Source organism: Balaenoptera ricei, chromosome 15 (assembly GCF_028023285.1).
Source record: "Balaenoptera ricei isolate mBalRic1 chromosome 15, mBalRic1.hap2, whole genome shotgun sequence".
NCBI classification, from domain to species: domain Eukaryota; kingdom Metazoa; phylum Chordata; class Mammalia; order Artiodactyla; family Balaenopteridae; genus Balaenoptera; species Balaenoptera ricei.
Genome location: NC_082653.1, coordinates 45,592,066 through 45,662,778, shown reverse-complemented (window position 1 = coordinate 45,662,778; position 70,713 = coordinate 45,592,066). Strand labels below are relative to the sequence as shown.

The 70,713-nt window shown below is 52.2% G+C and overlaps 3 protein-coding genes across 3 annotated transcripts; 1 reads left to right on the top strand and 2 right to left on the bottom strand.

The window, feature by feature from the left end:
- Positions 1-28,471: 28,471 nt before the first annotated feature.
- SSTR4 (somatostatin receptor 4) lies at positions 28,472-29,609 on the top strand. The gene is given in 4 exon segments (XM_059897816.1): positions 28,472-28,528; positions 28,530-28,942; positions 28,944-29,523; positions 29,526-29,609. Coding segments are annotated over 4 exon segments (1,134 nt in total).
- A 10,814-nt stretch (positions 29,610-40,423) lies between these two features.
- Positions 40,424-44,168, bottom strand: THBD (thrombomodulin). Its single transcript, XM_059897899.1, has one exon. The coding sequence runs from the start codon at positions 44,044-44,046 to the stop codon at positions 42,292-42,294; it is 1,755 nt and encodes a 584-aa protein (XP_059753882.1). The 5' UTR covers positions 44,047-44,168; the 3' UTR covers positions 40,424-42,291.
- Positions 44,169-61,630: 17,462 nt separating this feature from the next.
- On the bottom strand, positions 61,631-64,703 carry CD93 (CD93 molecule). The gene is made up of 2 exons (XM_059897089.1): positions 62,616-64,703; positions 61,631-62,364 (listed from the first exon to the last, which is right to left on the bottom strand). The coding sequence occupies exons 1-2, from the start codon at positions 64,535-64,537 to the stop codon at positions 62,340-62,342; spliced, it is 1,947 nt and encodes a 648-aa protein (XP_059753072.1). The 5' UTR covers positions 64,538-64,703; the 3' UTR covers positions 61,631-62,339.
- Between the last annotated feature and the right edge of the window lie 6,010 nt (positions 64,704-70,713).

Here is a 70,713-nt window from a genome sequence, read left to right as displayed (position 1 = left end):
ATTTTTAGAATAGATTTGGGAAAGACTAAGTAAAGGAAAAGCTCAAGTAACTTAGAACCATAAAGTCCTGAATGCAATGCCTCAGAACTGTCTCCCGACCTATGAAGACAAGGATGGGAAGGGAAAAGCCACCTGAACATTCAGGAGCAACATTTCCAGCCTGGGTCATGCTGCTCAGGCAACACTAGAAACAATCAAATCGCGTGGACAGCAACAGCCGCTCAGACACCAGGCAGTCCCAAAGTGACCCTCTACTTGGGACACCCTTTCTCCATCAAATCAGGAGCCTGGATCCTCATGGTGCCCAGCTGAACACTGCCGGACACCCAGACACCCTCCCTTAGGGCAAGGCTGCCACCCCACAGCCCCATCCCAGTCCCACCTCCTCCCAAACTTTGCCATGTGAGGAAGAGACTAGCTCACCTTCCATGATGCTGAGCATGTCATGCTGGTGATGACAGATAATGATGATGTAAAAGCCCTTTCCTGGAGACAAAATACTGTGTGCATTTTCATACTGGAAATTTTAGGTAGAATAGCACTTCGAAAGATTCTAAACTGGAGAATCTTCCAGCAGTGAGTGACCCTTGAATCATACTGTACAAGCAAACTCCTGCATCTTTCCCTTTGGTCTGGCTGAGACCTTGGGGGATACTGATTTCTATTTTCCTTCTGACGTCTCTCCATTTCACTCTCCCCACTTAGGCTGATAGACAAAGATGGCACCCAGTGTCCGGGAGACCGAGTCCCAGGCCAGCCAGGACGGCAGTGGGAAGTGTAAGCTCCAGTGGAAGGGAGGTGGCAGTGCTCAGCTGTGGGCCACCCAGGAGGGACACAGGACAGGAGGGCGTGAATGAGGAGTCCAGAGAGCCCAAGGCTGAAGTCAGGAGTCAGAGATCACACTCCCTGCCCTCCTCTAGCGACACCCCCCAGCCCGGGAGCTCTTGGTGGGTCCTGAGGGAGGGGTCTCAGTAACACTAGGAGGGCGATCACGGCATTTCATTGGGGTCAAGAGTTCTGGGTCAGAATGATGTTGATTTGAGGAAATAGAGATAAATTTATTTCTTGCATACCTGAGGACGTGGGCTGCAAATCCTGCCAGCTCCTCATAACTTCCCAAGAAGTGTTCCAGAACAAGCGTGATAACCCCTTGTACACTTACTCTAAGTGGAATGAAGAGAGACCAAAAAAAGAGAGACATTGCGGAAGTGAGTCCTCTCCTGTCTCTTGGTGCTTGTCCACAATGGGAAGGTGTGAATGGGTCCGTCTGGGTCCTTCCTGAAGCACCCCTTCCTCCTGGTGTGCAGGGACCCCCACTAGAGCCTTCTGTTTTGGTGTGTTGTTGTTGTTGCTGAAAATAGGAGAGGCTCTAAGGCAGGATGGGGAAAGGGTTTGAGCCCTGAGGACGAGGTCTCCACTCGGGGTGTGGCTCAGGATGGGGCAGGGCCCGCAGACGTGGTTGGGGGAAGGATGCGGAGCATGTGCTTCCAGGCTCCCCGCCAAAGTGTTTTATCTGCTGGGACCACACCAATCTCACGGAAGAAACCGTGGGCCTCCTGATACACCCACACCCCGAGCCTGCTGGGGATACCTCTGGAGGCTCAGGCGGTGCACACACAGGAAGAGAAAACCCGAAGTCTCAACAGTGATGAACAACTCGCGGGAAACAGATGTCTCACTGCCCTCGAGGGAGGATAGGGTCACAGAGTGACGCTCGGGACCAGAGTTCCCACCCACAACTCTGGACTGTTCTCAACAGAAACCGCCTAGATACTGAAGAGCCGCTCCAAGGTGACATCTGCAGATAAGGAGAAGGCTTCTCATTGTCCCCTGTCGTCCCAGAAATGACACGACAGAAAGTAGAGGAAAGCAGAGATTAGACAGTTAACTGCATCCTTCATTCAAGAAAACACAAAGTTTGCCATAAACTCCAAAATGACCTTACAGAAGTGAAGGCAATATTTCAGGCTCCTGGTGGAGCCAGGTTGGGGGAAGGAGGCGGTTTGGGGAACGAGTAACTCTGTACTTCTGCCTTCCTGCCTAATGCATTAACGGTCACCATTTTTTACTTTCCCTTCCAGGACCCGTGGCTGGGAAGCTGCCCCCCACCCTAACCCAGCCTCCGCGGAGCTGCCACGTCTAAGGAACAGGTCCAGGACGCTGCTGAGGACACAGGGACCACGCCACCTGCCCCACCTGCCACTCCCACCCCATCTAGCCTCCTTCTGCCAAGGTATGGCACGGGCACAGAACCACATCCTGGGGGCTGAACACCACCTGAAAACATGTTCTGTTTAATCTGCACATGGTTGTTGTTGTTTAATTAATTGCCAAATGATTTCTTGCAGAACATGAATTTTGGTAAATTTAGAAAATCTAGCAAAACGGGGCCCATATCACCACAGGCTCACAGTTGGATGGAGCTGAAGAGTGGCTCCCTCATGAGGTGGGAATAGCTCCCCCGTTGGCCACGGTCCCCACCACTCCCTAGCGCCCCACTAGCTCGGGCCACTTCACTCATTTGTGTCATTGCTGACTCCTGTAGGTTTTTGAGGCTGTGACCTAGGGGAGGATGAATCAGAAGACCTTCCCAGACTCAGCTGGTTGCCTCTTCTTGCACATACTTAACCACTCTGAACTGCAGGCTCCTCATCTCCCAAAGGAGTCACGATGTCTTCCACTGGGACCTCACAGGGCAACTGTGAGACTAAGTGGGATGGTTCTTGGGATGGTTTTTGAAGATTCTGAATAGAAGGTAGGTCTGGAGGAGAGCCAGCGCCCTCCATCACTTCCTGTAGTGAGCTGTCCTGGGTCTCTACTTCCATGACTGCAGCCTGATTTCTCCACATCTATACACTAAGGGGCCTGGGACACACCCGGGTGAGCAAGCCAAAGCTGAAGTCTTCCAGGAGATGCTGGGACAGAAAGAAAGAACAAGGAACACCTGGCTTGGAGGCCTTGATGGATTGGAAGCCTGCTGAGTGCCAAATCTATAATTTCCTCTGCCATTTGCGTTCATATGACCCTCTTGCGTCAAACTCTTTGAAGCCTGGCCCAGCACACTCTGGGATTCTGAAGAATCTTTCCAAGTTTATTTTCTCAAAGGTAAATGCTGAAGCTTCCCTTGAAAGGATTCTGAAATTTCTCAAGCCAGGGCAGCGATGCGTGGACCCAAGCATCTCCACCCACACCAGCCTCTGCTTCTCACACTCACGTCACATAAAGTGCTACCTAACCCACCATTTGACCACTGTAGGATAAACACTTCGAGAAATAAATGTGTGACAACCCCTCCCCCAGCCCCCACCCTGGTCCAGGGAAGAGGTCAACAGAAGGAGGGGAAGGAGATGAGAGTGGATTATGTTGGTTTAGCTGATGCGGTCAGAGAAGGTACTGGATCCAGCCCTCGGGGCGAGTGGCTCAGTCTCCGTGAAGACAGGCAGGTGTGCCCTTATCCTATGCAGCTTTGTGCTCCTGGGGTGGGACAAAACCTACACCCTGAGGTCTTTCAGGTAAAGACCCTACTCAACACACACTCAAGTGTCGAGTCTGGCACCCTGATATAACCCTTGGCCAGAAGTCAGCTCTGCTGCCCCTTGACACTCAACCTTCCCTTCTCTGATTTGTGGAAAATCCACATCCTCCTCAAGACTTTTGCAAATTTCTTTGAATGAGTGTTCTCCCCGTCACTTTGACTTTGGGGTGATTATTTCCCAGTCCTCACTCTTTTCGTTTGGACTCCATTTCATCGATGCTCAGAGAGAACTCAAACCTGAACTCTAATTTCATCAACACACACATGTGCACACATTTATGTCAGGGGGGCACTTTGGTCAAGTTTGGGGGGGATGGGTTAGAAAGGATTTTCATGAAAGGCCAATGACATAAAATTCAACATTAGATGGTCCTGACTTCCAAGCTCTTCACCCAACAGGACCTGCTGGGCCACTCAGGTGCCCCCCACCCTCTCCCCTCACCTCTCGGGGTCTCCAGGTCCCTTTGCACTTTGAATGCAGAGCAGGTGAAGCCAGTCTCAGGCTCCGTGGCCCTGTCCCCCTCCTCTCCCCCCCAACCTCCCCCCCGCCACCGACTCCTGCCCTGCAGCCCACCGGGAACTCTCTTCTCAACAAGAGTAATTCCCTCCCAAGAGGAAGTATGGTTCGAGCCCTTAGAATAACCCCCACCCCAGAACCCACTGCCCCGTGAGAGCGCTGCTCTCCACACCCACTTCTTTTTTTTTTTTAATTTATTCATTTTTGGCTGCCTTGGGTCTTCATCGCTGCATGCTGGCTTTCTCTAGTTGCAGCGAGCAGGGGCTACTCTTTGTTGCAGTGCACGGGCTTCTCATTGTGGTGGCTTCTCTTGTTGCGGAGCACGGGCTCTAGGCACGTGGGCTTCAGTAGTTGTGGCACGCGGGCTCAGTAATTGTGGCGCACGGGCTTAGTTGCTCCGTGGCATATGGGATCTTCCCGGAACAGGGATCGAACCCATGTCCCCTGCACTGGCAAGTGGATTCTTAATCACTGTGCCACCAGGGAAGTCCCCACACCCATTTCTTAATCCTCCCTCCACTCCCCACCCCGAGACGAAGACGAGGGCTGGGCTGGGACTGATTGGGAGGTACTGCTGGTTATATTACGTTTTGGCTTTCAGATCAGCGGCAGGAGGTAGGGGTGGGTGGGTGGTGCCGGGCTGACTGCCTCACCCTGGAAAGGAAAATGGACTGTCCCTCTGCTACCTGTGGGGACCACCGGGCTTCTGCCTGAAACAGGAGACCAAGAAGTGGACTGTATAAATCCTTTACAAACATGGGGCGACTGGTTGTATTAGAATGTGTCAAGTATTTAAATTCTAATGGTCTCCATCTTAGTTGTGGTCCCCCCAAAAGCAGCCCCTAAGACGAGGATTTAGGACCAAACAGTTTACACAGGAAGTGATCCCAAGAAGCACGCTGAGGGCTTGGAGACGTGAGGTGGGAACTTGGCAAAAGGTGGACCCAGAGGGTCAGCCTGGGAACCCTGGTGACCTGGGCGACGGTGCGGGCGGACAGCCTCAGAGCTGCCCTCGGAGGGCGAGAGCAGAGGGTGTCCCACCTGCCCCCATCTTCACAATCCCTTGGGCACTTCAGGCCCACCCTTCTCAGGCCGGTCAGAACCGGAAGGTGAGCTCTGCAGTGGACCGAGGGAATACGGGCTGGACCCCCGCCTCCATTTGCTGCTAAGGACCAAGTGATTTTTTCTCACTGTAACGAGACGAGGGCTTCCTATGTGTACACTGTGTGTATTATTTGTTTCTTCCAGCAAACCTACGCAGTTAGTAGTCTTCCTATTTGAGAAGTAAGACTGCATCTCAGAGAGGGTAGGCACATGGCCCCGTGCTGTGCCGCCGACCAAAGCAGGGTCGAGGTGACTCTTACACCTGATGCTGTGGGACACGGTCTCCAGTGACCGCCACCAACCTCCGGATAAGCGCAAGCTCATTACCCCTCTGGATAAGACGTGCTGTCTGTGGCCACCCCCCGAATCTGGGCTGGCCTGAGACTGCTCTGACTGACACATGAGGTAGGGTCCACCAAGCCTGTCCTGGGACCAGGCCATATGGGGCTGGCAGCTCCTAATTTCCTTTTTGAAGTCAGCCCCCTGGGGCCACCCGCGACCACCTGGCTGTGAGGACGCTCGCTTTAGACGCCTGGAGAAACCTTGGAGGCAGCACCCAGAGCCAGTCATATGGTGAAGGCTTCCTGGCCACCAGCCCAGCCCAGCAGCCCGAGGAGCAAAGCAAAGCCAGGCCTCAACCGACTCATGAGGCAGCTGAGGAAGTGCTCGGCTTAGACCCGTCAGCCAACACCTCCATGAATAGAAACAGATGTTACTGTCTTGCGCCACCGGCTCTGGCATCATTTACTATGTGCAACAGTTAACTGAGAGGAATCCCAAAGATCTCTTTTTCACAGCCACTATCTACATGTATGTAACTTGAATGAGTAGAATCATTGTTTCAGATCTAAAAAAGAGTAGTTAAGAAAAGATTCGATAGGGAAATCTTTCATTTCTCTTAGCCACCATGCAATTGTGAAGCATTCCCAGGAAAGTTTGCTTTTGCTGCCGAGAAGCAGCGATCATGGGCAATGATGCAGCCAGCGAGGGCACAGCAGAGTCTGCGGCCCACGTCCGCCCTTGCTCTGAGCCTGGCCTGCCTCGCCAACATGCATTTAGGGGTGGATTTGTCCGTCTCCGTCTCCACTTGGAGACGCTTAACCAGGGCCAGGAGTAGATACTACAGCTGACACGCTGGTGATGTAAGAAGGCTGAAGAGCCTGAGGCCCAAGGTCACTGGTGGCCCAAGGACGATGGCATCATGCCCTCAAGATGGGGGATCATGGTCAGTGAGCTGCTCAGTCAACAACTTACTGGGTCCTCCATGAGGAGGAGGAGACAAGGCCCTGTCCTCACGGAGCAGCCAGTATAGCTGGGAACATAAAACTCACATGAGACAAAATTAGGGAGCTCCAGAAGAGCAGAGTCAGACGACTGGCGCTACCCAACTTCAAGACTTACTACAAAGGTACAGTAATCAGGACAGTGTGGTGCTGATAAAGGAACAGACACGTAGATCAATGGAATGTAAAATGGCACAGCCATGCTGGAAGACAGCTTAACAGTTTCTTACAAAGTAAACATACTCTCACCATTTGATCCAGCAATCAGTCTTCTTGGTATTTATCCAAAGGAGTTGAAAACTTTGATCCAGATTAAAAACCTGCACATGGACGTTTATGGCAGCTTTATTCATAATTGCTAAAACTTGGAAGCAACCAAGATACATCTTGTAATTTGAAGGAATAACAAACTGCGGTACATTCAGATAATGTAATATTATTCGGTGATAAAAATAAATGAGCTATCGAGCCATAAAAAGGAGATGGGGGAACCTTCAATGCATGTTGCTAAGGGAAAGAAGCCAATCTGAAAACGCCTCACACTCTACAGTTCCAACTCGATGACATTCTGGAAAAGGCAAAACTAAGGAGAAAGTAAAAAGATCAGTGGTTGCCAAGGATTTATGAGGGTAGGGAGCGGGGGGAAGAGACGGAAGGAGGAATGAATACATGGAGCACAGGGGATTTTAGGGGCAGTGAAACGATTCTGTGTGATTTTGGAATGGTGGATACATGTCATTAGGTATTTGTCAAAGCCCATAGCATGTACAACAACAAGAGTGAACCCTACTGTACACTATGAACGTTGGTTAATAACAATATATCAATATTGGCTCATCAACTGTAACAGATGTACCAGACTAACACAAGATGTTATCAAGACTGGAAACTGGGAAGGGGGTGGAGGGGGAGCTCTCTGTACTTTCTGCTCCTTCTTCTGTAAATCTAAAGCTGTTCCAAAAATGGTGTCCTCATTTTAAACAAACAAATAAATAGATGTAGCTATGTATGCAGAGGTAAAAGATGTACACTAAATTCTCCCCCTGGGTGGTGGACTTATGGTGTCTATTTTCTTCTCTTTCCCTATCTGTATTTTCCATTTTCCTGCAATAAACATACAAAAAAAAATGGAGAGCAGATGTGAAAGTGTCCTTCCCTGATTTATGGAAAGGGGAGAAGGAGCTGAGGCTGAATGCACTGAGATGGTTTCCATGGAAAAATTGGGAATTTTGATGAAAGAAAGTAAATAAAGTTCATGTCTGGGGAAGAAAAATTGGGGTGACATAAAAAGAGCAAGGGGCCCTATGCTGTCTGTAGGAATGTAAATTGCTGCAGCCACTGTGGAGAACAGGATGGAGCTTCCCTAAAAAACTAAAACTAGAGCTACCATATGATCCAGCAATCTCACTCCTGGGCATATGTCTGGAAAAGACTAAAACCCTAATTCAAAAAGATACATGCACCCCGATATTCACTGCAGCACTCTTCACAATAGCCAAGACTTGGAAGCAACCTAAATGTCCATCGACAGATAAATGAATAAAGAAGATGTGGTACATATATACGATGGAATATTACTCAGCCATAAAAAAGAATGAAATATTGCCTTTTGCAGCAGAGTGAATGAACATAGAGATTATCATATTAAGTGAAGTAAGTCAGACAGAGAAAGACAAATACATATGACATCATTTATAAGTGGAATCTAAAAAAAATTGATACAAATGAACTTACTTACAAAACAGAAATAGATTCACAGACATAGAAAACAAACTTATGGTTACCAAAGGGGAAAGGGGGTGGAGGAGGGATAAATTAAGAGCTTGGGATTAGCAGATACAAACTATTATATATAAAATAGATAAAGAACAAGGTCCTACTGTAGAGCACAGGGAAATATATTCAATATCCTGTAATAAGCCATAATGGAAAAGAATATGAAAAAATAATGTGTGTGTATATATATATATATATATATATATATAACTGAATCATTTTGCTGTACAGCAGAAATTAACACAGTATTGTAAATTAACTATATTTCAATTTCAAAAAAAGGAGCCAAAGGCATCTGAATGACCCATCCATAACTAGATTTGAATGTATAGAGTGAGAATAAACACCAGGTTCATAGAAAAACATGTTTTAAAAATTATTAAAAACTTCAGGATCTGTTTTTCTTGCACTTCTATGTTTACTCTGTTTCTTCCACGAACCCATTTGAGTGTCACAGGGGAAGTACTGCGAGCCCTCTTCTTCCAAAAGCTGAGCCAAGGCCACACAGCAGGCAGACCCCTCGTCCAGCCCCCCTTGGACCTAACAATGCTGCTCTTGAAGTATAACTAATTGAGAGTTCCAGATCAGATCGTGGGACACAAATGGCCTCCATATAATAAAACCATGTATAAAAGAAATCCGAATTTAGCTAATATATACAATTTTGTTCAAATTGCAAAATGATTTAGTTGAACAAGTTTCACGTGACCCTCAATTAATATAACAAGGTTCATCAACTTCTTCCTAGAAGCAATTTTGGAGGAGGGAGAAATTAAGACAATGCCTAGACCATCAAAGGGCTGGCAGTTGCTCCCTGACCTGGCACACATCTGACTGTCCCCAGGGGCAGAGCAGTGGACAAGGAGGCGAGGATTCTGCTGTCACAGAGCCAGGACAGGGCCAGTAAGCACATAATTACAAGCTAATTACCTAGTGCTGAGTCATCCTAATAAAATAGGATGAAGGGGGGTCTAGCCTAGCCTGGGAGGTGGGGAAAAGCTTCTTAGACTAAGAAATACTCACACAGATTCTTGCCAAATTAGGCAGGAACTGGCAGGTGAAAGGTGGGTGTTGGGAGGAACATGTGGATGTGAGGTCAAGGAAGTATCAGGTGTAGGAAAAAGCATGTCCAAAGGCCCTGTGGCAGGAAGGGCTAGCTTGGTCAGAAGCTACTGAAGCTCATCCATGAGCCTGAAACAGTGTTAGCAAGGGATCAGAGGTGAAAGGAGAGGCTTACAGGTAGGCGGGGTCCTGAAGATTGGAATGAGGAGGTAGGATGACATTCTGAGGCCCACGGGGAACCCCAAGTGTTCTGAGCCCAGGAGTGGCATTTTCCAATCTGTTTTTAAAAAGGTTGGAGCTGATGTGTAAATATTACTAACTGAATACTTTGCTTTCAATCTTCAGCTATGACTTTTCTGAAGTTACAGTAAAAACTATTGTTAAAATGATGCTTGGTTTGCATCCCTCATGAACCCCAGTTTCCGGAGTTCCTGCCCAGGCCCGGAGGAGAGAGGAGAGGTGGGATGGAGAATGTTCACTGTGCTGGTCCTGCCCCACCAGCCACGTGGGGGCAGCACTTCCCTGTGGCCGTCACTGCAGGGCGTCCTGGGCACCGCAGATCCTGCTCCAGCTGCAGAGCCTGGAGGTGCCAGGGAGACATTCCAGGAGGCCTTCTGGGCTGCTCTCAAAATACAGAGGGAGCCATGGCCAACCTGGGGCACTGCATTACTCAGGCCTCCAGGCTGTGCTCCTGTCCCCATTCTTGCATCTGACAGAGTCCATCTCCTCCATAATCTTCCCTTTGGCTCTCTTTCCCCAGGCTTCAGGTTTGTGGCCATCAAATTGGGACTGCCCATGAGGTCCTCTGCTCCAGGGCCTGGGCTGATCCTGGTGCCCAAGCAAACCAGGTTTTGCAAATAGAGACCTGAAGGTCACCCACCCTGTCTGTCCCACAGTGGTACCTCTGAGTCCCTGCAGGACCCAGCTTAGGCTCCAGGGCCCAGGGCACCACTCCAGAGGAACTGAGATGTCCAGGTACGTCTCTTGTTTTCAATTCTACAGACAGAGGGATGTCACGTGCCAGGCTCATACCTGCCATGGGAGTTCATATTAAATTCTGTAACAAGTCTATAAACACAACTTTTTTTTTTTTTTGGCTGCACTGTGCAGCATGCAGGATCTTAATTCCCTGACCAGGGATCAAACCCAAGCCCTCTGCAATGGGAGTGTGGATTTTTAACCACTGGACCGCCAGGGAAGTCCCCAAACACAACTTTTAAAATGTCTACTTTATAGATGAAAACAAAGAACAGCCACAAAAATAGTCACAAAACATCCTGGCCAGAGTCACAGAGCAAGTAGAAGACAGCCGTGGGACTTGAATGAGCATCTCCCTCTGATGTCTGTATTCTTTCCCTCCATTGTGCTGAAGAAATGCAGGGAATTTTAGCTAAACCACAGCCTCCAGCTGCCAGTCCACACCAAGACCCACTCTTTATTGAAGCAGCAGGCTTCAAGAGCAGCTTGATGTGGTTCAATTGCTAAAATAAGGTTCTTTAAAAAATAATTCAGAAAGAATTCAGTTTCACATAAAAAAACAGTCTCCATAATAGATATCTGAATAACTTTGATTTTTGCCTGCAAATACATGATATTCTGCTATACTTCAGTTATGATAAAACTGAAGATCTCTTTCATTCTATGTTGCTTTAATATCTACCTATTTATTGAGTGCCTGCCATTATGACAAGCAGTCTATTTCAGATATTGTATTTTTTAGTTCTTCAATTTCCATTTTATATAGCTTCCATTTCTCTACCAAAATTTTCTTTTTATTTATTATGAGCATGTTTTCCTTTACCTCATAGAGTATAGCTACAACAGTTGCTTTAAAATCCTTGTCGGCTGGTTCCAATAGCTGGTCATCTCCAGATTGGCTTCTGTTGTTGTCATTTTCTTGGTTCTTTTTTTTTTTAAATAAATTTATTTATTTTATTATATTTTATTTTATTTATTGTTTCTGGCTGCGTTGGGTCTTCATTGCTGCATGCGGGCTTTTCTCTGGTTGTGATGAGTGGAGGCTACTCTTCTTTGCGGTTCACAGGCTTCTCATTGCAGTGGCTTCTCTTGTTGCAGAGCACAGGCTCTAGGCACACAGGCTTCAGTAGTTGTAACTCATGGGCTCTAGAGTGCAGGCTCAGTAGTTGTGGCTCACGGGCTTAGCTGCTCCATGGCATGTGGGATCTTCCCTGACCAGGGATCGAACCTGTGTCCCCTGCACTGGCAGGCAGATTCTCAACCACTGCGCCACCAGGGAAGCCCATTTTCTTGGTTCTTAATGAGTGATTTTGGATTATATTCTGACATTGTGACCACAGTGCTCTAGAGTCAATTATTTTCCAAGAAAAGTGCAAATGTTTGTTTGTCTGTGTGTGTACATGTTTGGTTTAGCAGGAGAATAACTCAGTCGGGCTCTGATTGAAACCTTTCCCCAGCAAAAGCAAATCCCAGCTCAGCTCCTTGATCCTTGCAGGCTGCTTGGAGCCTGCAGTCCCAGGCTCAGCAGAGAGGCAGGAGGAGCTACACCACCAATGTGGACCCCCCCACCCCAGACTCTCCTTCTTGGGACCCTCACCTTCCAGCAGCTCAGTCACCCTGAACTTCGACCTCAGGCTCTTCAAGCTGCTGAAGAGGCAAATCACCCATTGGAGTTTCACCTCCCAGAATGGCACAGACCAGGCTTGCCCTCGGCTGGAAGCCGGACCAGCAGTGGGCAGCTCACACTGGGCCATGCCCTTCTTCCAAGTGTTGACTCCCTTCCAGAACCTTCTGTGGGACCATGCTGAGCACTCTAAATACACCCGTCTTTCCAGCTTTACAGCCACCCCGTGAGGGGGGCAATGGCTTAGTAACCACTCCCTTTTACTGAGCAGGAAACACAAGCTCAAAGAGGGTAAATCATGGCTTCAAGGTCAGGGTCACACAATACTGCAGGAAGGAATGCAACCCAGATCAGCTGGGCTCAGAGCCCCGGTTCTTCCTCTTGGGGCTGCGGCATCACCTCTGGTTGGCATATGCCTCTGCTCAGCAGTAGTTGCAGCCCTCAGATAAGCCGAGTTCTACAATGCAGAGGACCACAAAGTGAAGAGAGGTGCTGAGGATGGGAACCGGGGAGGGAACTCCGGAAGGTTCCCGGGAAGCAGAGGTCGGGGACCTGGAGCTGTGGTTCCTCCCGTTTAGTTCCAGCTGGAAGGAAAACGGAGTCATCACGGGGCTGATACAAGCTGAGCTGGCAGGGAAAGGCAGCCTATGACGTCCTCAGGATTTGTGGAGAACATCGTTCCAAGTACTTGGAGAAAGAATGTAAAACCTCCTTCGGAGGGGAGCTGTGGATGGAAGCTGGCGCCACAGGCTCTGCAGGTCCCCGGGGCGGAGCCAGGCTGTCCGTGTAGCACCAGAGCGGAAACTCATCCGAGCTGCAAGACCATGCTGGAGGGCCTCACTTACTCACCAGCTGCTCCCCTGTTGCCTAACTCCTCCATGATGTTTCATCCGAGAAGCAGGGCCAATGCTGCGTCCTCAGGGTGGTGCCGAGGAGAAAAGGGACAGTGTATGTGAGGTGCCTTGCCTGGAGCTCGGCACATACCAGGTCCGAAAACGTGGGTACCCTCCCGCCACCTGACGCCAGTAGCATACTGGGAGACAGGACCACGAAGGAACGCAGGGCTTGTGCAATCTTCGCTTTCACATTTTACCCTAAATTACGGTAACCCTTGATAAATGCCCGTTAGGCATGCAGTCGTTGATGTAAATCCACAAATTTGTGCGCCCGTGACAGGAGATGTTACGAAGGTAAATTGGTCAGTGACTGCTCCTCTTAGGAACCTGGTACAGGGGACAAGGCCGTCACAGAAAGCCTCGCTAACTCAAGTACAATCCAAGGACCAGCAGCATCTCCTCCCCCAGGGCTTGTGAGAAATGCAGTCTCGGACCTCACCCCAGAGCTGCTGAACCTGAAACCGCAGCTAAGGTCCCAGCCCCCGGCGCTTCCCGAGGAGGCTGGCCTCCTCCCTTGCCTCCTGCCCGGCGGAAGTGTGGCCACGGCTCGAGGGGTGAGGCTCCCAGATGCCCCGATGGCGGGCACTGTCCCTGCCCCGCAGGGCTGCCGCCCGCGATGCCTCCGCACTCCAAGCCCCCTGCAGTGACATCGTTCTCCTCCTGACTTGCGTCTCTTGTTCTTCGTGGGAAAAATTAAAAGCAGACAGAAAAACCTAGACTTTAGAAAGACCCCACGGGGGGGCGCAGATCCCAACTGTAGGATCCTTCTCCTCGAGGCCAGAAGCCTCATTCCTTTCCTACTTTCTTCATCTCCCCTCAACAGATACAAACGTGATTTTCAGTCATCAAGTAGCTGTATTTTAAAAAGTAAAAAGAAACAGGTGGGCTTGGTTTTTAAAGTATATTTTACCCAATATATCCAAAATATCATCGTTTCCACGTGTGGTCAACATGAAAATTATTAATGACACATTTACACTTTTTGTACTAAGTCTTTGAAATCCAGGTTGTATTTTACTGAAGGATCCTAACAGCGCACCTCCACTCCCACAGGCCATGGGTCCAGGGCTCAGGGCCACAGGTGGTGCTTCCTGTGTTGGACAGCGCAGCCCTGGGCAGTTATAATTCAACCAGGGCCTCCTTTCTACCCGCTCTTGGTTAACTGTGCAGCTAAGCTTGTTATGAACACAATATATCCCAGCCTAGCCAGTCTCCTCACCAGCTGCCCATCCTGCAGGCTGAGCCAGGAGGGGAAACTGTTCCCTCCCTGTCTGTCCCCACTAGTCCCACAAAGCATCTTAGAACTTGGTCAGGAAATGATACTTTTCTGGAAAACTCATGCTATCCAGTAGTTTTTCTAAGAGTCTCTTAATTAGTCTAATTGGTGCAGTGGTTAGAAGCGTGGACCCTGGACGGTCTGCGTTTGGAGCCCACCCCACTACTTACCAGCCTTGGATAAGTCACTTCTCTGAGTGCCTCAGTTTTCTCTTCTGTGAGATGTGGACCAAGATAGGATCTCACAGAGAGAAGAGGGGCAGGGATTTAATGAGTTAATATGTGTAACACACTCAGAATGATATGCTGCCTGAAATGCAGTACGCCATAGATACGTCTTAGCTTCTACCACTATTACTATTACTACTACTACTTCTGCTGCTGCTGGTATTATTACAACTACACTGCTACTACCATTACAGCTGTTATCCAGGGGGTGAAGCTGGGTTGCAGCAAAAGTGTTCTCAAGCGCCCCGTGAACTCAAAACAGACCCAAAAGGGACTCAGGGCTACTGCTGTCAGATTTAACAAATCAAAATACGGGATGCCTGGTTATATTAGAATTTTAAATAAATAAAATATCATTTTTTAGTGTAAGTATGTCCCACCCAGTATTTGGCACTTACTTGTACTAAAACATTATTCGTTGTTTATCTGAAATTCATATGTAATGGGGCGTCTGTCTTTTGCCTGGCAGCTTTATCTGGGAGGTGGGTGGTGGCTTAGCCCCCGTGCTCTGGGCTCGCACACACCTGGGAGGACCACTGCTCTTGTCCCCAGTCCTTGGACGTAGCAGAACGGGAGCTGGATTTCTAGAAGCAGAGCCTGGGATGGGGATTCCTGCCTGTCTAGGATGAGAAAGCCACCGAGGGAAGGGGGGAGGGGAAGAAAGCTAAGTGAGGACGTGGCATCAGCAGGAGAGCAGCTGCCTGAGCCCCCGGGGAGCATGGCACCCAGAGCAACCTTCCCTGGAGCTGGAGGAGGCTGGCCTTCTGTACGTCTGCATCAGTCACTGGCCGCAGGCTGTGGAAGGGGGCTGTAGTCTGCCATGTCCTGGCCCCCCGTGACTCGCTGCCACCACCAACCACGTCACGTCCAGACACAGAACCGCAGCTGGAGCATCGGGGCGCCCAGGCGTGAGTGCCGAGTGCCGCGGGGAAGGTCAGTGCAGACACTCAAACAGGCTGCCCGGGGTTCCTCCTGCACTCAGCGCCTGCTTCCTCACCGGGACACAAGAGCAGCCTGGCTGGAGGAAGCCGTCCAGCCAACCCCAGCCGGCCCACTGAGCTAGCTGCGAACCTTCCTTCCAAGCAGGGATTTGGTGGCTATAATACAGACTTGGGGGTCAAAGGCTTGGATTTTGTTCAATAGCTCTTAAAAACCCACCTGCATCTTTTTTTTTTAATCCAGCTATTCACCAGCCTGGGTTGTTTATTTCCACAAAATTGTCTGGGTATCTTGGTTGTCAGATTCAACAGAAAAAACACAAGATGAGCGTTTATTTAAATATGCAAAAGGCCACACCACCCTAGACCCCCAAGACAGCAACAACTAGAAACTTCTTTGAGGCAGATGAAAAGGCACCTGGTGCTCCACGGTCGTTTTCTGAAAGGGGCGTATTTCAACTGGATACATCTTTTTTAAAAAGAAGATTGTTATATTTAAAGTCTTGAGTAAGAGAACACTAGACTTTAAAGCTTCTCTCCACACCCCGCATCTCAGCAATCAGACGATCTGGTGCCTGGAGACTGGCTCCGCGGACCAACAGTCACGGCTGTCTGGCTCTAGTGCTCAGCCATCCTGGGGAAGAACACCCAGCGCGTGTCTGGTACCCAGGAGTGGTCCGGGGGAAGTTCCTGGGCCCTGCCGTGGGCCACTGCCCCACCATCACTTGTGGCCTGGCGCCCGTGCGGTCCTTTCGGCACATCTTCAGCGCCTCCTTCTCCCCAGCTGTAGCATCCTTACATCAGCATCATCACCACCATCCACGGCAACAGCAGCCACTCGTGGGCATCTGCTGTGCGGGCACGGCATCAGAAGCAGTGTCTGTATCGCTCCCTCGGATGTTGGCCGCATTTGGCCTTGATGCTCTTGGACCGCAGTGATAGGAGCTATGGCTGGTCTTTGCTCACTTTACAAATGAGGAAACTGAGGCAGAGAGGGAGAATGGCCAGCTTACAGAGGTGGGGAAGACAGGGGAGAAAGGAACACCGACCAGGCCCTGCCACACCTCAGCCTGGCCCCACTGGGATCCCCTACGAGGAACCCACAGTGCAGCGGGCGTGGCTGTATATTTCCAGTAAACATGAGATTTACCCGGCCAGGTGATTTCCTTCACAGCTGTAGTAACTGGAACTCCCCACCTCCCACTAACCCCCCTGCCCCACCACATAATCCAATGATCAGAACAGACCAGGAAGTACTTGGGATCAGAAGAGGATTGCCCATTTTATGCAGAAAGGAGGGAGTGAGGCAGAGCCAGCAGGACACAGGCTGCCCTGCCAGTTCTGCCCCTCGTTCCTTATGTGCAATCACTGACTCTCCACGGCCCCATGTCACCTTCTTAACCTGTAAGGAGGGACTTTGTAGCCAAGGGCCTGGGTGATGAGAAGAAAGGAGATACACACACACACACACACACGTATATACCCGCATGAGTAAATGCATAGCTCTGTGTGTACACACACACGTACACACGTGTGTATACACGTGTATTAAGCCTACAACAGTGTTTAGCACAGATTCAGGTTGAAATAAGTGTACTTCCCTCCTCCTTCCTCCAGAAAAGAACATTCACCACAAGCCTCCTTCAGACAACATCTGTCTCAAACCTATTAAAATGGACATCATTCTTAAATGTCTTTTAGAGGAACATTCGTCTCTCCTGTGAGCAGCCTACTCTTCAGCCAGCCTTTCGGTGACCTCCGCCTCCCCACCCACCCCTGGAGGACAACATCTGCCAGCCCCGCTGCCCCCAGGCTGCATCCTCTCATGAACTGAGTTCAACGCCCCAGGATCTTATCACCATACAGATTCTGATTCAGAAGTTCCAGGTAGGGCCTGAGGGTTTGCGTCTCTGCCAAGCTCCCAGCTGAGGGCTGGGGACCAGGTCTGTCTGCCTGATAAAGCTGCGAACCCGGGTCATCCACGAACCCCAGCTCTGCTAAAGGACATGAGCTCCTTGCAGTTGTTTAGACACTCAGTTCTTTATGTCTTCAGCAGGTATATCTTGAACAGGTATGCAGTGGGTCAAGCGTATCTACAACCAGCCCTTTAATGATAAAATGATCAACCTCGTTTTATGATCAACCTATCAAGTAGGGTGTGTTTTGCAGCAATCACCATATAAAGCCTTCGTTTGAACATGGCCACAGAGCTCTGCAAAGTTACCACAAATAAGTGTTTCTAAGAAATTGTGTTATTTCTACAACTGGCCAAGTAGTAATAAACCTAACTCAAGAAACAAAGAGGTATCCATAAAACCAGTCCGACACGACTGAGATGGCCTCACTGTTGCCCTTTAAGAGAGGCCAGGGCATTCAAGTTCAGGGCTTTGCTGGAGGGATTTCCTTCCGGCTCACCACCCATTGTCTGGAAGGAAAACCCGAGAACATCCACCACGCCTGGCAGATCTCAGGTTCTGATTTCACCCCACAGACTTCAAGCGAATCCAAAGGCTCACATATCGTACTGTTTACATGTTCAGAATCCAAGCCCATTGTAGAGAGGAGGTCTGTGATCTGTACGTGTTATCTTAGCAACCTCGTTTGAACAGGAGGAAGATCTTCAAATAACAGCCATTATCTCAAGTACTCGGCATCTGCCAAGTATTGTCTAAATCTTCACGGTAACAAGGAGAAAATTATTGGAAAAGATAATTATCTCCATAATACGGCTGAGATGCTTAGCAGGGCAGGAAAAGCAGAAAGATGGTAATCTGGTGCTTCCCCAGAGACCTGGCGACCTCACCCACAGCCGGACAGAGGCGCATACAGAGCAGAAGAAAGCTCGTGCTTTGAGCGTGAAACCCTACTGGAAACGAGCTAATTAGGCGTGTGGAATAGACACCACCAGCAGACTGGAAAGATTCGGGCTTCCAAGAATAAGGGGAGCAAAAGCGTTTCATCAAGAGTCCCATGAGTTAAATTCTCTTCCCCACCCACTTGTGTATATAGTTTGGGTGCCATTTGGTTGAGTTTTGTGTGTGCCCCTGGCTCTGAGAGATCTCAGATCCTTTTGAGAAGTAGATGTGGATTCCTTTAGCCAGCAGAAAGGAAAGACAACAACAGTTGGAATATGTATGAAAAGAAAACAATCATTTTTATCACATCATTCGTTCTGTTCTGATTTCAAGTAGAGTTCATGCTTACTACAGAATGTGAGGGGCGAAACAGATTTTAAGAAAGAAAAAACAAATTACCCCCCCCTCGGTAATCCCACTATGCAAAACCACCCTAACAGTCGTTTGAATACTCTCTCTAAATTTATACACACTGTTTAAAAAATTAAGTTTCCGCAGAAAAGTTGTAAGAAGAGTTCAAAGGACTCCCATTCGCCCAGAGTCATCAATTGTTTACATTTTGCCCTATTATCCTTCTCTCAGAATCTTTTGCTTCCTCTCTGTCTAAACCATTTGAGAATAACTTATAGAATCCTGCATATAGGATCCTCCCTACATATTCCTTTGGGCTTTCTTGAGGACAACGACATTCTCTTTTGCATCCACAGTACAACAGTCAAAATCAGAAAGTTTAACACTGAGCAGTGCTACTTTCAAAAGCACAGGCCACACTTACCTGTTGACACTTGTGCCCGTGATGCCCCGGATGGCTCTGTCCCTCCGCTTCCAATCCAAGGCAGCGAGGACTTTCTGTTCTCAGCTCTCTTGAGCCTCCTGGATGTGGAACAACGTGTGCTTGACCTTGATGTTTTAGAAAGTGTAGGTCAGTGTAGGATATCCTCCAGTGGGTTTGCCCGGTGTTTCCCACTGAACTAACTCAGGTTGTGTGTTCCGGGCAGCGACGGCGTGGACGTGCCTGGTGCTCCTGTCAGGACACTGGATCAGGTGTTAGGAAGCTGGCTGGTCCCAACATTGCTGGTTTGACCTCTGTCCCAGGTGTCTCCGCTGTGAGGTTACTATTTTCCCCTTTCATACACCAAATTTTAAAAGCAAAAATTTTAGTCCTTTTATGTAACATCCACCAACAATGTTACTAAGACTTTAGATGGCATCTTTATTCCATGAAAGACAAAGAACTTTGTTTGAATCCCCCCAACCGTGAAAGGTACGGGTCCAGAAAGTGTGGGCATTGGGACTGAGAGGTTTGCGCTGCGTCTCCGCAGCACAGGGCTGTGGGTAGGGAGAAGGAGGTCTGGGTTTTCCATCCTCCACCCCATCGGGCAGCAGAGAGAGGGGGGACATGCTTGGGAACAGTGGGGACCCTCACCAAGCAGTCAAAAACTGTCCACCAAAGTCTGGCTAGAATAATTACCTCATTCAAATCACCAAGCTCAAACTAAAAAAAAAATAAAAGGATTTACGACGTTAAGAAAATTGAAAATCTACTCCAGCTTCGGAGCTCCAAAATCATCCCTTCCACATTTATAAGTAACCAAAGTGTTTATCAAATATGTAGACTCTGGCGCTCTAGCTCCAGAGATTCTGGCCCGCGGAGCTAGCGGCCTAAGAATCTACACTGTAACCAGAACATCTCAGAGGCACATTACACAAACCCTACCCAGGGCTTCCACGTGGATTAGCTGCTGCAATTTCTATTTCCTTTACAAGATCTTTTTACCTGTTTTCCAGAGTAAGGCTCTCAAATTTTGGTGTTCATTCCGATCACCTGGGGAGTGTGCTAAAAATTCAGATGCCAGACCACAAGGCCCCGTCTCTCCCCAGAGTTCTCAAGTCAGCAGTGGGCCCCAGGGCTTGCGCTGGACCACGCACCCCAGGTGATTCTGAGAAGCATTTTCTAGAGGGAAGGACAGCTCCAGGCTCCAGGCTGTGCAAGACGATGGTCGAGCCATCACTCAGAAAACATTGCTCTTCAGCCTGAGTCGTGTTGGTATAACAGAAGAGTCCGGACTTGCTAGTGTAAAGCCTCCCAGCACTAAGAAAACACATCTCCCAGGGCTGGTCCAGATGTTGCCTTTGAAGGTGACCCCGCCCAGCTTCTAGGGCCGTCAGAGAAGCATAGAGAGGAACACACACGTGAACCTTAAATACACCTCCTTTTGCTCTGACCCTGGCCCCATGCACTCTTTTCTAACCACATTAAACTGTTCCGATAGTGTAAACATTCAAAGGCCCTCCAGTACACGCACCACCCAGAGTCTAACCCGAGCTGCCCAAGTAATGAGAGAAGCGCTCTCCTACACGGTAAACCCGCCAGGGGGGCCGTGGGGACCAGAACAGACGGGCGAGGGGGCCCTCTGCTCTAGCCCCGAGGTCCTCGGACTGGGCCCCTCACGCCCTCCTCTCTGATGTCGGGGACAAGTTCTCCCCGTTGTGCAGTCTGCCTGGCGTCCCCAAGCTGTAGGAGGCCCCCTCGGTGCCCCATGAAGCCCAGCCCCGCCTCTAGCCTGGCTCTCCTGCACGGGAAGTCCGTTTACCACCTCTCTCTCTCCCACCGTGGATGGTACCTCTCAAAATGCTGAGTCCAGTGTCTGGAGCTTGCACACACCTCGATGGAGGAACGGACAAATTCCCAAGGACCCCAGGCTTGGAAAGAGCAGCCAGGTGCAGGGCCCAGGGCAGCAAGGCAGGAAGGAGAGAAGCCAGAGGCTGGGGCAGGGTGGGAGGGAGGTCCAGGGCAGGAGGCCGGAGGTCAGCTCCCGTGTGCTGGGAGGAAGGCAGCTTGGACGCTCAGTGTCTGACACGGGACCCTTGAGAATAACTAGTTCCAAAGCCTGGGCAGAGGGTACCTTGTAGGCAGGGGTGAGGCCTCTCCAGTTACGAGCTGCAGGGTAGGGAGCCAAAGGGTCAAAGCACTTCCAGGGCAGAGAAAACTAGTCCCACCACTCACCCCAAAGTGCCCTTTCCTACTGGTTTTTGACATTTTGTAAACCGGAGACTAGCTCTGACCAAGCATGCACGGTTGGCCAAACTTTATCGGGCTTCTCTCTTTTGACGGCTATTTCATTTCATTGAGAGAGAATAATTACAACACGGATAAATCCATGAAGAGTTATTCATCACTCAAGTGCACATGCACAAGCTCAGAGTCTCTTGTTTTCTGAGAGGCTGGTGTTGGAAAACGAGAAGAGTTCCGTCCACAAAGATGGGAAGTTAAGGGCACTAGGACCCAGCCCGTTCTGACCCCTCCCTGCACGTTCAGCCGCAAAGGACAGCTCCCTGTCGGTGGGTCCTGCTGAGACTGACTTTGTTTGCTAGAACTCCACTGCTTTCTCCCATTCATCCCTTTTCATTGGGCTGCCTTTTCTCTGGCTGCTGGATTGGCTTTGCAATTGCCTTTCTGTTTTCCTGAGTAGGATTTACATAAATAGCTCATTTCAGTGGTAATACAAATGATTCTGGCACCTTCCAAAAAGCAGCAAGCCATTATCGATGAAAGGAGTTGTCAAGCTTCACTCTGAATCTGCTCAGCAGGGAGGCACAACACTTTTCGAATATTGAGAAAATGCAGACCATATAATTAAAGGGCTTTATTGTGGTGACTGTTTCCTGCTGAAGTTGAGTCAATTTGATGACTCTTTTTAATATGAGTGATTTATACCCTGACTAAAGGACTACTGCTGCTAAGGATGGTGACACCAGTTGTGCAATAAACGTTTCTGGATGAGTCTTCAGTGAAGCTGTTTTCACCCCGAGAGACTTTGCCCCACCCCATCCATCCACAAAGGCAGGCAGAGTGTCTGTGTCAGCTGACCTGCACTGACCATGGCCAGTCCACCCAGGACTGGATACTGGACCCGAGCTCGACCAATCAGATGCACTTCCCTGGTCCTCTGAACGTGCACCACTGAGAAAGTGATGGGCCACCAAAAGGGAAAGGGACAGCGTGGAGCCAAATCCAATGGCAAGCAGCTCTGAGATACAAACAGGGTATCTGTGAAGAGAGCCATAGACGGGAGAGACAGAGGGTCTTCCTCTGCCTCATGTGGTGAGCACGAGCCTGGGAGACAACGCCACAGCCTCTCCCATCTCTGCGCGTTTTGTGAGCCGAGGCGCTGACCTCCTTGCCCTGGACAGTCTCCTCAAGGCTGTTTGTCCAGCAGTGGCCTTAGAGACAGAGGCAGTGCATCCTGGGGGCGGCTGGGAGCTGGATTCCTGGTCAGAGTAATAAAGATACCACCTCTCTCAGCGGCAAAGTTGGGCTGGTTTGCTATTGACTCTTAATAAGACTAAGATTTCTTAGATTCGGGGTTCCTTTTTTTAAATCATTTTATTTTATTTATTTATTTCTGGCCGTGCCATGCAGCATGCGGGATCTTAGTTCCCTGACCAGGGATCAAACCCATGCCCCCTGCATTGGAAGAATGAAGTCTTAACCACTGGACCACCAGGGAAGTCCCTGAGGCTCCTTAACTCTGACGTGAACCCACCTTGGGTGCAGCATCCACACGGGCCTTCCCCCGTCACCCTCATGAGCTCGGGGGGGAGGGGTTTTGTTGGGGGGGGGGGGAACCAGGGGGATTGGTGCAAACAGGAAGCTCAGCCCTGCTGGGCCCTGAGCGATCAAGTCCTTGCCTCAGACCCAGGAATCCCTGTCTCCTGCCAGCTGCCGTGAGACCATGGCAGGCTGGCTGGGTCGCTTTCAGGTAGCGTAAATTTTCGGCCCAGCACAGTACTCAGCTGAACGTTAAGAAATGGACCAGTCACCAAGCTGCTCGCTGAGCAGGATGCCGACAGGCAGGGCAGGGTGTGCCGGCAGAGCAAACCCACCCCTGAGCTCCAGGAGTTTGGTTTGCATCCAGAATCGCTCTCAGACTGTGTTCCTTTGGCCTCCAAATGGTTTTGCAAGAACTTGAATTGAGTCTATTTCTAAATGTATGTATTGTAACCTGAACACCAGGAAGACAGTCTTCTATATACTGCTTCCTTGTTGTTCAGCTGGGAGAGGATCTGAATCTCTAAAGCTGACATGGGGCAAAAATCCTTCAGGTTCTCCTGTTACCTTCCCCCTGGGGTGGGGGGTGGGAGAACGGGAAGGTTACTTCTTCCTGCTGAAAGTAAATGTCCAGGAACAGATTGTCTGGACTAATAGCCTGGTTCCTGTAACAACAATGATTGTAAGGATGAGTGTTGAGAACATACAAGATTCAGGATCCTATGCTGAGTGTTTTAGGTATGTTACACGAATCGACTGTTTTAAGCAGAGTCTGGCGTACAACACGTGTGATATGAATGTTTGCTGGCATTATTATCACAGTAGCTCATTCAATGAGGTAAGAACTTGTGTTCACACCTTAGAGATGAGAAAAGCAAGGCTTAAAAAGGCCAGTGACTTGCCCAAAGATAATGGGCTAGAGCGTTTGCGGCTGCAATACAGAAAACACCTCTGAACGCACTGAAGCCACAAGAAAGTGGATCACCTCACATGAAAAGAAGTTCAATGGGAGCAGCACCAGAGTTGGTTGCCTCATCAACTCTCACGATTACCAAGCCCCCTGGCTCTTTCCTGCTTCCTGTCCTACCATCTTCAACATACTGGATAAGCTTTCACCTCATAGTCACAAGGTAGCTGCAGCTCCTCCAAGCCTTATATCTCCACAGAACAATAGCAAAACCTTCCCCAGAAGTTAACCCTTGCAGGGGAGTTCCCTGGCGGTCCAGTGGTTAGGACTTGGTGCTTTCACTGCTGTGGCCCAGGTTCAATCCCTGGTTGGGAACTAAGATCCCGCAAGCCGAGTGTTTCTGCCAAAAAAAAAAAAAAAAAAGAAGAAGTTGCCCCTGCAGCTTTAGTGATGCCCCCTCATGTCTCATTGGCCAGATTCAGGCTGCATGCCCACCTCTAAAAAGCCAGCACAGACTCTGGGAAGGGAACCGACTCGAGCCCCTGAGTACATTGAAAAAGAAGTCCAAAACAAAACCAGAGATCTGCCCCCCAGGGAAGAGCAGCATGGACGTTGGGAGGCGTGCAACAATAGCTGGGACTTTGTCAAAGCCAGACTGGACCCAGGGACATAAAGGCCCTACTCTTAACCTCGTGCCACACTTTCCACTACAATAGAAGGTTCTAGATTTCCACCGTGCAAGATGGTGGCCACAGCCATGTGTGACTCTTGAGCACTTGAAATATACGTCACGTGACTGAGGATTGAATTTATTTTTTAAGTTTAATGAAATTCAAAGAGCCACCAGGTCCAGCGGCTACGGCACGGAAGTTGCAGGACCGGCACATCTGCAGCCTCGCTGGAGGCATCGTGGAAGCCTGCAGGCTCTGGTGCTCTAGAAATACAATGTGAGGCCCCAGGGAAATCGAAGTGTTCCAACAGCTACAGAAATAAAGGAAAACGAAAGAACTAAAATTCATTTCGTAATACACTGTCTTTTACCTCTTTATCCAAAATATTATCACTCCAACACATAACCGATATAAAAAATACAGTGAGACATTTCACCTTCTTTCATTCATCTTAAGTCTCTGAGATCGGGGGTGTGTTTCACACCCACAGCTCGTCTCTACATTTCAAGTGCTCGGCTCCCCGTGTGGCCTGCGCTGGTGCAGAGATATCAGAGCCTCCACGTCCAATTATCTTTCCCGACACTGGTTCACAGCTCTGGGAGGTGGGCCGGACAAGATGGAGGCTCAGAGGGCCACACCCAGGTGTCCCCAGAGCCCCTGGAGGTCTGGTCCCCACTCTCCGTGTTCTGATTCAGCAGGACGAGGATGCGGGGCCTCGCTTGGAGAAGCACTGCTCGGGGCAGCTACCCAAGCCCACACCCTCGTAAGCAGAGGGTCTGAAATTAAATCCACGTTTTCTGTGCCCCAGCCCGTTCTCTTCTGCACGCAGAGCCGTGAGGCCAAGACGCTGAGACAGTCTGAAAACAACCCCCAAAGAAGAGAACAGCCCTCAACTTCCTCGCTCCAGAGGCTGACAGCAGCGTCTGACATCTGGACACTGCAGACAGGTCCCCAACCCAGACCTGTGCCTTTGTCATGCTGACCTTTTGTTCATAAATTCTTAGAGGGAGCCCTGTATTTAATGCGACAGCTGGGTCTTTGGGGCAGAGTAGGCTGTTGTCAGCACACTGTCTGGATGTCACCGGAGTTCAGAGGGGCATCTGAAGAAGGGCGATTATGTAAATCACTCCTGACAAAGCCGTGCGCTCAGCCTGGTTATGCCTTTAACACGCTCGGCGCAGAAGTAGTCAAAGCCACATTGAGAGCACTTCAGATGATTTTCTAGCAGCTGTGACAGAAGCTCTCAGGACCACTGTCCTCACGCTGCCGAGCGCCAAGCCCCTCCTTGTTGAGGCCCCTGAGTAGAAGCTTCTCCCGAGACCTGCGGGCCAGGTGCAGCCGTCCAGGTGCCTGAAGAGCACTTCCGACTTGTGAAAACAGGCGAGATACTGCCATGTGCAACAAAGGAGGCGTTCCTGTCCCTTCCGACGTGAGGAGGGGCTGAGAGGCCCCAGCTCCACCCTCTCCCTCATCACTCAGCCTGGAACTCCCACCATCGCTCCAGCAGCTGCGACCGGCTGGACCCAGGGCGGCCCTTCCACCACCTGGAGGAGAAGGTCCCTGAGACCCAGCCAGGGTCCAGCTCTGCGTAGCTTGTGACAATGTGCAGCAGAGCACTGGGCCTGATGCTGGACATTTAATCAACAGACACAAAATAGGTCCCACATTTATATCCTACAGGGAAGGGACAGGTGAGCTGGAAACATCGTATGAATGGCCTTCATTCCCGCCCCTTTTACTCAGTGAGACTGTGGCCCTGGGTGTTCTCTCCCCGTGGAGAAAGGTAGAGGCTGGTCCCCTTCAGGCATACCTTTAGTGCCATGGGGAGAGGACAGGTCTGGGGGCCCAGCGGGCCCAGCCACTTCCCACCCGGGGGCCACCAGGCTGTCCCCCTGAGCAGAGAGGCCTCCGATTGGTTTTCCGGATGTTCCTCCCAGACTCTCCCTGTAGCCCTCCTGAGGGCACAGTGAATTCCACACACCGTGGCCCCTGGCTGCCGGCCTCTCTGTAATTTTATTCAATTAAAAGTTGCATCAGTGCATTTTAGAATTAGCTGGAGAGCCTTCAAAACATTCAGGTGCCTGGGCCGCCTCCAGACCAAGTAACGCAGAGTGTGCGGGACGGGCCCGGGCTCCCAGGGGGTGCCAGCGGACAGCCAGGGGTCAAGTCCCCACACGGCAGAGGGTGCCTGGCTCTCTGGGGACGAGCTCCTCAAAGCCAAGGCTATGTCAGACACGCCCCCCACCACGTCCCAGGCTGCAGTGGGGATGGGACCTCCGCTTCCACGGTCAGCCTCAGCGGGGTCTGCACCCAGCCTCTCACATCCTAGCAGCTCCCGTGTCCCAGGAGTGACGCCTGCCCCTCCCAGCTCACCCGCACTGATAAAGGGGGTCCAATGCCTAAGTCAGCGTGCTCGGGGCAAACACACACGCACCCAGGAGCTCTGAGCTACCAAGCTACCTGGTTGGGGGTGTTAATAATAATGATCCCATATAGTGCTTATGGGTGCCAAACACTGTTGTAACTGCTTCCCATGTGTCGGCTTATTTAGCCCACATGACAGCCCATGTGCCATAGCGCCAAGACTGATGCCGCTTTACAGAGAGGTTGAGTAACTTGCCCAGGGTCACACAGCAGGGAGGCAGAGGAGTGGGGATTCAGACCAAGGCAGTCACCTTAATCTACCCTGCCTTCAAAACCACCTCTGTTCCAAACTTGCCTCCCCCTCACACACCACCAGCTCAACCAAACCCCTGGTAAGTCAGCCGCGTGACGTTTTCTTGACTTTGAGGAAAAACCTCCGCATTGACCCTGGATTTCCCCACCTCTCGTTCTTCACGTCTGTGAGGCTTTGTCATTATGATGACGCTGTGTCAAGGACAGTGACGCTTGGTATCAACTCAGCTTTGTTTTCCTCATTTTAGTCATTTTTCAAAGCTAAGGCATCCTGCTCCCAACCTGGGCCTGGGGTTCAAGGTGCGAGGGGACTTGAGGGTGAGGCAGGGAAATGGGACAGCACAGAAGACTGTCCATCTCAGGACAAGCCCATCTTGCCTGGGGGCCCGTGTCCCCGCCCCCCAAGCCCACTGCAGGAGAAAGGCCCGTGCCCGTGTGCTCACCCACTGGAGAAGTCACTGCTGTGGGGTGGCCGGCGTCTCAGCTGCCTCTTTGATTCCTCTCTAAACACGGAATCTGGGGAGACTATTTGTGCAAACACTATGATTCCCCGCTCTCGGCCTCCGATACGCCGGATTTCAGTTTAATCTGGGAGCCCCTTCCTGATGTACCAGAGGCTTTCAGGACTGATCTGGGGTGCAAGGAGGCCACCGCCCACAGAGGCGGGGCTCCCAAGGGCCGGCACCCCACAATTTTCCAGGGCAAACCCCCACTGCAGGAACTCTGCTGTGCCCTGTGCCGACTAGCAGAGAGGGCTCGGACTGGGGGCTGCTTGGTGTGTGTCCAGGATGGTCCAGCCTGGGGGTGTGAACTCGCATTCTCCAGAGTTTAGGAGGAGAAGGAGACCCAGTGAGGACCCACGACCCTTCCTGACCACCCCTCCCAGGCACATTTCAGATATCCGGGTGCAGACCCCGCCTCCAGGGAAGCCGAGACGCGGGGCGGAGGTTTCCTGGCGTCTGGGTCTAGTGCTCTCCGCCTCCGTCCGTGCCGGCCCGCGCACGGAGCACCTAGGTCAGAGGCTGGCCTTCTCCTGTGGCATCTCTGCCTCCGCGTGTCCATTTCCCACCTCAACCCCCAACCCCACCAAAATCCAATGGAAAAGGTCGCGGGATCCGCGGCTGCGCCGGGTGCGGAGAGGGAGCGATGGGGGCCCGGGCAGAAGTGGAACTCCCCGCGACGCCAGCAGGAACCTCGGGCTCTGCCCGTAAAAAGAGTTTCAGGCGGGACAGACCCTGCGGGTCTTCAGAGGATGAACGGGGCAGGGGCGGGGTTGGAGATGGGAGGATGTCAGCGCCGGCAGTTGCCTCTGTGCGCACAGCTGAGTCCCCGCCATCCCGGGGGCCTCAGGACCCAAACGGAGGACTCCAGAACCCCCTGACCCCGCGGCTGCGGGTCCCGGAGAGCAGAGCAGGGGAGAAAGGACCGGAGAAGACGGGGTCTGCGTGAGGCGGGGCTGGGCGCGGGTGGGCGGGAGCGCCCCGCTTTGGGCGGAGCAGGGAAAGGCGCGCGTCAGCCCCGCAGCCCCGCGGGTCTCCGGGGTTCAGCGCCGTCCGCGCCCGCTCCGCCGCGCCGCCGCCGCCGCCTTCCCGGGATGAGCGCTCCCCCGACGCCACCTCCCGGGGGCGAGGAAAGACTCGAGACGGCCTGGCCCCCCGGCGACCAACGCCAGCGGCACCCCGGCGGCGACGGAGGCGGCGGCGGCGGCGGGCTCGGTAGCCATCCAGTGAGTCTCCGCGCTGGTGTGCCTGGTGGGCAACGCCCTGGTCATCTTCGTGATCCTCCGCTACGCCAAGATGAAGACGGCCACCAACATCTGCCTACTGAACCTGGCTGCGGCCGACGAGCTCTTCATGCTGAGCGCGCCCTTCGTGGCCTCGTCGGCCGCCCTGCGCCACTGGCCCTTCGGCCCGGCGCGGTGCCGCGCGGTGCTTAGCGTGGACGGCCTCAACTCACTCCCCAGCGTCTTCTGCCTGGCCGTGCTCAGCGTGGACCGCTACCTGGCTGTGGTGCACTCGCTGCGCGCTGCCACCTGCCGCCGGCCCAGCGGGGCCAGACTGGTCAGCGGGTGTGTGGCTGTCGTCCTCGCTGGGCACCCTGCCCCTTGCCGTCTTCGCCGACACCAGGCCGGCCCGCGGCGGCAGGGCCGTGGCCTGCAACCTGCACTGGCCGCGCCCAGCGTGGTCGGCGGTCTTCGTGGTCTGCACTTTCCTGCTGGGCTTCCTGCTGCCCGTCCTGGCCGTCGGCCTGTGCTACGTGCTCATCGTGGGCAAGATGCGGGCGCTGGCGCTGCCGGCCGGCTGGCAGCAGCAGAAGCGCTCCGAGAAGAAGATCACGTGGCTGGTGCTGACGGTGGTGGCCGTCTTCGTGCTCTGCTGGCTACCTTTCTACGCGGTGCAGCTGCTGAACTTCTCTGTGACGGGCCTGGATGCCACCGTCAACCACGTGTCCCTCATCCTCAGCCACGCCAACAGCTGCGCCAACCCCATCCTCTACGGCTTCCTCTCTGAAAACTTCCGCCGGTCCTTCCAGCGGGTTCTCTGTCTGCGCTGCTGTCTCCTGGATGCCTCTGGCGGTGCAGACCAAGAGCCACTGGACTTCTGTGCCACCGCCCTCAAGAGCAGAGGGGGCGCAGGAGCCGCATGCCCCCCCCACTCCCCTGCCAGCAGGAGCCCAGGCAACCAGAACCCAGCCGCAAGCAGGTCCCCCTCACCAGGACCACCACCTTCTGAGATGCCCTCCCCACCCACCCAGCGTGGCCACCTCCAAGGGATCTGCACCACCCTACAGCCCAGCAGATCGCCGGTGCCGGATGCTCCCCTGAGAACCACCACCTTCCTCCACAGGCACCTGCTTCCCGCAGTCTTCGTGCAACCCCAAGAGCATCAGGGCCCCTCAGGCTTCCCCTCTCCCCAGCATGCTGACGTTCAGAAGGATGCTTCCATGGGGGTAGGACCCTCTGAGAACTGATCCTAGGATGTGAATCATTCCTGAAACTCTGGCTGGTTTTTGAGGGGGGAGGAGGGAGGATGCCAGGGAGGAGTGGCCACCTGCACGTGACTTGTCACAGCAGCTCTGCCTGGGAGAGGACCGTCCGGATGGTGGAGGGAGCCGGCACCCCTGCTCTGCGCAGACTCTCTCTCTGCCTGTGGTGGGGACACAGCGTGTTCGGAAAGAGGAGGAGGAAGGGAGATGCCTCCAAATGCTCTCCCTTTGCTGCTGTTCCAGGGCCCTTGTGCAGAGAGATATTTGTGTGTGACAGCCTGGGGCCCAGACTCTGTCACCCCCACTGACCACCCCCCGGCCCAATACCTGCTTGCAATCACAAGTGTCACCCTGGTTGTCCTGGGCCGGTAGCAGGCTTTTTGTGAGTAGAAAAGGTTTAGAGAGACCTGGAGTGGGGTTTATTATGAGGCATGAAACCAGGTCCATAATAAAGAAGCGGAGAGGATAAATCTCATCTAGCTCCAATGATGGGATTTCTTGCCCCCTCCCTCTGGGTGGGAGGGGAGCAAGGGAAGGTGAAAGAAGACCAGAGAAGGCAGATGGAAATCAGCCCGGATTTTGAATGGAGGAAGCAGCTGTATCACCCGCTATTAAAAAATAGTCTATATTCAGGAAAACATCAGCCAGATGTTGATAATAAACAAATGTAGGCTGAACACAGTAAAAGGCCATAATATTTTGCCTGATGTTCACCCAAGGATAAATTATCTTTCCCCAAAGGACAAAACTGGCCTACGAGGAGCTTTGATCCTGCTTTCTGCCAAAAGCAGAGGCGGGGGGGCTGGGAGATGCAGGCAGGGCTTCTGTGGGAGGCTGAACGGCAAGCGGGCTGTTCTGTGTGCAGGGAGCGCCACGGGGGCCCCGGCTCAGCTCAGCCAAGGACACTCCTGGCTTTGGCTGGTGGGGCCTGACGGTGAGAGGAAGATACTGGGGCGGGCGGGGAGCAGGGCCTCTGAGGAGAGGCCCCTCCGCTCACCCGAGGGTCAGGCTTGCAGAGCTCACGGCTTCCTGGAAGGGCGGCTTCAACAGAAAACATCCTGGGCCTGACTTGGTCCAGGACCTGCCAGACTCATGTCTCCTCCGGCAGCCTGCAGACTCCAAGGTGGGCACAGGGGGCTGCTGGGGAGCTAAAGAAGGCTGAGGCAGGGCCCAGAGGGTAGGCAAGGCCAGAGGGGATGCCCCGCTTCCACCATGGGCCAGGGCTCCTCCCTGAGAGCCGGTGCAAAGGGAACGAGGCCCTTCCCTGAAGAGATTGGGCCAAAGCCAGGTTTCAGGGCTGTAAGCAGACCCCTGATGTTCCAGGAACGGGCAGGAGAGCCAAGTTCGGGTCCTGGTTCCAGTGTCATGTGACCGGGCAAGGGACTGAACCCAGGTCCTTAGAGTTCTGCCTCTAAAGTCAGGAGGCCCTTCCCCAGCCAGCACCTGGTGACTCTTAGAGGCCTAACCTGATGGTTTCGTCCACGTGGCTGTAGATGCCAGCTTCTCCCTTAATGAATGATAAAAGAAACAGCCTTACCATTGGGCACTTACTCCTGCACGGGACTAGCCAGCCCAGTGACCTGGAAGCAGTGATCAGTGGTGATGAGTGTGTTGTGTAGACTGGGGACGAGGTGGATATGCACATGTTCCGGGCCTGCACTGGGTGGTCCCCATCTGTCTCAGAGAGAAAATGTGTAGCCAAGTCTGCACCACAGACTGGAGACATGGCTGTGGATTGGCAGCTCCTAACTAAGACACGGAGCCCCTTGAACCCACATGCACACGTACACATGCACACACAAACACATGCACGCAGACACAGCCAGACCACCCCCGCCCTGGCAGGACACACTAGAGTTACCTTGGGCATCTGGAGTCAGTCGGTGCTGGGCCTCGTGCAACCGTAACCTCTTGAGAGCCTTTGAAAGTGAACTGTTTCTTTGTTCCCCAGAGCCTGGCATTGCCTGGCAGGACAGCCACTTGATAGATGCGGTTGAACTGACCTGTGTGAACCACGCAGGCTGATGGCAGCGAGGTGAGGGGTTCACAGCACAGGCAGTGGTCTGAATGCGCTGCCGGGCCTCTGTCACAGCCTGGGTAGGGCCTGGGGTCCTCTCCTGGATCTCCCACAGTGACTCACACTGAGCACACTCTCTGGCGGGCAAGATGGGGCACCGACCCAGAGTCTTGGCAACACTCATGCTCTGCTGAGTATTTAAAAATGCAACCTTTTCTGGGGGCTTCCCTGGTGGCGCAGTGGTTGAGAATCTGCCTGCCAGTGCAGGGGACACGGGTTCGAGCCCTGGTCTGGGAAGATCCCACATGCCGCGGAGCAACTGGGCCCGTGAGCCACAACTACTGAGCCTGCGCGTCTGGAGCCTGTGCTCCGCAACAAGAGAGGCCGCGATAGTGAGAGGCCCGCGCACCGCGATGAAGAGTGGCCCCCGCTTGCCACAGCTAGAGAAAGCCCTCGCACAGAAACGAAAACCCAACACAGCCATAAATAAATAAACAAATACTTAAAAAAAAATGCAACCTTTTCAACTTAGTTGGTGATGGTTGAAGGCAAGGCAGCCTCAAGTGATGGAAAGAGAAGTCGCTGGGAGGCAGGGGAACTCCGCGCCAGCCAGCCCCGTGGGCAGTGGTATAACCTCATTGAGCCTCAGTTTCCCACTTGAAATATGCACAAAGGGAGACTGTGAGTTTCGAGTTCTTCCCAGCTGTGGCTCTATTTTATCAGGAACGCTGGAGCAAGGTGCTGCGGTGGTGGGAGGGGACGACAGCATTCTTCTGTGCATATTGCTCTCTCCATAACCTGTTAAAAATGAGCATTGGCACTGCCTTTGACCTTGGAGTCATAAATCATGTGGTGGAACGGGGAGAGTCTTGCCAGCCGTCCTCTTTTTCAGCCGCAGGACCTTCTCGACTCCAGGGGCTTAACAACTCAGTAGTCGCAAAACATGCCGATCATTTGTCGGGGATGTGCTAGAGGCGAGGTACTGCCAGCTGTAGCAACAGGGGCCTTTGTAACGCCTGCATAAAACCCTCCCTCGAGGTCTGAAGACACTTGCACATTTTACTGGCCTGGGGCATCAGCTGTGCAGACACCCTTTGACCTCAGTGCTTCTCCACTTACCAAGACTAGGGGATCACAGCTTTTGGCTGCATCAGGAATGAAAACATTTTTTTTTTAGTAGAAATCCACTGTATTTCAAGCATACAGTTGTTGTTTTTTTGTTTGTGACTATATAAACAAATAGATCAACACACTAACCAAAAAGGAAATAAGACTTCTGCGTTTCTGACCAATGCAAGAATACCAGTTTCCACTGTATCCTTCCTCGATCATCAAGCAGGAATGAAAACATCTTTATCCAAGTAGAAACAGCCTTCAGGTACCCTCCACCAGTGAGCTGGCTTTACCTTTTAAAATTGCCTTTAATTTACTGTTCAGTGACCAGCCAGGTGTTTAATTTTTCCAGACAATCAGGAAGATGGTATTTGCACGTGACAGGTGGTCACTCATCGGAGTTCTTGCCCAGTTTGTCAGCACTATGTTTTGAGCAAACTTGAATGCAATTTGCACATTTATCTTTAAATTCTTGGCTTCACTTTCACCATAAAAACATCCTACCTACCACGCCTTAGGTGCCAACGCTGATATCAAAGGGAAAAACAACCAAGAGAGGTCTGCGTTGGCTGTGCTACCTCAGAAATCGAACTTGGCAGCCTGAGCAGTGGCTGGGAAGATTCCTGCAAATCTGCACATCAAAAGTGTTCTCCGTCAGGCGGTCTGCCGAGAAGCATTCCCATTCCACATCCTCCCTCTCCTTAAGGAGATAATGGAATAACCTCAGATTCCTTCAGCACAAATGTCAGAATCCGGAGGCCTGTCCTGTTGCACCTGGCCAGTGGGCACCACACTCCGAGGCCCTACTCTGGGGAGGCGAGTACAGGGGGCAGGGGAAGGGGGCAGAGGCATACAGACTGCACACCCCCTGCCGCTTCTGTCAGGGCAGGGCGGGGCTGGGGCCTCCGTGGACAGCGCTCTGCCCTCGAGGAAACTGGAGGTTGGTTAGTGGCAACCAGGGGCATTAATCAGATCAGCAGGGGAATGAGAGTGCGCTTCTAAGCCAAAATAAGAACGATCGGGGAAGTGATCTGGTCTCTGTGAGGCGATGCACTCAAGGACCCGACCTTGTGCAGGGCAGGCTCCCCAGGAAGGCTGAGGGGGGGCGACGTCCTCCATGAGTTGTGTGGGAGAAACCAGGATGAGAAGGGTGGGCAGAAGGGCCGAAGCAGAGGGGACGGTGTGTGCCAGCAGCCAGGAAGGGAGGCACTGACAGTGCCCCAGGTAACTGGAACAGAGGCCAGAGATGCCCAGTCAGTGGGAGGCATTAGCAGATGAGGACCTCATAGGCCCCACTGAGGACTTAGGACCCGGCCGTGGGACGGTGGTGACAATGAGAGGTGCAGGTCCACCTGGTCAAGAGCCCCATGGACGACCCCGAGTCCCCGTGAAGCTGGGGCGCATGTGCCCTCCACTTTTCAGGGGGAGGTTGGCAGGATCGTGTTCTCATCGTTTTAATGTTTTTAAATCATTTTATCAACAAGAAGGCAGGGTCCCTGGTCCTGTGACGGGATTGGCCTAGTGTCTAACAGGGAGGGGCTCTTTTGAAAATGAGGGAACCAATATTGAGAAAGTCCAAAATCATCAACCGCGTTGCCTAGAAAAGGAGCACTGACCATCAAAGTAAGACCCGAGGCTTCCTGTTATGAGGACACCGTGAGCCCCACCCGGCACCTGGCGAGGTGTGGACAGTGCACTGGGTGAGGAAACAGATTTGGGGACACACAGGCCGGGGGCAGGTCACCGCTCACCAGCCCAGCACGGCCACAGGGATGCTGCGTGGCCCCTGGAGAAAGGACAGAGAGCAAGAGCATCCAGCCCAGGTGTGCGGGGCAGGCCCAGGCGGCTCACCGCTCAGACAGCGACCCGACGGCACAGGAAGACAGGGAGGTGCATGCAAGGTGCTGGCGGTGTATTTGGGGGAGGGGCGTTGTGTTTGGTTGGTTTTTGTATTTTTTTGCATCCAGCTTTCTTTAGCCATTCCGAGGAGGCTGTGATTTCTTTCTAATCTGTTTTTATGGGAGCATAATTTATACATGGGAAAAGTCACTCTTTTTCGGTGCACAGTTCTGTGCATTTTGACATGTATAAGGTTACCATCGTTTAACTGCCACCTCAGTCAAGATGGGGACTGGCTCCAGGACCGTGTCCTTCCCTCTCGGTGGCCGTGATCCATGCGCTGAGGGGGCAGCATGGGGAGGACCCGAAGGGAAGAGACCTGGGGACGGTGCTCCCCAGATGCAGGCAGGCCACCCAAGCACACCATCTCCCCACATCCCCAAGCAGGGCGCTCTGCCCTCCTGATCGCCTGGATTTGAAGCAGCAGCCTGGGCTCCAGAAACCACCCCACCCCCGCAAACCACAACCCGGGGCTTGAGCAAGTGCCGGGCAGGTTGCTGCCTCCTCAGCATGGGTGCCCCTCCCCTCCGGGGCTCAGAGCTCTCCCGCAGCCCCGCAGAGCCAGCTCTTCCTCAGGACCCAGCCCCGTCTGCCCATCGAGGCCTGGACGGCTGGCTGCTGGGCTGGTGCTGCATCGTCTCAGCCCCGTTGATTGAGGCTGATACCCTCGCTCTGCAAATGCAGACAAACCACAGAGAGGGGGCCTTGCCCTGTGCCTTCGGGCTTCCCTTTCTCCTCCTGTCCCCGTGGGATTCCCCAAGTCCTACCTCTTAGGACAGGGCGAAGATGCTTGAAGAAAGGGGGGAGTCAGTGCTGGCAGAGAAGGGCCAAAACTGGTGTTTCTGGTTTAGATCACCATTTCAAGACGAATTGAACAACGAACCGTCTGTCCAATACGAGGGTGCAGGGTAGGGGGTGCGGATCTCCGGCATGGCTGCGGGAGGTAGGGGTCCATGTGTTCAAGGAAATCGAATGGAATTAAGGGGGGAGGCAGAAGGAAGGGGGAGGGTATAGGAGACTGAGGCAAGCCCCCTCTTCCTCTTCCTCTTCCTCACTGGGTGGCCGAGGGAAGGTTTGCTTGAGTCCAACAGCCCAGAGTGAGCAGCTGGGGCCGGCCTCCGGGTGAGGACAGGAGAAGATTCCAGGAGGACAGGGAAACCCTGCCCTAAGTCGAGTGTGCAGGAGAGGGGCTTCCCAGGATGGTACAACTCGTGGATGTCTTGTTCAGGAGAAGGTTATTTCAGGTGCAGTCGGGGGATATGTCTGGCCTGGGGCGGGGGGCGTCATCACCACGGACCCCAGTTTGGAATCTTGGTTTATTTTTTCACTGGATCCCTGAAACCCTGCTGCTTCTGCTGCCCCATTTTGTTTCCACCATTTCCAGCAGTCGTGACTGAACTAACCATCCCCAGGGTCCTTCTGTCTTTCGCAATCACACTTTCAAAACAGGCTGAAGAGGATTTTGATTCTGTTAGAATCTGATGTTAAAACAATATTTCATTTCTCTTGTGAGAGGAAATCTGTTGTTTGCCTACATCTGAGCCTGCTGACCAAAGAAAGGAAGAAGGGCTCTCTCAAAACAAAAAGAGATAGCGCTGAACCCAGGCACACATTCTGAACAAGACAGACAGACAGAGTCGGGCGTAGCCTGTGTTATTTTACAAAGAAATGCCAAGAAGGTCAGGGATGTTTTCAGATGTGCTCGGGTGCCCCCCACCGAGTCACGACAACCATGGAAACATGTTTTTCTCTCTTCTTCGTAACCTCGGTTTTCCTCGAAGAGATGACATAATGATTAACCCCCATTCGACACACGACCACTGTGAGCTTGGGGGTCTTCTGCCCCCTGCCCAGTCCGCATGAGAAGGTCACGCCCAGGAGCCTCAGGAAGGGCTGTGGCCGTGCAGGGGGGCCACTTGGGATTCCGTGGGCAGTAGCATTTCCTTACTTCCTCCTGCGTGCCTCAAGGTGCCCCTCCTCCCTGAAATGCGTGATATGCAGGCTTTCCGTCTTGCTTTGTGTGTCTTTACACACTCTGGTGGGCTGCCAGGATTTCGGTCAACCAGGGCCCGAACGCGGGGTGAATGAGCAGGGCTTTGGGAGACATGTGAGCTGGGTTTTGTTAAAAACCTGTTTGCTGAAACGGAAGAGAGGCTGTCTGTCTGGTCATTCCTTGGAAAATCTTGTCTTTGTGATTCAAACATGAAAACACAGGATCCTTGGTTCAGGGAGATCTTAAGGGCATAGCGAGCCTCAGAGTGGAAAAAGGCTTTATCTGGCCTGCTGTGTAGACATCTCCAGCGTCAGTAGAGGGGGAAGGACAGGAGGGAACTTTCTGGTGTCATGAACATATTCTATATACTGATGATGGCAGTAGTTCCACGAATGTGTGTTCTTCAGGACTCATAGAACTGTTTGCTAAAAAAGGCGGGTTTTACAGTCCAGGGGCCTGTAACTCCCCGGGGGGCTGGGTGCCCAGGCCCACGGCCCACTGCGGTGCCCTCTGTGGCGGACAGATGGCTGGAGAGGCCAGGCACTGGCCCAGAGTCCCACTGGGACAGTTGTGGACACAGGGCCAGTCCCTTGTTTTGAACTGAAGTTTCTTTCCTCTTTGGCAGGTTCCTCTTTGGTGTGACTAGACTTGGGGCCCCACGTGGCAGCTGGAGTTGGGGGTGCTTCGGGCTGTGGTCACCCCTCCTCTGTGGCCTCCCTGGGAGCACAGTGGAGGGGGCTCTGCTCCCCCAGACTTTGATGGGCCTGTAAGCAGGGAGAATGGGTCTTTGAAATGGATTTTACAGCTGAGGAGGGACTGCATCTCCGCTGTGCGAACATCCCCTCCTGCAGCTCTGCCTGATGCCTGAGACCCCACCAGGACACTTGTCCAGGTGGGACAGCAGCCCTTCCAAATGACCACACCGTGCCTGGAAAGAACCCTTTCCACTTTCTGGAAACCTTGAACTTGCCCTCAAGACACTCCAGATCCCAACACATCCTTTTTCTTTATCCACTTACACACCCACCAGTTCGTTGTCGCGCATGCCCCGTTTATGGAGCACCTGCTGTGTGCCAGACCTGGGCCAGTTCCCTTCACCTAATCCTCATGGAAACCCCAGAGGGGGCTGGGCCGGCACCCTGTTTACAGCCTTAGGGTTTTTTTCTTTCTTTCTTTTTTTTTGGCTGCACTGTGCAGCTTGTGGGATTTCAGTTCCCCGACCAGGAATTGAACCCGGGCCACGGCAGTGAAAGCACCGAATCCTAACCGCTAGGCCACCAGGGAACTCCCAGTCTTAGGGGTTGTGTGGTGCCCGTGGCCGTGTGACCACCCATGTCAGGCTGGGATTCAGATCTGGGGTGCATGACACCCACACTCTTTGTTGGCCCTGCTGGATTCTTACAATGCAAACTGTGCAAGTGTTGCCGTGGGGATACGTAAATAAGTCTAGAAGTAGCCGTTACCTTCTCAAATGATTTCAGCGCGTAAATGGTGCACCAGCGCGCTCTTATGAAACTCCTCCACTTGCACCGAGGACAGAATTCGACATCTCTAAGCTGACCTATGGTCCCCCCCTCCACTTTTCTCTCTGCATCCCACCTCTGCAGCCTCATCCTGGACCCCCTCCTCCTTGCTCACCTCACTCCACACCCTGTGCCAAGACTCTTCCCAGCACAGGGCCTTTGCACATGCTGTGCCTTCCACCCAGACTGCTCTGCCCTCTGCTCTGTGTTTGACCAACCCCTGCTCCTCCTTCACGTCCAGAATTGTGTCAGCTGGTCCAGCAGGCTCTCCAGCCCTGTCGTGCTGTGCTCCTCCTCCCTGGCTCCTACCACTGTTTCAGAGGCAATTACAGTTTGGGGGGGGGGGGGCGGAGATCGTTTGTTGTATGTCTGTCTCCCCCACCAGAGCTCAGGCTTCTCAAGGCAGGGGTTTGTCACCATGCCTGTCACCCACCAGTGACAGAGCACACGCTCAATAAATATTTGCTGAACTGATCCAAGCGGTTCGGTCTGAGGGCAAAAAAGTCATTTGAGTCATAAAATCAAATTCTGACTCATCCACCCTGGCCTCCTTCCCCAGGCCCCATGAGCCCTGGAACGCCATCAGCGAACACACACCGCACACCACTGCTGAGACTGGGAGACCTGGATGACAACGATGTGAATAGAAGGCAGGGCCCACGGCCCATTTCACAAGGGCCACCCAGGTTTGAAACGCTGGGGGATCATTTTTAGAGTTAAGTGATTTGTTTATATGGTATCTTTTTCAGAGAGAGGCTGAAGTTTGGAAATCTCAAGTTCAGGTGAAGCCTGTACACAGGGAGTTGGATCTCCCACGGGACAGGAAGTGAGGCACATCGCGAGGGTCTGTGCCTCACCTCGCCTCGCCCCACCAGTGTCCTGGGGTCCAAGATGCCCCAGTAAGGGTTCTTGCCTCTGAGTCTTGAAAGCATGTTTTGGTTTTCTTGTGTTCTTGAGAAAGGATCTCTTCTTTGGAGGAAGACATCCTAAAGCAGTGAGACTTTGACAGTCAATTTGACTGCTCCTGGGAGCAGACCCTTTTGAAAAGTGGAAGGGCGGGTGGTGAGGATGATTGGTAAGGTATCACTCTCCCCTCTCGACCCCCAGCATGATTTATCTGCACCTGCTTTGCTCCCACTCATCGAGTTCTTCCTTCACATGTACCTATTATTGAATCTGGTTTTCTGCTAGCCTTCCGAGGTCCTGAGGGCAACATTGCTGCATTGGCCATCTCGGGAGGGCACCCCTCACCTATCACCCACTCCACACACACCCCAAAACCGTCTCCTTCATCCAAGATGGATGTTGACATCTCCAACTGCATCTTCACGACAGCGACTACTCATTAAAACTGAGAAATTCGGCATGATCCAAGTGTATAAAAATATTTGGATATTTGACCGAATTCAATTTTCTTCCAACTTTTGCTTTCTGAAAACTTTCAGAACACTGCATATAAAATTCAGCCAGTTTCACCATCCCAGGAAAAGGGCCCCAAGAAATGTGTGTATTAAAAAGACAGTGTTTCCTATCTCCAAGAGAAATGAGGATGATTTAATACTGCATGAGACCTTGGTCTCTGAGCCACAGACTGACTTTTGTGTTTGCATATCTCTGAGAGCAGATAATGCCAAACCATTCACAGAGGGACACACAGCCAAGATTCTAAGAGATGCCCCAAGAAGGACTGTTTAACTCGTCCCAACAAATAATCCTATAATATATTTTAAAACACTTAGGCATAAGTCCTGTGTATGAAGTTGTTATGGTTACAGAAGGAAAAAATAAATATTTGTGCACACAGACATAACATGAAGTCCTTCTACAGTGAAAACAATCTCCTCTGGAAAGATCTTTGAAAGTCAGAGATGGAGCCTGGAGTAGATGGAGCTAGTGATGGGGTGGCGGGCAGCCTTTAAATGCTCCTCTTGGCATGCGCATTGTCCATGAGCCTCGTTTAATAACATAAAACGAGGGGGCTGGGGGAGAGAGGTGAACAGACACAAAACCCAAGAGCACTGTTATTTGTTTATTTTCTACTTGTGATGTCATAAGCAGGAGTTTTGCCTGTGTTCTAGTTTATCTCCAATAAATAAATAACTATGTACAAATGTGCTGAGTTTACAAAATGGTAGCGGAAAACCTTTGCATTACAAAAGATACATTTACATGATACACATTTTTCCATACACAGAAGCATGAAGCATTTCATTCCTAGCTTACTTGAACCAAAGACCCTGTGTGGCAATGTCTAAAGGTGTGTACCTAGGCTTTTCTACCAGAAAGCAAAGCTATAAAAGGAAAATTCCTCAGTTTCTTGAGAATATAGGGCCTGACTTGGCCTGCTACTTATTACTCATCCATATTTAATCTATTCCAGAATGTTGGAAGCTGTCTGGAACAGCTCTCCTCAAATATACGAAGCAGACAACCCCCTGCTGATCTCGTTAAAATGCAGATTCTTGTGCAGTAGGTGGGATGGAGCCTGAGTGTCTGCATTTCTAACCAGCTGGCAGGGGCAGCTCCAGCCTCTTGTCCCGGGACCACGCTCCAAATGGCTGGGCTTAGAAGGCCCCTCCGAACTGGGAGAACTTCTCGAGGGCCTGATCAAGGTGAGGCCCTAATTGGCCATGCTCCAGGCTGCATCCCCAAACTCCCAAATTCAAGAAACCAGTAGAGCTGGTTTTATTTGGGCCTACAAATGACAAGAACAGTGAGAGTCCAAATGGTCATTGGCATGAATCCTACAGCTCAAAACTTTCTTACACTGTCTCCCAGGAGGTGCTTCCATCTTCTCTCAGTTTAGAGCAACCATGTGAACAAAGATTTTCAACATTGTCAAAAATAACTAATAATAATAATAATAGGAATAATAATAATAGGAAAAGACACTGCATCAGAAGCTTAACAACAAGGACTACTTTTCAGTCCAAATCAAAACAACAACAACAATAAAACGGAGGTTCTTTGTTTAAAAATAAAAATGAAAATCTCCTTGCATTGAATTCCTGTGGTAGTCCAGCAACATTAGTCTAACAAATGCCCTTCACATCTTAACCTTCGTTAAAATGATATTGCTCTGGAAGCCTGAAATTTCAGGATAAATTAGCAAATCTGCTGAAAGAACAAATTCCCAACCATTCTTATTTCTAGTGTTTTTGTTTCTGTTTCACATAACAGTTCTGCCCAGGCAGACAGCTAAGGGCAGAAGTAGGGTCCAATACAGGTAGGGTGGCTCAGGTGGGTTGGCCGAGTTCCTGGGAGGGGTAAATTGGGAGAAACGAAAGGGCTGAAATGCGGCTTGGCTTCATAAATGCGAGAGGGCTGGAAAAGATAGTATAAGGGCCCCATGACAAGGGGGAGCACATAAATATATAGACAGGGAAGGGCAGAGAAGGGAAAGGAGAAAGGCGGGAGGGATACAAAGCGGGTGTCGGAGACACAAGGGTAGGGAAAGAAGCCAAAGAACAAAAAATACTTAAAAAATAAATATCTTGGTCATTATCTATGACTCAATTACACTTCACTTAGTCCACTGGGATGAAGTCTGCCCCAAGGCTGCCAACCAAGAACACTCACCCCTCCTGTGCCCCTTGGTGAGGGCATCGGACACTTTGCAATCTTGTCACTATAAAACTGCCATCTCTGCCCACTTGTCCGATGACATCATGGAAATGGCTGGAGCCATACTTCTTCCAACGCGCCCCCACCCCCATAGCCAAGTGTAGAAGCAGCGAAAGAAGAGGAGCGAGCGTCTTCTCCAGTTCTGACGCCAGCTAAGGTGCTTTGGGGTAGTGGGAGAGAAAGGCTGGAGAGGGGAGGAGCAATGAGTCCCAGGAGGGAGGAAAAGGCCACCCAACACCTGGGCCAGGGAGGGAGGTCCCTCAGAGTTTCTGAGGCGTCCGCTCGGTCTTCACGTGCTGCAGTACCACCTCCTTGGCGGGGACCCCGCACTTGTACTCCAGCTCCGCCCGCGAGGTGACTTGCTTCTTGCGCAGGTGGCAGAGGAGCGCCAAAAGCGCCACGACCAAAGACAGGCTCGCGATGGAGATGCCGACGAGCACGCCCGAATGCAGAGGCCCCGCGGGCGGGGGCGAGGGGCGAGGGGTGGCGCCGGGAGTCGGGCTGCCCGGGAGCGCCCCAGAGCCGCCGTCCTCCTCGTCGCCGCCCTGGTCGCCGCCGCTCACCTTGATGGGGTCACAGTCGGTGCCAGTCTGGCCGAAGAGGGCCGTGTCGGGCCCGCAGATGCACTCGTAGGTGCCGGGGAGGTTGTGGCACTTGCCAGGGCAGTAGCCGTTGTTGCACTCGTTGATGTCCGTGCACACGGAGCCCTCGTCCAGGATGTAGCCCTCGGGGCACCGGCAGATCGCCAGGTTGTTGGGGTCGCAGTCGGCCGGGCACGAAGTCTGGTTGCAGAACATCTGGCACCTGTGCGGGGCGTGGGGGATGGGCGCGAAGCCCTCGGCGCAGATGCAGAGGTAGTCAGTTCCGCCCACGGGCTGGCACTGGTACTCGCAGTCGGTGCCGAAGCACGGGTCCACAGGCTCCACGCACTCGCCGTCCACCAGGTCGAAGCCGGGGAAGCAGTGGCACTGGAAGCCGCCCTTCGTGTTGACACAGCTCTGCGGGCACGGGCTGGGCACCTGCATGCAGTCATCCACGTCCTCACACCGGTGCTGGTCCGCAGCCAGCCGGTAGCCCGTCGCGCACATGCACGTGTAGTTGGTGGGCGCGTCGGGGAAGCCGGGGACGCAGAAGTGCTCGCAGAGTTGGTGGCACGGGTGCTCGGCCGCCACCGCACAGGAGCGCCCGTCCGCCTGCAGGGCGGCGTCGGCGGGGCAGAGGCAGCTCGACGCCCCGGCGCTCCCGTTGCACGCGTGCTCGCAGCCGCCGCCCTCCACGCTGCAGGCCCAGGCGCCCGGCGCCTCCCGGCCCCAGCGCGCCTCGGCCTCTGCGGGCGGCACCGCGCACTCCAGCTTCACCCCGAGGGGCATCACGGCGGCCGAGCTGCCCAGCGGCAGCGCCTGGAAGTCCGCGCCGCGGGCACCGAACGGGGTGCTGTAGGTGACAGAGACGCCGGCGGCCGCCGCGGCGCCGGGCTCCACAACCAGCGGCCGGCAGGAGGCGGCGAAGTTGAACTCGCAGAGGAAGCCGTCGGCCTCCGCGCCGCACGGCAGCTCCTCCCAGGTCGGCTCTCCCGGTGCCGGAGCCCCGGCCGCCGAGACGGCGACGCACAGCGGACCGCAGAGGGGCGTCCCGTCGTCGTGAGGCCGCGCCCACCTGCTGTAGCTGGTGCGGTTGTCGCCCGTAACCCACTGGAAGCCGCGCAAGGGCTCGCGGTGCCCCGGGTCGCCGCAGCCGGGCGGGAGCTGCAGGCCGATCCAGAGCCGCGGGCCATCGCCGCCGTCGCCGCTCAGTAGCAGGGAGATGACATCCGCTGCCACCGAGGAGCGCACGGTCATCAGGTGGCCCCGCAGCTGCTCGCAGACCCGGCTGGCGGCGAGGAAAGTCGCGGGGCCCCGGAAAAGCGCGAAGCAGTCGTGCTCGACGCACTGGCTGCCGAGGGGCTGCGGCTCCGGGGGCGCCGGGAGCCCCAGGCCGGCGGGAGCCAACACGCCGAGGAGCAGGACGCGGAGCATAGTGTCCGCACGCAGCGCGCAGGGGCCCGGCCGGGGCTGAGAGGCGACAGCCGCTCGCGTCGGTCCCGGACTAGGCGCGTCCGGCTGCGGCGCGCAGCCCCGGCGAGGCAGCCTCTGACAGGCGGGCGGGCCTGGGCCCGAGTTTATAAGTGCGCGGCCCCCCTCCCTGGACGTTCGGGAAAAGGAAGGAAGTGCCTGGTGGGAAGGGCTGATGCTGCATTCTCGGATTACTGGGTTCTCCGGACGCCCTGCGCCCGCCCTCGCGCCCGGGATCACCTCGCGGGGATGAGTAAACTCGGCCCCGGCTGGGAGGTCCTCGGGCGGGCCCGGCAGCGCAGGCTCCCGGGAGGGCAGCACCTCTGTCAGCGCGGCGACAGGACCCGCCCCACGCGTGCAGCCCTACAAGGGGCTTAACCCGCAGCCCTTAACCTCCGGTCCTCTTTCTTTTCCTTCATCAATGTGTTGTTACCACCTATTTCAAGGAAAGGCTGGATTGCGGAGCTCTGGGAAGAGGAGACTGGGCGAGGAGGGCTTGGAATGAGAGGTGGGGACGTAGCGCCCAGGACCTGCAGGCTGCGGGAGGAGTTGCCCGCCACCCAGAGGGGCTGCCTAGGGCGTGGCCTTCCCCAAAAAACACGAGCGCAGGGCGAGGGAGCCACACCCGCCCCGGCCAGGGCGCCTAGAGAAGGAGGCGCTTGGAGACAGAGGGCGTGGCTGAGGCGACCACACGCAAAGGAGGAGGACTGGCCTTACACCCAGTCCCCGAGTGGGGACCCACGAGTCCCTGAGTGCCAGCTGCCACGGCCAGACCTCATCTCATCGCGTGAGAAAGTCGTGGGGACACTGTCAGGGCGTCAAGGTCTTGCCACCCTTCGGAAGTGGTAGCAGGCGAATTCCCGCCGAGCCCTGTGGGGGCGAGCGAGTTTAGCCTGTTTGGAATGAGTTCTTCCAGCATCTCAGAGGGACTGTGCAACTCGCACCCCCAAAGGGACGCGCGGTGTGCCCTCGCAGGGAGGGTCTGTCTGTTGAGGGTTTTTCCCTTTGGCTGAGCAATCAGATTGACACAGAGGAGCACATAAATGCCACTTGGGCGGTAAAGGACATAGACGAGGTGCTGTCCTGGGCACGCGCGGGGTGGGGAGCGCTGGGAGGAGACTGGAATCTGTCACTTTCGCGACTTTAACCGCTCACTCTCGGATCAGGAATGCGGAGGGGTGGGTCCAAAGCAGAACGGTGAGAGGCAAACTTTTTTTTTTTAACACCCTGTGCCATCCTCCGCCGCGGTCACTTACTGCGACGCGCCAGGCGGCGGCGCTGTTGAACTCTAAACGAAACCAAAGACGTTGGTGAACTCGAACTTGGGCTGAAAGGGTTAGGGTGTGGGGACGCAGAGGCCTCTCCCCCGGCAGGACACGCGGACCCCTCGTCCTACCCGAGGATCGGGCCCCCACGTCCAGCAGAGCCCAGGACTTGCGAAAGAACAGGAGAGTGTGGTGTCTTCACCTGCGGAAGACAAGCACCTGCCGGCGGACGGACTGACCGCAGTGACCAAGGGGGCGGCGCGGGGACACTCCGAAAGCGAAAGGGGGGAGGCACTGTGGTCCCCGCACTCCCTGACGCCTGCCCGCGGGCACAGAGCCTCCTGAATATCCCGCTGCCCCCCCGCGCCCCACGAAAAGGGACACCGAGGTCTGAGGCTCCCCGGAGTGGGATCGACTGCCCCTCCGGGAGGAGGAAGGAAAGACCCCCAGATCGGAGAGTCACGCAGCCCCGGGTGGGGGCGGGGCAGGCGCTGGCCTGACATCCCACTGGCTGCAGAGCTGAGTCAGGGGTCACGACTCTGGCCGCCTTGGAGAGGCTGTCTCGGTGCAATGGGCCTGGGGCGGGGCGGGGCCTCCAGACACCGGCTGGAACTCGCCCCTACAGAGACCTCAGAGGTGGGCGCGTGAGACGGGAAAGGGGACCGGACCAGCCACACCCTTTGTTCAGCATTTACAAAGGATTTCAGGAGTACGGCGGACAAAGCCATAAACGAAGGGCGGGGCCCTCTGAGCTCCTGCCAGCCCTTAAAGGAGTTAAGGGACGTTGAAGCCTCAGGTCTGGCCGTCACCAGGCTGGGTCACTTCACGGATGAGTTCTAGCTGATTCACCCTTAGCCAAAGAGCTTTATCAAGTGTGGCAAGCAGCTTTTTTCTTAAGAGATGTAAGAAAGAACTTTCTAGTTCTAACATGAACGTCTGGTAGACTTGTTAACCCCTAGGTCCCCTGATGAAGACCCTGCTTGGCACTGTTTCTCTCCAGAAACAGTTCCGTCTAGCTCTGTGGGAAGAGGGAAGGGAGTGGCTTCCCGCTGGGAGTACCTGACCCCACTCTCCTGCACCTGTGCTGGAGATTCGAGCTAGATTCTAGCCAGGGCAGTTCCACACGTAAGTCAAATAAAAGGCATCCAGATTGGAAAGGAAGAAATAAAATTATCTCTTTATTCACGATATTGTCTCGTTTGTATATGGAAAATCCTAAGAAAACTATTCAAAAACTATAAGAACTAATAAACAATTTCAGCGTTACAGGTTACAAAATCAATACATAAAAATCACTTGCATTTTAACAATGCACAAATTGAAAATGAAATTACAAAACAATTCCGTTTACAATAACATTAAAAAAGAATGAAATACTTAGGAATAAATTTAACAGAAGTGCAAAATGTATACTCTGAAAACTGCAAACAATGTTGAAAGAAATTTTAAAAGACCTAAATAAATGAAAAGACATCCTATGTTTATGGATTGGAAGATTTAATATGGTTAAGGTGGCAAAATTCCCAAAATTCATCTACAGATTCAGTGCAGCCTCTTAAAATATCTGCTGATTTCTCTACAGAAATTTTCATGCTGATCTTAAAATTCACATGGAAATTCAAGGGACTCTGAATAACCAAAATAATCTTGGAAAAGAGAAACAAGACAGAAGGATTCACACTTCTTGATTTCAAAATTTACTACAAAGCTGCAGTAATCAAAACAGTGTGGTTCTGGCATAAGGAAAGACATAAATCAATGGCACAGAATTGAGAGTCCAAAAATAAACCCTTTGAAGATATACAAATGGCCAATAAGCACATGAAAAGATGCTCAGAAATAAAACTTTTTGTATTTAATTTTAGTCAATTAATTTCCACAAGAGTGCCAAGACAATTAAATGGAGGAAAAAATAGTCTTTTTTATTCTAGCCATCCTAGTGAGAGTGAACTGGTTTCTCAGTGTGGTTTGATTTACATTTGCCTGGTGGCTAATGATGTTGAACATCTTTTCATGTGCTTATTGGCCATTTGTATGTCTTCTTTAGTTGAATGTCTATTCAGATTCTTTACCTGTGTCTTAATTGGATTAGTTGTCTTTTTATTATTGACTTTTTCCAGCGACTCACAGATGCTGGTGCAAGTACATGGCCTATTTTCATCAACCAGGGTTGCAGACCAGCTACTGCAGACCTCGGGGGTCTGAGAACAGGCCTGCAGGATGGTTTGGCAGCTCCCGGGTGAACAGACTGAGAACATCTGGAACTTGGGCAGATGGGCCCCCCGGGGGAGTGAAGGAGTCACAGAGAGCAGCTGTGGGGAGAGAGCTCTGCTCTGGGGTAAGGGGCTGCCAACATTTGAGTTCATCACTCAGAAATCCCACTTCCACTCACAGGCCTGGGGGGTGCCTGGGGTTCCGTCTAGCTCTGTGGGAAGAGGGGAGGGAGTGGCTTCCCACTGGGAGTACCTGACCCGACTCACCTGCACCCAGAGCCAGCCCACCCACCAAAGGAGGGGGAAGCATTCACCCACACCCAAACCACTGGGAATGCTTTTCAGACTGGGAATAATTTTGAAGCCAGATCCCAGAGAAGCACTGGCAAAGGCTTCTCTTTAGAGTTTATTCTCCTTTGGATGGGACTTTTGGGACATTTAGCAAGACCCAGCCTTCCAAAGTCCCTTAAAGGACCCCCCAGGAAAGGGGACATACTTATCTCATGTTCCACAGGCAATGAGGAAGGATGCTTCCTCCTTGGAACTGGACGTCACTTTTATGCTCCTGATGGCCAGCTGGCCACTGAAGAATTCAGAGTCAACAGATGCAGGGGAGAATCCTGGCAGCATCGTCCATGGTGCATATTTAAAACTCCAGCTGGTCCTACCACAACCAGGGTAAATACACACTGCTGATAACATGCAAATCCAGAACTTGAAATAAGCTACAGAGAAACCATGACTCTGTTTTCTCACAGTGTTTGCTCTTCTGCTGTTTTCCTGTGGTCTTGAGCTTGGACATCATTTTCGTATTTTATCCTGTAATCTCAAAGTCGTATTTCATGGGGAGTTAAGCAGTCTCTAAATCAGGGGAAAATAATGATTGAAAAAATATATATTTGGCTTCCTGTTTCCCAGAAAGTATTTGCTGCCATTTCCATTTCTGGCCCAGCATCTTTCCAAATTGTTGAGAATGTCATTTAAATGAGTCAGTCCCCAGAGCTCAGTAGAAGTGACAAAAATGTCGACACCCTGCCCCAGACTGTTCGTGCATCGCCACCTCTGGCCTAGTGAGAGGCAGCTGGGGTCGGAAACAGGCAGAGGGAGAAGAAGGGATCTGCTAGCCAAGTGGCCGCCTTGTCCCTCCAACATGAGGTCCCAGACCAGCATCCTCACCTGGGGGCTGGTTAGAATGCAGCATCTCTGCCCCCACCCTGTGCCTCCCGAATCAGAATCTGCCTTTGACCAGATCCCAGAGACGAGGGGCGCACACACTCCCCCAGCGTGGTTGTGCTGGAAAAGGACCCAGCCGGGCAGCAGAATGGCCTCATTGAGACCTCGCACCGAACCAGCTCCTTCCCTGGCCCCCCACAGAGGTTCACTGACCCGCTCAAGTTTGTGGAAAGGAGCCCTCAAGACCAGCAGCATCAGTGTCACGTCTTCTCTCTGTAAACACCATTTGTCACCTTGAACTTGTCAGAAAGGCAGACTCCTGGGCCCAGCCCAGACCTCCTGAAACAGAAACTCCACGGCTTAGGCCCAGCCATCTGGGTTTGGGCAAGCCCTCCTGGGAATTCTGATGCACAAGCATGAGAACCACTGGCTCATCATGCAGATGATGTGGCCCCAAGGCTCTGATCACATCCTCATCCTCATTCTTCTCCTGGGCCGTCCACTTTGGGTCCTGGCCCCGCCAACACATCCATGGACCTGCAACCACAGTTCCTGCTTGCAGGGGCACAGCTAACCCAAATCTTATTCTGATGAGGTCATGGAAATATATTTTTAAGCCAAGCTAAGTGGAATTTGTAGAATTTTGCCACAAAGAAGGTGTAGCAGGCATCATGATCAGGAGGCTGAAAGTCACACATTGGGATAAAAGCAGGAAGGTTGAAGGGATCCAGGATGCTAAGAGCATCAAGAATTCAGAGCCCCAGCCTTGGACCGCCAACTTCTGGACTTCCTGTCATGGAAGACAAATAAATCTCTATTTGGTTCCTCCACTGTAATCGGATTTCTGTTTCATGCAGCCAACCACCAGCCCAGTTGGTGCAAACTTGAATAAGTTGAAGTGTAGCTTCCTGGATTGCCATTTATCTGATCTAATTTATTTAAATTTCAAAGCCTGATTCTTATTTTTAGTCAAATGTCATCATTAAATAGTACCTTCTGTGTGTTCATGAGGTCACATCCCTCAAACCAGAGGTCAACAAAAGGGACAGATAGTTAGTATTTTAGCACAATGTTGGGCACATAAGATGAACTTGAACAAGCATGACTACTCTTAGCTCTGTTTCTATGATAGAAAAGCTCTCTGAAACTCAATTTCTCTTCTCAAAATGAGGATAAAAGCTACATCCTAGGGTTAGATGACAAAATCTGGGTCCTAGGGCTACTCCGAACCTCTGGATCTGCTTCATGGACACCAGGATGGGCAGGGGAAGCAGGCAGGTCCATGGGGCAAGTACCGAGTTATTTTTTCCAGAAAACAGCTGCTGCTGTGTATGCTGCTGTCAGCAATTACACTTCTGCTTATACTGATATCCAAGCCTCAATGTCCAGAAAATTGTTATGAGGATCCAGGGCCCTCAAGACTTCAAGCTTATGAAGACATATGATCATCTTCAAGAATCTACACACCAAGGTCACACAAAACTAATGGGTTCAACTTCAGTTTTAATCTAAAATTACTGTGTCAAACCCCAGTCATTTAGATGAAATCTAGGAGCATGTGTTTGTCTTGCTGGGTGAGGAAGGAAAGTGGGTCTGGAAAATATGAAAAGTCTGAATTAGAGAATGTTTTAAATGGCAACAAGGCAGACACTCTTGGTTGACTGACCCCTCCCCCATCCACAACCCCTCACAGGCCTGTTCTCTAAGGACCCTCCCAGTGGTCAGTCTAGAGACGGTCATGTTGTCCAATTTTAGCCAATGGGATATTTTTAAAAACTGCTTGGTGGGCTATCTGGAGGATCCTTCAAAAAGGACAAATATAAGATCTGTTTCTGGTAAAAAAGAAATTTTTAATTCTGGACAAAATATAAAAAACAACTATTTGAAGACACTGGATAGTGACCAGAATCAGACAGAAACTGGAGGGATTTAACCCTTAAAAGAAGGAAGCCACTTTGGGTGAGATCCATGCTTATTCATACTTTCTCCTCAGCACACTCGCAATTCACAAGGTGTGGGGCAACTAAAACCCATTAAGAGAATGAAAAGATAAGCCACAGACTGGGAGAAAATCTTTGCAAAAAAATTTTCGATAAAGGACTGGTACCCAAAATATACAAAGGAACTCTTAAAAGTCAACAATAAGAAAACAACCCAATTTTAAAATGGGCAAAAGACCTTAACAGACACCTTACCAAAGAAGACACACAGATGACAAATAAGCATATAAAAAGATGCTCCACATCATGTCATCAGGGAAGGCAAATTAAAACAAAAATGAGATGCCACTACACACCTATTAGAATGGCCAAAATCCAGAACACTGACAATACCAAATGTTGAGGAGGATGTGGAGCAACAGGAACTCTCATTCATTGCTGACGGGAATGCAAAATGGTTCGGCCACCTTAGAGGACAGTTTGGTAATTTCTTACAACACTAAACATATTCTTATAATATACAGTAATCACACTATTAGGTATTCACATGAATGAATTAAAAACTTACGTCCACACAAACACATGGATGTTTATAGTAATTTTATTGATAATTGCCAAAACTTGGAAGCAACCAAAATATCCTCCAGTAGGTAAATGGATAAATAAATGATGGTACATCCAGACAGTGCAATATTATTCAAACCAAAAAAGAAATGAGCTATTGAGCCATGAAAAGACATGGAGGAACCTTAAATGCATATTGCTAAGCCAGTCTGCAAATGCTACATGCTGTATGATTCCAAATGTATGACATTCTAGAAAAGGTAAAACTACAGAGACAGTGAGAGATCAGTGGTTGCCAGGGCTTTGGGGAAGTGGGGAAGAGGTGAACAGTGGAGCACTGGGGGTTTTAGGGCAGGGAAACTATTCTGTGTGATACTGCACTGGTGGATACATGTCATGATACATTTTTCAAAACCCATAGAATGTACAATACAAAGAGTGAACCCTAATGTAAACTATGGACTTTAGTGAATAATAATGTGTCAATATTGGCTCATCATTTTACCCTATGTACCTCACCAAAGCCAAATCCTAATAACAGGAAACTGTAAAGTGTTGAGAGATTATAAGGGAACTCTCTGTACTTTCAACTCAATTCTTTTGTAAACCTAAAACTACTCAAAAAATGAAGTCTAGGAATGAAAAACACAATACTTGGTTAGCCCAAAATAAAACAAGAAAAAAGAATCAGAAGAAAAACAAAAAAGTAGAAAAGGCAGAAAACAAGTAACAAAACAACAGGCTTGAACCCGATAAACTCTGATTCCATCAACTCAAATGCCTAGAACAGGCAAATGGAATGGATAGTGATGGGAAGCCAAGCGGTGTTGGTCTGCACAGTGGGGAGGGGGAATGAACTGGGAGGAGCACAGGGGACCCGCTGGGTGGTGGGAGGTCCTCTTGATTGGAGCAATGGTTATGGGGTGGTGTGTACACTTACCACAACTCAGCAAATTGTAGAGTTGGGATTGGTACATTTCTCTGCCTATAAATAAGAAAAAAAGGACTGCCTTTGTAGGGCCATGTGGTAAACATGAGGATGAAAGCCACAAGCTGGTGATGAAGGGCCAAAAAGATGGAAGGCAGTTGACAGCGGCTGTGGCAGCCTGAGATTTCCAATCTCTGGACCCTTTGTCATGTGAGAAAATAAGCCTTATGCTAATCAGGCTTTATTATGGACAAGCGAATTCACCACTAAATACTACAAGTTCACTTAACATAAAAGTAGAAACAGAATAAAATACGCAGAACAAATATTGAACAGATATTGATTCATTTGCATTCATGTGAGAATATTTGTAATTCCTATCTATTCTACACAAATGGATGTAAACATTGGGATAAGTGCACCTGAAGATGAATTTTGTAGGCTAAACAGCTCAGCTAAAAATCTCTTATGAACCTCATTTCCCCCAGCAAAACTTTATTTATTTATTCATTCATTCATTCTGGTTTGTTTTCTTGTTTGTTAAGCTAATGCATGAGTTGATTCCAGACCATGTGACTCCAAATTTTGAAATAACAAGGTCCAAATGAATCATCTTTTCCTATGCTCAAAAAAGGATAAGTGCCTCATGTTGAAGAACGTTCAGCATGTAACTAAAGTTAACAAACAGCATTTCATTTCAGCCTCAAACCATTAAACAGCAAATCCAGTCTCTGAACATCAAAGCCATTCTGGGCATCTGGTCCCCTCTGTAAAAGCCTCTTAAAGAAAGGCCACGACATTACTGCAGACACTGGTCTCACTTCAAACCTGGCATCTGCAGTGCCCAGGAGCTTTTCCAAGGTTGTTTTTACCTATGAATTTTAATAACATGAACAGTTGTTCCCATAGTAAAAGATGCTTCCCTAAAAGTGCAGGGCCTGAAGATCAAGGGTAGGGTTTGGCCATTGCTCAGAAGGAAATGCAGTTAGATGACTTGAAGGAGGGGGATAAGAGAAGGAACAGGACACTGTGAATCTGAAAAGAGAATACTCAGCATGGTGTTGGGGGGGGGAGTGGGCGTGGAGCAGATGAGGGGGTGGCAGGGAGACCTCTTCTTCATGAGGTATGTGCATCTTTGGATGGAGGCCAGGAAAATGAAGGGGATTAATGATTCCCGAGCTGCCCTGGAGGGAGGTAGAGAGAAGACTGGGCACAGAAGGTGTGTCCAGGTCCAGGCTCTGTAAATAAACCTCCTGTGAATACCTGTGGCCAAGACTGTGAGGATCATGGTTTCATTGCCCTTGAGTAAATGTCTAAGAGCAGAATTGGTAGGTCGTATGTGTATGTTTAACTTTTTAAGAAACTAGCCAGCTGTTTCTGATGAAGGTGCACCTCTGACATTCCCATCACTGTGCACAAGAGGTCCAGTGGAGAAGTCACCTCTGACAGCAGGATACAGCCACGCCTCCTCCTCCACGACGCACGAATGTACCATTGTGACCAAGACAGAACCGGGAAGGCCCCTGCGGGGTCAATGAGGGCACAGACACAAGATGCACCCTCAGATCATGGTGGGTCTCAGGTGCACAAGCTCTCTGGGGATGGCAGAGAGCTTTTGAGAAGTACTAGTGTGTGTGTGTGTGTGTGTGTGTGCGCACATGCATGTGTGGTTGGGGGAATACACAAGCGTAGGGATACAGGGATGCTCATTTGGACATAAGCTATTATTAGAAATACCCATCATTGCTCAGTGCTCCACCTTCCTGTCTCAAATAGGTTGAGAGCCAGCCTGTCTCCTCACTGGCTTCTGGTTGACACTTTTGGGTTTAGTCGGAGGCAGTGAGACCTAGTGACATGGTCAGGCTGCAGGATTTCACAGCCCTACTTCACCACTTGTCAGCTGTGACCGTGGACAAGTTTAGCAACTACTCTGTGCCTCTGGTTCCCTACCTATAAAGTGGGGAGAGTGATACTGGCTGTTTCCCAATAAATAAATACCACTTTCTATCTTGTAGTAGTAAAAGTTTGGTGAATTTTCCTGCCACATTGCTTTAATAACGTGTCCTGTGAACTATCTATCCAGGTGGCCTTACGTTGACAACATTTGAAACCTGGTTGTGTGTAAAGCTCTGTGTGAGGCTCACCCTTCCCTCAGGTGCCTCCCAGCCTCGCAAGAAGACAGACACGGGAACACTGAGCAGTCATGCCAAGAACAAAGGGACGGGGCCATCAGAGAAATCTGGAAAGAGAACTCTCTCTTCAAGGACTCAGCTGCCTCCTGAAGAAATCTGCTGTGACTTGTGGAGGAAGGAAGGGCTGTCTCAGCCAGGTGTAGAGGACAGGTGAGGACAGGTGAAGATGCGGCCGGGGGCCCAGCCACAGCCTTGAGACTGTCACCGTGGTCAGGTCAAATTACATCCTCCCATGTCTGTGTCTCTGTACCTGAAGTCTTCTCCCATCCCAAGAGTGGAGGCCCTTCTGGAAGTGCCAGGAATTACCCATCACCCTGCAGCAGCCCCATCCCTTATTGGCGGCAGTTGGTGTATCAATACCCCGGTTCCCTTGGCCCTCGGGTAGGATACATTCCCAGAGTTTCCACGGTTGTATCACCTCCCCGTGACTCTACCGCTAACGCTGTCCTTCCCAATCAACTACTTGCACTGGAATCCCTGTCTCCAGGTCTGCTTCTGGAACAAAGGGAGCCTGGAGACCAGATGGATATGAGAGCAACTGTCCAAGAGCAGTAGGGACGTCCTGAGTGTGCGCAATGCCCTCTGCCGGAGACGGGGCCGGGTGAGCAGACAGCGGAGGGGCAGCTAGTGGACTCTGGTCGGAGAGGAGGCCACGGACAACATCAGGGTTTAAAATAGGGCCCCCTGGGTGCAGCGTTGGCTTCCCCTGCCTGCTGTCCTGCTCCAGGGCCCCCAGGGCAGCCGTGCATCCGACAAACAGTTATTGAGCACCACTGTGTGCCAGGCCCGGGACGTATCAGGGACCAAACAACAACAAAAATCTGCCCTGGAGGAGCTTACATATATATAAATATAGACAATAAATAACAAATCATAATTACTGGAGGAGACGATACACCATGTTAGAAGGTGACCAGTGCTTTGGGAAGGGCCAGGGCCACTGGGAGGGCTGGAGAGAAAGTGCGATTTCACAGCCACCTCGAGATGGAAGAAAGACAAGGAGCGGAGGAAAGTCAAGAGACACAGGGAGGAGGACCATCCAAAACCACTTCCAGAATAAGAGAGTCAAGAGGATGGCCAGGACGGAATACTCCCAATAATGAGAGAAGAAAACTGCCCCCGACTGGATAAAGGAGAGGTCCTCCTGGTGGACCCCCAGACCAGCAATAGCAGCTTCCCCTGGAAACCTGCTAGAAATGCAGATTCTCGGGCTCCAGCCCAGACCTACTCACTCAGACCCTCTGGGCTGAGGCCCTGCGGGGGCTTCAGGCTCCTACGATGGAGAAAGAGGGCCCAGAGCAGGCAGGATGGGAACACATAGAGAGACAAACATAAAGAAAGCTGAAAACAAAGAAATTTTAACTGAAAAAGTTTGTATTCATAAAATGCCACAAATTAACTAGGTATATCAGTCTCAAGGGTTAGACAAAATAGAATTTGACGTGAAAATGTCCAAAAAGTTATATTTCATATTGGTAAAGAAAGCAATATGCCAGACACACTTCAATCACCCAACGGCACAGCTTTAAGGAGAAGCCAAAGCTGACAGAAATACAAGGAGTGACAAAGCTGACCCCCGTGGGAGACGATGACTTGGACAAAGATGATGGACAAACTGGTGTGACAGGTGTGCAGGACTGCACCCCACACACACTGTGACCTTGACCTTGACCATGAGGGTGAGGGCTGGGACACACAGGGGCACCACTCTCGGGTGCGGAGATGACGGGTTTGACGAGGAAGTGAAACACTTAGGTTTGGGACATAATCTTTTAGGGAAAGGAAGACCCTGGAGAAAGAAGGTAAAAGGCACAATTATTTTCCTCCACCTCACAAGTCTCATTATTTTCATGGGATATTTGAACTCAGAAGGAGCTCAACAGAGCAGACATCGTGGACCCAGCTTAAGACTCTATGATATCAATGATGCGGACAAGTGTGAAATGTGAAGGGGACGAGGTAAGCAGTGCTTTTCAGGGAAAGGTGACAAGAGCACAACGCGAAGGGTTTTGGTCCTCCACCTGGATCAGCGGAAGGCAGCTCGGCTGTCCCACCCTGTGACCCAGGAGGTTAGCGATGGCACAGAGGGAAAACGGCCCTGCACTGTCTCAAACTGAAAGCCAAGATGTGCAGTTGGGGCCCGATGACCTTCACCTTGACCTTCATCTGAGCATCCCCTGCCCCCTTTCCCTCCCTCCCTCTCCTTCCTTTCTTCCCTCTCTGTTTATCCTCCATCCTTCCCCTCCTTCCCTCCATGCAGTTGAATTCTACGGACCAATATCTACCACAAGGGAGGACTAACATCCAAGTCAATGGTGACAGACCTCAAATAGAAAACCCAACAAGCAGAGCCGGAGCAGCCGCACACGGGGAGCTCTGGCTGTGGGCTCCTGGAGGCTTGGGAGGGTTTGCTCAGCCCTGTGAAGAGCGGGCCCTCGGGTCAAGTTCCCTGGAGCAGCTGCTGGCCTCGGGGCTTCTCCCCGGCCTCTTTTTTCACTTTTCACCGCTTACCTGGCCTTCACTTCCTGCAAAAAGGATGAGCCAGGGTGTGAAGGGGATGAGACACTGTTCTCTTTTTAAGCAACTGTGATGTCACAATGTAATTCAAGGAGAGACTGAGCTGAGGCTTTTTGGTTTGGGGTTTACTGTCTCTGTCTCCTCTTACTGAATGGACTTAGGAGTCAGCTGAAAACGGGGCCTACTCATTCAGTCCATGTTAAAGCCGTGGGAGGTACGTGATGTGTACGTTGGTCTTTCATTTGAATCTACGTGTTGTCTGTCACAGATATACTTGCGTTGTGCAGTAGGTATAATTCTGTATAAATCGATTTTTTTGTGAATGAATCATATTTGAAAGATTTACTAGCATTTACATCGTTTTAAGTCACTAAGAGGACTCGCCGCTAACATGTGGCATTTTTGTTCATGGGCTTTTCCCAGAAATCAGGAAACCCTGGCCTCAGGTTTTTCAGTATGAAACAGAGGATGTTAGGATTGTGTGTGTTTGTGTGTCTCTTTGTGTCTGTGGGGGCCGTCGCGTTTCTGTGTTTGTGGTGCGTGTCTCTGTGTGAGTGTGTATGATGTGGTGGGGTCAGCCATGGTCCTTCATATTAAGATATAATTTCCAAATGGATTTTGTTAGTGACTAGACAGCTCAAGGATCAGCTTTATTGGACCCCAGTCATGACTGTTTATCACACGTGTCCGGGCCATTAGCATCACTGGAGAGCCCTTGATCCTCCGTGAGCCCTGTTCCTACCAAGTAAACAACCTGAAAAGCAGATGGCCTGGGAATCAACCACCATCTGCTGCCCCCGCCTCCAGTCACGGTGAGGTTTATGCAGCCAAGCAATGAGCAAGCCAGTTGGTCTGTCCAATCAGTTAAATAAACTGGAAAAGGTCTGCTGACCAAGTGGTGATAAATGCTCCTATGATCATTACAGAACGGTGTTTACACATCCCGCCAATTGGACACGTTTAATCCTGCACCAGGTGTCACCCGTGCAACTAAAAAGATGCAGGGAATCGGACGGTGAAGGTGGAGGCATGGAGCACAGGCTCAGGATCAGAGGGCAGAGTCCAGAAGCACAGATGTGGGCCTGGGTGCCCCCAGGGTCTCCCCCAACCTAGGTGCCCTGGGGCCAGTGTCGCCTCCAGTGGGTGAGGAGGCAAGCCATCAAGGTATCTTTGAAAAGGGACACAGATACATTTGAATGTAGTTTCTGCTGTGTATTTTGAGCTGTTATGAAACATATTAAAACATGTTGACAGCAATGTATATCGGAGTTTATTAGGCTAGGTGCATAACAAAGCACAAAGGATGACAACCCACTTCTGAGGCTGACCGGAGGTGCCACTCAGCTTCTCAGAAGCCTGAGGACAGCGCAGCGTGCAGCCCACCCTCCCCCGGCCTGGGGTGAAATAACCCCACATAGAAAGCCCATGATTCCAGCATCAGGGGAACAAACTTCAAATACACACATCCAAAAAGACTTACATTCTCATTTAGCGCTCACGGAGGGACTGCTGACATTTACATCTAATATCTAATATCATTGCATCTAATATCGCCAAGCCAGGCCTCGCCTATGATCTATTTCAAGCTTAAGCCAAATATGCAAAAAGAGCTTCAGGCCAGGGGAACAGTGGGCAAAATCTACTGAAAGGAAACACTTGCCCCCTTGCAGATAAGAGGAACAATGCGAGAAAGGAACTCCAAAATTTCTTCCTAGAACGGATGGGCATTATCTCCATGAACAGACCAAAACACACTGCATTTTTTTAAAAAAGCACTTCGGTGAGTATTAGTCCCTGGAATCTGGAATGGGATAAGGTACTTGATTATCGAACACGTGGAGAATTTTATCATCCTCTTTTTTTTGGTTGACAAACTCCACAAACCCCACAGATTTAAGCAGTGGGTTTTGCGGCCAGAGAGGGGCAGATGTTTTCGGGGATTTTATATCTCAGATTCCCATGCTAAACCTATTGTTTCAGGGATGGAAATATGTAGGGGACATTACACCATTTTGCAGCTGCTAGAAAGCAATGCTTTCCTGTTTTCCTGGTTTAGACAATGGAGAAGCTAAGACGAAAAATAATAGGAAAAGGCTTTCCTAGATTTGCTTTAAAAAAAAACTGCGTCATTTTGAATTTAGTGCTTTTTTGGGGGGTCAAATCTCATCTCTGTTCTCTTAGTTTTCACAGAAGTATATATGGGAGAGAGATTTGGAATAAAAGTAGCTAATGATCAAATCCACATCCTTCAGAGGTTGTTCAGGGGTAAAATCCAGGCCCCTCACAATGTGCTCAAATGAGGGCTCATGACCAGGACATGAAAGACGCAGCTACACATGTGTGTGCAAGAGAGAGATTCATTCCCAATTCAGCTCCTCCTGCACGCTGTACACAAGCACACACACATACACGTTTAATTTTTTATTCCACTTTCTTGCCTGATCATGGGGAAGATGTGAGGACGAGCCTTTAGGAGAGGCTGCTTGTCTATCGTTGACAGGCACTTAGGCCTGAGATGGCCTTGCCAGGCCTAGTGGTGACCACAGCCTGCATCCCTCCCGGCCTCAGGCCAGAACTGGCAAATTCACCCACTTAATGCCGCTGGGAACATGGCTCAGGCACCAAAAGGGACACCAGCACAGCTGCTTCTGCCTCAAGGCCACACTGTGGAGAAGCCGTGGTTCATCGCATAAAGGACACTCACCAGGTCCTCCACGCCCAAGGTGATTTTGAAGAATCACCCCGCCCTTGGCTGTCTACACTCGGCTTCCCCAAGGGATTGTCCTCCTGCATCAGCCCCTCCAAATGGCCAACGAGAGAAAGGAGCAGTGATCGCAGGGATCGTCCCTGAAATTCAGGAACGGGTGTGTTTAAGGAGACGTCCTCCCTTTAAATTATCTCCTCAGGAGGTGGTGAGTTTGTCCCGAATATAAAATTACTGAACCATGAGAAATTCTTTGGAGGAAAGTCCAAATTGTCTTTGAACCTGTTGCCAAGGGGAGCCTCTCCTTGACCGCAATGTTCAGCTTGCTCTGCCTCTCAGCAGGTCAGGGAATCAGGGACAGAAGAGTGCCTGGTCTGCCCCTGTCCAGCCCAGGGTCACGGCTGGAGGAATCTCTGTGTGGCAGAGCCCACCTCTCCCCATGTCCATCTGTCCATTTCCCTGGATGTCACGGCCGAGCCACCTGGGTCTCTGGATAAATGGATACTTTGTCAATTGGCCCCGAGCTCCCAAAACAAGGATTCAAATACCCTGGCACAAAATGACAGCGGTGTTCAATGGGAGAAGAAAGCCTCCGTTTGAGGCTTTTCATCAGAGTCACTGCCCGAGGTGGTCCAGTTTGGGGATTGCGGCCGCTGCTGGGCTGTGGCTGTGAGGGCAGGTAGACCCCACTCGCCTGCAGAGGGGCTGACTCTGACGGAGGGGATTTGGAGAAACTGTGATTTATCCACCCATTTCTCCCCACCGGCCCCCCGGGGGGATGTCGCAGTGGGTGGGAGGCGGGACAGGGCTGCATATTCATCTCCCCACCCCAACCAGAGAAAAATTCAAACACGGAGACCGAATGGGGCTGGGCTGTAGAAGAAACCAAATGAACACTGAAACCAAGGGCACGTCTGTGACCTCAGCCAATTCAAAACCAGGGGACCACGGGGGTCAGGGGCAGCCTGGGTTAGCAATGTCCCCCTCGCCCCAGTGACAAGGGTAAGGGCCATAAAGCCCTAGAGGAAAGCACCTCCTGTACGTGCAGATACCAGCCACGAAGTGCACACACTGCCACGAGCAGCCCGACGGTCAGCGCCGCACGGCACACCACCCCGGGGCCGAGGGACACAGCCTTCGCCCCCTGGAGTGCTAAACCCCAGTGTTCCGAGTGGGAACTGCAGAATATTAGGTGGCTTTAAAAAGCAGACACTTCGAACCCCCTCCTGGGTCCTATCAGGCCTCCATCCTTCCTTCCTTCCCCCAACCCCCTCCAGTTTTCCATTTTCTTTTCTTCAAAAGCGGAGCTATAGCACCTACATTTCAAAACTGGCAAAGGGGCATCTCCTTGGCTCTGAAGGCCGTGCACGCAGAGTGCCGACCTCTGGGGCGGAGTGTGGATCCTGGCAAGTTCCCTCTCTCTGTCCCGCGCCAGAGCGGCAGAGCCCCCGTGCCCCCTGGGTGCCCGGGCCTCCTGCGCTGCTCAGGCAGCTTCTGAGGGCTCCGACCTGCAGTGAACCCGGGCTGCTTTCCAGGCACCCAGGCAGAACTGGCAGGGACAGAGAGCCACCGACAACAACAGTCTTAGTTGTGGGAAATCTTCGCCAGTGAGCACTTAAACACGAGGCTATAAATTAAAACGGCCGTGAGCAGTGTCTGCGGTTGCACAGGATCGTAGTTATTCTCTCGCTCTTGCTCCCTCCCCTCTCGCCCCCTTTTTTAAGGAAAAGAGCCAGGGGATTCCTGTGCCGTAGGCAGCTCTGGGCCAGCCCCCGCGGGACTAGTCCTGACTTGGTGGTGCTACGGCCGCAAGCCAGGATCAGCTCTCAGGAGGCATCAGCCACCGTGAACTGTGCTAAAGGCTTATGAAAACACGTTTAAACCTCAGCCCAGCAGCTCGCTCACATCCTCCAGAAAGCATGAGGGCATCCAAGCCCAGGCAGCTGCAGAGGAGGCAGGACAGCTGCGGGGGCATGGGGCTGCCTGGCCCAGAGACCAGTGGTCCTTGACCTTTGTCCTCACGAGTGTCTGTCTCATCAATCAAGCCTGTGGTAACATCAGTACATTTATTTAGACGAATTGATTCAAGTAGTTTTGAAACAAACTCCGCCCTCTCACTCTAGCTTCCAGAAACGCTTTTAACTCACTTCGTACAATTTTCCCCACATTGTTCAGATTTCATCTGCAAATAAACTGAAGACTACTAGAACCTGAAGAACTAGAAGATGCGATTTCTAAACGTCCTGCCTCCGTGCCACCGAAGCAGATGGAAACTCTCCAGCCTCAACATGTTCCCTCGGACAGAAACAGAGCTTCTTGTGTAATCAAAAAGTTGATCGACTCAGCCTCTGTCACACCAGGAAGCACAAATCATTTCAGTCCTAATTTTCCCTGGTTCACAACTTCTTCTTCGATGGTTACGCAGAGAAGCAGTTCAAAGGGAGCCCATTAGCACCTAACTTGTCACGCCCAATCCAGAATCAGGGTGAAATGAACTCAGTCACATTTGAATTTGAACAGGGAGAGGGAGGGAGAATTGTTAACATGCATCAAATTCCTGAAAGGACACCCGACCCACCACTCACACAGCACACGCGTGTGATACCTGCACAGTTCAAGTTGCCAGGCGTTTAAAGAGAAGGCTGACAACTATTTGCCAAGATTGCAGTCCAGTCTTCCAGGAGGATGGGGGTCCTGCTTCCAACAGGCACCTGCCTCTGAGGACGGTGGTCACTGTCAGTGTCTCGGGGCCTCCTCAGCTTCAACAGTCTGTCCCCGGCGTCGGACTGTGGGGAACAAACAGGGACACATTGGAAGCTGCTGCCCCAGCTGTGCCGTCTGGACCCCGGGCGTGGGGACCGAGCCACGGGCAGGGCGGCACCCCCCGTGAGCACACGCAGGCCTCGGGTGACCCCAGCCTGGGCCATGCCATTGCCCCTCGCCCTCTGCCTGCTGCACGCCATGGCCACTGCCTCCGCCCCAGCCGGTGCCTGCGGCATCCCCCCTCCCGCCGCCTTGGCAACCCAGCCTCCTTCACCTGTAGGGGTTCTCCGTTGCCCTGCTCTCGGCTCGCTCAGGGACCCAGGCGTAGCTGTCTGCTGCGCTCTGCGGCTTCTTCTCCTTCTCCTCCCTCTTGGCTCTGCGCTTGCGATAGACCAGGAGCCCCAGAGCCAGAGCCAGCAGGAGCAGGATGGCCACCACAGTGCCCAGGATGTAGAACAGGAGCAGCTTCTGCCCGTCCGTGCCATCGTCGCTTTGCTGGGCGGTGAAATCCTCACCTGCGGAAGCCTCACGGCCAGTGGTGGCCGTGGGGTGATGGGTGCTGGCCTCCATCCAGACACCAGGGGACCCACTGGGGGCCAGCATGTCGGGTGGGGCAAGGGAGATGGGGACGCTGTCTGGGAGGGAGGGTCTCCTGGCGGCGAGGGCCACCGTGGAGGTGCCCTCGGGGCTGTCCCTGGTGGGACTGGACGTTGCGGAAAAAGACACGAGCCTCCCCTCTCCATCTCCTGTGTCCTCCCCTTGGGGAGGCCCAGCTGGTGGTCCTAGGGATGTGAGGCCCCCGGTGCAGGAGACCCCATCGGGAGACAGCTCCCAGCCTGGCAGACAGCCACAGCGGAAGGACCCCTCCGTGTTGAAGCACAGGCTGTCACAGAGGCCGCCCTGCGGGCCTGCACACTCGTCCACGTCCACACACCGGGTGCCGTCCTCCCCGGCCAGGACGTAGCCCCCCTCGCAGGAGCAGTAGAAAGAGCCATCGGTGTTGGTGCAGCCCTGGGCACAGGGCGAGTGGCTGGGGGCACACTCGTCCACATCCACGCAGGCCCCCTCTCCGTGGCCACCAGGCTCGTAACCCACCCAGCACTCGCAGCGGAAGCCCCCGAGGGTGTTGACACACTCCTGGGCACAGGGAGCTTGCTGGCACTCGTCCATGTCCACGCAGTCCTGCTGAGTCGAGTCTAGCCGGTAGCCTGGGGGGCAGTGGCACGTGAAGTCCTTCCCGAGGGGCCCAGGGACGCACGTGGACCCCCCTCCACACGGGCTGGAGCTGCAAGGGTTCCGAGGGGCGCAGGTGACCAGGTCGTCCAGCAGCCGGAACCCCGGCCGGCAGCCGCAGCGGAAGGAACCTTCCCCACCCTCGAAGCAGTCCTGCTGGCAGCCTCCGTTGTTGAAGTCGCAGCTGAACTTGGGGCTGACACAGAGGGGCCCCGAGCTGTCCCAGTCAAACACATCGGGGGCCTTCTCCTTGCACAGGAAGTAATGCTGCCAGCTCTCGTCCGCGTCCCCACAGGCCACGTTGGCCATGGAAGCGAAGGGCACGGCCTGCAGGGAGGAGCTGGTGGCCTGGAACGGGGTGGTGTAATTCACCTGGCCCGGGCCCCCCAGGGTCAGCGGCCGGCACATGCCTTTGAAGCTGAACTTGCACACAAAGCCCTCGATGTTGCTCCCAGAAAACCTGGAGCTCCCACACGGACCCTCGGTCCACTTGGAGAGGCGGCTGGCCAGGGCCGGCACGGACAGGTCCAGCATCAGGGACACGCAGCGCTTGGAGGTGCAAGAGTTCTTGGCCTCCTTGTGCCAGTTGGTATACGACGTGTCCTCCCCGCCGCCCACCCAGCTGAAGCCCTTCAGGGGCAGGTTGCTGTCTAGGCACTTGCCCTTGTCTCGCTGGAGCCCAATCCAGAACCTGCCCATGCGCTCTGCCAGGGGCGCCCCCGGTGGCAGGAGCTGGGCCAGGGCGCCCTGGACGTGCAGGGCCTCCTCCTCGCTCTTCACCGTGGCCAGGTTGCCCCCTTTCTTGCTGCAGTGGAGCTGGGCGTCTTCCGCACTCAGCTTGACCCTGTGGGCCGTGTAGCAGGCAGCTCCCGCGCAGACCACGGCCTCCTGGTCAGCGGCAGCCCCCGCCCAGGGCTCGACCAGCAGCAGCAGTAAGAGCAGGCCGGTGGAGCCGGCCATCATGGCCTCTGTGTTCCCCTGGGCGGGAGGCTGGCAGCCCGGCGGTGACAGCGGCAGTCCCGGCTGAGCTCCAAGGGGAGCCGAGGGCTCAGACGTGGACACTCCGTCGCAGGGAAGGACACAAAGGCTGAGGGCTTTCCGCGGCCCCCTGACCCAAGGCGCATCCTGTCGCTGCACTTCTTATTCCTCACCGGATACGGGGGCTTCCTGTGCTGAATAGCTTCTGACTCCTGTTGCCTTCATCACGGGTTTTGTTGTTCATAAAAGGAACCAGGCAACGTCGCTGGGTCCCGAATAAGGAAGCACAGTGGCATGGGTGGGGGGGAGATGTTCTTTTGCAGCTTGGAGACACCGGCTGCTTTCTTTGGGGGCCTGTCCTCCTTCCTATCCGCGTGAGGGCACGCCGTGGAGTGAGTAGATTTGGGGGGCCAGGAACTTGAGAAATTCACTTGGTATCCCATAATAAAATTCCACTTTGGTTTGCAAACAACCAGAAGAGGAAAAAACTAATCCGCAGACTTGAGACATGAGGCCACGGATGGTTATAATTTTCAGCCTTTTTTAGAAGCAAACTGGACTTTCCTTTTCCCTCTCTCATGTTCCCTTTGGCTTTGAGAGTCTTTTTTCTCTTATTCCCCCCATCGTGAACTTTAAATAGATAGGCAATTTTAAAATAGGAACTGGGCCGTGGGAATGTCTGAGTTTCTAACACAATGCCAAGCTCCTCGAGAACATTCAACCAAATTGGGTGAAATTTGGCAGTTTTCAGGGTTTCATAGTGCAAATATTGTGTTGTGATGTAGCAGCGTCACAAAAAGCACCAGAAAGGAAAAATGAAAATGTCTCTGGCCTCACAGCCTTGGGCTTGCGTGCCTGTTTTGCCTCAGCTTGGGGGTTACGGGAAGGGCAGGAGATCTGGGCCCAAAGTCAGTCCAGGCCGTGGCTGACCTCCTTCCGCACGGCGACTCATCAAAGGCCCTTGAATCTAAAAGTTCTTTTCCTGTGATGACAGACGTGTTTTGCTCATCGGGGCTATCACTGGTTGGGGTCCCTGAGAAGTAGACCCCAGACAACAATTTGGGACAAACAGTTTATTTGGGAGGGGAAGTGATACAGGGACGAGGAAGGGGCCAGCACAGGGTGACACTGAACGAGCAGGTGACCGGGGGCTCCTGGGGCTCCTGGGATCCCCAGGAGACTGTGTGGACCATGCGTCAGTCTCCCCAGTGAGGGGAGGGGGCTGGACACTCCCCCTTATGCTCCACTCCCCACTGGAGCCGCGACTCCTGGCGCTCTGGGTGGATGGTAAGGACCCAGTACCCAGAGGGAACGCTTGGTGGAGAGTGGCAGGACCTGCCGAGGGGCTGAGCTGGGGCACCTAGGAGACTGTCTCTCCTCAGAGATTCGAGAAGGGCGTCCTGGGAGTTGGGAACTCACTGGCTTTCAGCCTCCACAAGGGATAAAGCACCCATCTCAGATTCCAGTCAGAGACCCCTCAGGGGGTGCTCCCTATGTCCTTTTTATCTTAATCAGATGTTTGCGAGAGTCCAGAGATGCTTTCATAGAACCCATAGAATTCTCCCTGTGCTCTTTAGTGCCTATGGAGATCCAACCATCCCCACACCCATCTATCCATCTATCCATCCACTCATTCATCCATCCATCCATCCAACCACCAACCCACCCATGTCTCCATCAATCCAACCATTCATCCATCCATCCATCCTTCTATCTATCTATCTATCCATTCATCCATCCATCCTTCTATCTATCTACCCATCCATCTAGCCATCCATCCATCCACCCAACCAATGTTAATGAAGGCCTTATTATGTGCTGGGCTCAGCACTGGGATTCTAGGAGAAAACTCCTGCCTTCATGACCCTTGACATCTCTTAGAGTGGACAGATTTGAACATGTTGAACAGTTGTAGCTGTGACAGGTGCCTCAGGGTGTCAGGAGAGGTCCTGACGGGGTTGGGGGGTGGGCAGTTGGGACAGGATCCTCTGGGGAAGAAAGGCAGTGGAGCTGGAATTTAAAGGAGGAATAGGTAAGAGAGGAAATGACGTCCACATGGGGGAATAGCACGTACCAAGGCCCTGTGGAGGGAGGGATATGACCTTATTAAAGGAGTGAAGGAAGGACGATCCTACGAGAGCCTGAGGAGTGAGAAGGAGGACCCGGGGAGGGGGAGCCCTGCTAGCCCAAACAATGACCACTGGCGGCTTTGTTCTGAAATCCGGAAGGAAGCACTGAAGGGCTGAGACCTGCATGTAGAAGCTTCCCTCCCTCTGTGCTGCAGGGAGCGGGCGGAGGGACCCAAGCGGTGTGGGAGGACCACTCGGCTGGCGACCGCGGTTTCAGGCGTAGATGAAGCTGTGTCTTTCCCTTTTCTGTGGAAGTAAAGCAACTATAAAACAATTTTAAGAATAAAAAATTTAAAAACTAAAGAACGAATAAAGAATGAAAGCAACGCGCTTGTGCCGTGGTGTGAGCTGCTTCACTGACCCTCCTGGGTACACTATCCCACCTGTGCAAAACCACACGAGGACACACCTCCCTGGGGCTGGCTTGTGAGTTTCCAGCTCTTTGAAGGGATAGAACACATTTACCCTAGGTTCAAATCCCTCTCTGCCACTCACGGGCTGTGTGACCTTAGACAAGCTGCGGGACCTCTCTGTTCATGCACAACAGTCCATGGCGGGTGCTCGCGTCTCGTGGGGCTCTGTGAGGGTTCAGTGGGCTCATACCTGTGCCCGGGGGGTGAGGGGAGCCACTGTCCCACCGGAACGCTAACCAGCCAAGACCACGTGAACTCTGCCTCTGGCAACTGGCGTCAAAGCCTCAGCTTGGCCATTTGCTGGCTTTGGGATGGGACCCAAGCACTACACCTCCAGAGGGCTTGGTTTCCTGGTCTGTCAGAGGGGCAAACGGGAATCCTGATGCCATCACCCCTGGTGTGGATTCCGTTAAAGTAACCGAGAGACAGAGGCACTGGCCGTGGGGCTGGAGCACAGCAGACTCCTTGCTGCTACTCTGCCTGCGGCAAAGCCCAGCGAGGCAGACCCCACACTCCCACCCGTCCCCACGGAGCAAAACTGAGAAGGAGGAAACCTCTGTTGCGTTGGCTGCAGACAGGCAGCTTTTCTTTTTCAGACTCTCCACCCCGCACCCCAGCCCCGTCCCTTTAGAGCCTTTGTTTGGCTCCTTGGCTGATAAACATGCTTGTAGAGCATTATTGATTTTTCCACATTTCGTAAATAGTGTCCTCATGTAATTTACCATGCACAATATTTACAGAAAACTTGACTGGGTCAAGCATTGTTTTTAAGGCTAACTTGTGCTCACCTCCTGGATCTGGCTCTGACCAGCAAAGCCGCTTGTCAGCACTTGGAAAGAGATAAATCACCAAAAAGAACAGCGCTTTCGGCAGATTCTGTCTCCAGGACGGCTCGGGTGTGAAACACGGGGTTGTAAATCCTGCTCGTGCGGCTGGTCTGGCAATTTTCAGGATCCGTCTGGCATTTACAAGGTTCTCAGTGGTTCCAATAAGTGGGCATACAATTTAGCCCTAATCAGACAATATAATTTTATAGAAATAAAAATGATCTATATGCCTCACATCCAAGATTCGATTCTCGGTGAAAGAAAAGCAATTACACAACAGTTGTTAGAAAAGAGGTCATGCAGGTTGAATACATAGAATTCATTTCCTTCGGGAAGCTGACAGGGAAATCTTGGAGATTCCTGAGGTGTGTCGACCGGATCTGGAGGGGCGGATGTCTCAAGGATGCATCGGAACCAACCAGGTACATCCAGGTCTATGGCCAGGGTCTCTCAGGTGGGCACTGGGCCACCACTGACAGCTGGGGAGCCTGGGATACTGAGGAGCCCTGTGCCCTGCCCCAGGAGCACGGGCGGAAGCTGGGCCTGTCTGCCAGGCCAGGACTGCTGCCTCAGCCTTGCGTGGCATCCCCAAACAGGAGCAAACGAGAGTAGTAATTCCCACCTTCTGCAGTTGTGATCAGTAGTCAAAGTGTGACACAAACCCAGGGACGTCGGGCAAGTATCTTTCCTCTCTGGGCCTCAGTTTCCCAGAATACAAATGGTGCCACCCCTCACCCCCAGAGGCGTGGGATTAAGTGATGACCTAGCACAATGCTGGGTGCAGTTAGTGTGTCATTATTACTCACGTGAATACTGTCTCACATTTACTACGAAACAGTTCTTATGATTATAGCTATCATTTTTGCCCCAGCTGATTCTCAAGGGAGCCCCCAGAGGGTGGAAATGTCCAGGGGGCCATCAGGAGGCCCACACACCGCTGGCTTTTGGAGCAGAGACATCCTGTCTCCCCTGGAGGTGAGCTGGGAGCTCGACTGCGGGCAGCGGAGCACTGAGACCCTTCGGTCAAGTACTGGGGTGTCCAATCTGTGGGAGTGTTGGTTATGGAGTTCCCTGGGAGCGCCCTAGAATCTGGTCTCTCGAGGGTATTCCACAGAAACTTGGCGTCATCGTGAGATGTGAGGTTAGAGGTTCCAGATAAAGTCACCCTGTGAATTCTCCTCTTATGCCTGGCCCAGGCTCCGTGACTGCAGGTGGGTGACTCGACGCTCCTGGGCCCTTAATTTTCCATCTATGAATGGCCACTGTGACCCCTGACCCTTTCTGCACAGCAGGGGGAGGTGAGGGCAGGGAAGGCTGGACCCGGCGGACCCACAGCCCGTATCCATCGTCTGGTGAGGGCATTCTCTGGGCAAACAGAAGAAAGATGCCCCTGCCTTGACCTCCCATGAAGAACGGACTGACTGAATTTAGTTCAATGCAGTCATTTTGAAAATGAACCAGTTTGCTTCTTTAATAACCCTTTTCTTGAAATAACCCTTTGCAAGCTGCTTTGATTCTGTCCGTCTCCACACCTGCACCTCCCGAGAAGAGGGACGAGCGTAAGGAGAGGAAAGGGGAGCTGGACGGGGCAGGGACTATAGCACAGGCAGTTGGGGGCGGGGCTGAGCACTTGGGCTTGCTGGAGGTGAGGATGGCACCTCGAATCTGCCCTGGGCGCAATGGAGAAGCATCCTTATTATTTAGGCCTTCCAGCAGGGACTGGATTTTCACAACTGACACCCCAAAACCAGCACTGAATCCTGTTAAAACTAATGAGAGTCAAGGTACAGACAGTCCAGAGTGTGCAGAGGCCCCACTCAATTTCCGGTGGATTCAGCTTCCATGGCTCCCCTTAGCCTGGATTCCCCTTTCCCGAGCTTGGGCTCATTTGTCTAATTTTATTTCACTGGTGGCTGTGTCATCATCACCTTTCATTTCCCATAAAGGTTCTGAATTACGTCTAATTTCCATCTGCAATGATGAATCACGGTGTCCACGCCCTACCTGTCTCCAGCCTGGCCAGGGGGACATTCCTTCGCAGGAAACATCCTTGGCAACTTCCTCTGAGTGTCCTGGTTTCTCTCGTCTCCCTTCTCCAGTGCTTTTTGGAAGGTAAGTGTTGGAAAGTGGCCTGGTCCCCAGATCAGGAGGATGGCAACGGTGCCCTCGGGCCTCTACTGCAATGCGTGGTGTCTCCCAAGGGGGGAGGTGCCACTCCCAGTCGGTGCAAAGAGGTCACAGCCAAGCCTTGTCTCAACTTCCAGACGTTGGCCTCTTTATCTGAAGGAGAAGAACCATGGGCCCCAGGTTGGGTCCGGCTCTTAGACATTTTTTATTAGACCCATAGTGTTTGTAAAAATGTGAATTAATTACGACTATTTTAGAAGTGTAAGATTTTACATAAAGATCTGGATTTCTGGCTTCTTTTGAAAAATAAAGTCCCTGACGATGCTGGCCCCCCTCTGACGTGGAAACCAGTGGTCCGGTCAGTGCCCTCTGGGTGCTGCAGGCCGGGTCCTGTAGCCCTGGGGGCCTTACCATCACTAAATACCAACCCAGCGGCCCACCCGCCCTCATCTAAGCCACAATAGTTGTTCAGCTGAAAGTTACTTGGGGTCTATCGGGATTCTGTGTACATTTCTCTCCGTAGGAAGTGGGCTGGGAGATGCACTCTCTCATTCTTCCTAAGAGAAACTCACCTGTGTATCTGTTGGCAATAAGCTTCAGGAGATGCCAGAGCCTCCTCTATCCAGGGGTAAACCTGGACAGGTCTGAGCCAGTGATGGCATGTC

Bases quoted from the DNA above. Each gene is read 5' to 3' on its own strand.
- THBD (XM_059897899.1), bottom strand. From the start codon at position 44,046: ATGCTCCGCGTCCTGCTCCTCGGCGTGTTGGCTCCCGCCGGCCTGGGG.
- CD93 (XM_059897089.1), bottom strand. From the start codon at position 64,537: ATGATGGCCGGCTCCACCGGCCTGCTCTTACTGCTGCTGCTGGTCGAG. The intron at 62,365-62,615 runs GTGAAGGAGGCT...TGTTCCCCACAG, and splicing joins GCAACGGAGAACCCCTACAG to TCCGACGCCGGGGACAGACT.